General features: G+C 40.6%; 2 protein-coding genes across 2 annotated transcripts; one reads left to right on the top strand and one right to left on the bottom strand.

The window, feature by feature from the left end:
- Window positions 1-34,931: 34,931 nt before the first annotated feature.
- Window positions 34,932-49,900, top strand: rhpn1 (rhophilin, Rho GTPase binding protein 1; the record flags this gene model as incomplete). Its single annotated transcript, XM_079221526.1, has 15 exons — window positions 34,932-35,051; window positions 37,581-37,696; window positions 43,046-43,174; window positions 44,573-44,648; window positions 45,128-45,205; window positions 45,397-45,521; window positions 46,341-46,507; window positions 46,984-47,171; window positions 47,255-47,411; window positions 47,891-48,016; window positions 48,205-48,399; window positions 48,488-48,564; window positions 48,669-48,815; window positions 49,404-49,556; window positions 49,691-49,900. 15 exons carry the CDS (start codon window positions 34,932-34,934, stop codon window positions 49,898-49,900), a joined length of 2,064 nt encoding a protein of 687 aa, XP_079077652.1.
- A 3,460-nt stretch (window positions 49,901-53,360) lies between these two features.
- On the bottom strand, window positions 53,361-58,643 carry atpaf1 (ATP synthase mitochondrial F1 complex assembly factor 1; the record flags this gene model as incomplete). Its single annotated transcript, XM_079220738.1, has 9 exons — window positions 53,361-53,918; window positions 54,125-54,232; window positions 55,279-55,374; window positions 55,458-55,505; window positions 55,953-56,003; window positions 56,114-56,176; window positions 57,217-57,279; window positions 57,602-57,710; window positions 58,429-58,643. The coding sequence occupies 9 exons, from the start codon at window positions 58,641-58,643 to the stop codon at window positions 53,736-53,738; spliced, it is 936 nt and encodes a 311-aa protein (XP_079076864.1). The 3' UTR covers window positions 53,361-53,735.
- Between the last annotated feature and the right edge of the window lie 13,446 nt (window positions 58,644-72,089).

Here is a 72,089-nt window from a genome sequence, read left to right as displayed (position 1 = left end):
ACCTCTGTGTGTCTCACAGCTCCGACTGTCACCCTCATTTATGCATTTGTCCGAGACGATCTTTTCACACACAGGCCTTAATTGATTAGCAGCCCAATTAAAGAGCAGCAACGGGGGCCGAGGCTGGAAGAGAAGGTGACAGAATCGCGGCGCCCTCCTCTCCTCCTGAGTAATTCTTTTACTGAGGTCCTAAATCAGGTTTGCCTCGGACTGATAATGGATGTCCGGGCTATCTAAACATGCACCGAAAAGCCAGCTCAATCCCTCGGCTGAGATAAAGCAGACAAATTACACAAGGAGGAAAAGTACAAGGAATAAAAAAAAAAAAAAGAGCAGCCCCTGAAGGGTTTTGCCAGAAGTTTCGGAGTATTTGTCGATGTGCTCGTCAGTGACTGTACCTCCATGTTTGTCTGTCTAGAAAAGAACAAATTTGGAGCTAAAATGTGGAATGATGAATTGGTCATTTAATGGGTTATCTCTGTCTCGTTAACCTTCGCCTGCGAGCAAATGATGTGTTGGATTAAACAATGGGCCCTGAACATGGCAGGCGCTACATCTCTCTGACCGGCTGTGTGGACAGACGCATTGATCAAAGCGGCACGTCCAGGATCTCCAACACTTCTGCTGCGCCATCCATCACCAGGCCCTCCTCTGGCTCAGATGGCAGTGTCGTTTGACATTTTTATAAATGCCCTCTGCTACGACGTTCCTGCACAGGAAATGTTTGACATTATAATGTCCTTCAACACTCCAATGGTCAAACGGACCAAAAACAGTCTGTAGCCTCGCTTGCAAACCTGCAAGGCTTCAATGCTTGTTACACTCCGAAAAACACATATTTCGGATGAATGAGAAATGCACCTTGTTGTTTTTAGGCCATTAACCATTCCAGTGGGGGAGGGAATGTACAATACAATGGTGTGGTTGGCCCATAATGGCAAGCTGAGTTTCAGAGGTGCCATAAACCAAGAAGGCTAGAGTCTAAAAACCTCAAAGAATCTCATTCAAATTTCACAGAAAATAACAAAAACGCGTTTGATCATTGTCGTTGCGGTTATGAAATTCGATCAGGAGAATGCGTTCCATTCTATTACCGGTTATATGAACATGAAAAGCACTTTTTGCACATGGCAGAAGTTGGCCATCAAAGTCCTTTCAGCCACAAATCTCTTGAGGTTATCTGCTTAGGTTTAGGAAAAGATTGTGGTTTGGGCTAAAATAAGCCTTAAAGACAAACTTATCTGCTTAGGGATAGGATATTGTGGTTTGGGTTGAAATAAGACTGAAAGACAAACTTATCCCAAGTGCACATTTGGTGTACCTTCACCCATGGCAGACAAAAATCATCCATTGTAGCAGGAAATTAGTCTTCAGTGGAGCTGCAGAAGGGCACAGGTGCCTGTCGCTTGAGGTCAAAGTGTAAATATATCCCTCAAGCAGTAAAATGTTTTGGTCAAATTGAAACTTAAAAATAAAACAGAAAATGATATCGGAATCCAGATTCTTAAATAGAACACTACTACTGAACAGTAAAATAAACAATGAAACATACTAAATTAAAAGTATGTTTCAGAACAGGATAATAAATCTGTTTTTTGTTGTTGGCAGGCAGCGGCGTGGCCATGCCTCTCTATTAAGAAGGTGTCAAATGTGATGGGAGGGTTCTGCTCCGCCCTTCAGGGAGCTCGAGCAGCGGCGACACTCCACTCACACTGTTCCCCGTGTTAAAATGCAAATTGCTTTTTCCTGACCCCTCTGCCGTGGACAGGGAGGGGCTGTAGCTTTCAAAGTGACCTGCTTTTTGCTTTAAAAGGCCGCACGCTACCGTGCGGCAGGCGCTGACAGGGAGAGACGGCTTAGCAGATAATATCGTCCATGGCAACAGAGCGGCCGGCAATTCAGACAAAAACACCAATGTACAGTCCCACGCAGAGTCTCTTTAACCCTGTGCAGCCCAAGGTCACTTTTGCAATTTAGAGATTTTATATATATTTCATATATATTTTCCTGACAGTCCAGAGTCCGTAGGTTTGGTTGATTGGCGTTTCTAAATTGCCCGTGAATGTGACCGCGAGTCGCTGTCTGTGTCAGTCCTGATTGACTGCTGACCTGTCCAGGGTGGGATCCGCCTCTCACCCAATGTCACATGGGATTAGATCCAGGCCCTTCCATGACCTAAAGGATAAGTGGGTATAGTTAGTGGTTGGATGGATATGTTCAAATGTGTTCTGTCTTTGTCTCTTTTATTGATTCATAATCAAAGGCATGAAAGAAGTTGGGCATTCGAGGAGCCTTCCACGAACAGAAGATGAAAGCAGGTGGGGGAGTTGTGGTCTTGTTGACCTGCTGAGAGGTCATGCCGCACTCTGCTGGACTCAGAACAGTCATTTATAAGTGCTAAAAATATTTTGGAAAAGACACTCACATGTGAAATCCTCAAAGGGTTCCTCAAAGGAAAAAATAACATTATAGGATATTCGCTTTTTTCATTTCAAAATCTTGAGATTGATTCTGTAAATATGAGGCAAGAACCAACAGCCAATTAACTTAGCTTTGCACAAAGACTGGAAAGAGCTAGCTTGGCTCTCGAATGAACAAATCATATCTTTTTTTTTTTATTCTTAAAAACTGACATTAAAATGTCATGTTGCAGTTTTACAGAGGTTATGTGCCAAATGACTTGGCCTGATAATCGTTCAGCGCCAAGACGGTTTGGCACACAACCCAGCCCACTCTTTTTGAACAAACAAACACAATATAATTTTTTAAATAATAACCTGGCTCTGGTAGGTGGATTTGTTTAAATCTTTAAACCCTGGCAATCCAACAGTTAAACTGTTTCTTTTGACTATTTGAATTGAATACTCACTGTCTCCCTTAAATTAAAAGTTAAAGTTGCACATTACAGCAAACATTTTGATCTGTGAAAGATCACATTTTCTTAAGCGCATTCCACCTTTAGTTTTTTATGGTATACTTATTAATGTTCTATTCCCATTTTAATATCAAGTCAAATTGTATAACTTGCCTTCGAGCCCTCAGTGTTAAAAGCTTTTCAGACATTCTGTAATAACATTGAGAGTATAGACTTATTTCTCCAAAACTCGCTGCACTACTAAAGCCACCTTCCTCAGATGGATACGCCGCAGCTTGCACAATGAAATATTAAACCAACACAACATGTTAGCGCGGCAAGCCCAGAGGAAGGCTGCTGTTCACAGCAGACTAACGCAAATCTGCTTTGAACAATCAACAATCATCATCTAGCAGAGGGCCTTTGTGGGCTTCTTCTGCTGCCTCTTATCTGTCTGCCGGAGGATACCCATGAGACAGACGCGCATAATAAATGTGACTGTTCTGTGTGTGTTAATGTGCGTGTCCCTCCAGAGACCATGTCTATAAGCCATCCTCAGATGTTGCAAAGAAGAGTTGTAAAAGAGTAATGATGATAACCCAGATTACTGTGACATTCAATCCCACATGCCACAGTCCTCTGATAGGTGGCTGTCATTGTGGTCTCCTGCTCATGTATTGCTAATTGTTTCTTGACATCACCCCATCCCTGACGCACACAAAGGATGCTCTGACAACGTTTCTGTCCGTTAAATGTTTTTTATTTTCATTTGAAAGAATACTTGGTCAACAACGAGAATGATCACGTGTATTTTCACTTCCAAGTACTTGGTTGAGACCAACATCTTAGACAGTGGACCTGGTTGCATGAACATCCTGTTCATTCTGGATTCCAACAGCAAAGTTTGGGGAGAAACATTGTCTAAAGGATAGGAGTGCGAGCTTAAACACAAGAATAAGGGCTGGCCAGTGACATTAATTTCAAGAAAACTATTGGGGTTTTCCGACCAAACAGTTCTCGGGAGCTGTGTTTTCTCCGCCGATAGGAGCATGAAAGTAACGTAAGCCGCCACACAGCTGGGAGATCTACTAGAATATAAGAATAAATTTGCAACTTTGTTACATGACACAATCATCCAAACACAATCAAAATAGCTAAATATAGGTTTCTTTGTGCTAACGTTACTGGGTTAGCCTTTGTGCTACTGGCTTAGTATTTGTGCTAACGTTGGGTAAGCTTTTGTGCTACTGGGTTAGTATTTGTGCTAACGTTACTGGGTTAGCCTTTGTGCTACTGGTTAGTATTTTTGCTAACGTTACTGGGTAAGCCTTTGTGCTACTGGGTTAGTATTTGTGCTAACGTTACTGGGTAAGCCTTTGTGCTACTTGCTGAGTATTTGTGCTAACGTTACTGGGTAAGCCTTTGTGCTACTGGGTTAGTCTTTGTGCTAACGTTACTGGGTAAGCCTTTGTGCTACTGGGTTAGTCTTTGTGCTAACGTTACTGGGTAAACCTTTGTGCTACTGGGTTAGTCTTTGTGCTAACGTTACTGGTAAGCCTTTGTGCTACTGGGTTAGTATTTGTGCTAACGTTACTGGTAAGCCTTTGTGCTACTGGGTGAGCTGTGGCTCTCACGTGTTATTTGTTCTCAGTGGCTGCATGCTCCCTAACAAGTTAACTTCTAAACTTCACTGTTAGGTGATTTCTCAGCGTTCTTCAGTTGTTATCCTCCTTTCAAGCTGTTTGTGTTTTGTGTGTTCTGTTTTTTTACATGCCTTTTAAAAATGGTGGTTGCAGGTGTTGCATTGGTTCATGTGTTCGACCAACCATCGTAGTCTTCGGTCACTCGTGTGCTTGGAGAGTAGGCTACCTTTACCTTTACTGAAAAAGGAGGTAAAAATGTACCCCAAAACGTCTCTCTAAGAACCACGATCTTTACTATTTCTTTTGATGCAGACAATACAAAAATCTCCCTAGAATATCAAAAACAGTTGCCATTAAAAAAAAGTAGATAGAACTTTTCTTCTTTGTCACGTTATTGTGGAAGACAACACCTTGATCTGAAAGAACTCATCTTCACCTTAGAGTCAGGCTGTAAAAACAAAACAACAACAAAAAAGCTGTGGGACGACACTTTACCACTCTGGACTTTGATTCATCTTCAAATCAATTGACTATCTCCTTCTGGCCGCACAGCTCGGAGGAAGAAAAGGCTCCAGAAGAGATTATTTATCGACTGTCGGGACGGTAGTCAGGCGTCAGGACAACAAACGGTGGCCCGTGTGTACTCGGAGCTGGTTTGTCGGCCGCACAGCTCAGGGAAAAAGGTTAATACGGTCACCTCCTCTTTACCGGAGAGACAGCGCCGTCACTTTGCTTGCGAGGGAGCCTCGAACAGGTCTCTGCCACATGCAGCGCAGGAATATTTTAGAATATTAATTGCACACTTAGTATGCTGTTGTCATATGGATTTTTATTAGTATTCCATCAACTCAATGAGGCGTGAAAGGGCCAGATGCTGTGTCCTCATCTATCCCACATATATTCTTGTCTTTTGTCAGTTATCAGTGCAGTGAGTGTCAGTCTGCTCATCACTTCAGTGATCTGATATCATGTATTTATTAATTGGACCGGTGAGTTTAAAAATGGATTAATAGCGCTTGGGTCTGATCTAGATTATCAAAATGGCTGCATCATGTGTGGAGTGACGACAGTATAGATCCTGCACCTCGCATTGTTGTCAACACACACACACATTTGCATAACTACACATGTGAGGATGCTTTTGACCCAAATAATTAGGCTACATCCTAACATTATATATTCCACGCCTAACCACAAATTGTATCTTAACTTGGTCCAAATTTTGAATATGAAAAAATAATGGTAGTCAAAATGGAGATTAGGATTAGGGTGCAACCAGAGTTAGAATACAGTCAGCACAGTCCAGTCACAAGCCCTATGCATACACGAAAAAAATATTCTTTACTATCTCAGAAGAATATGGTTTATCATTGAAATTAGTTCAGACATGCGCGCCATGTGACCCCGAGAACTATTTGAGGTCTAAAAACTAGATTTTAGACCCCGTGATGAGACCTGTGACTCAGGCCCTCTTTTCCGTTGGCATTGTACTTAAGTGGAATCATGTATTACCACACAAATTCAACAAATAACTCAAGGATAGTTAGCCATGAAGTTTCTTATGACATAATGAGAATTCCTGAGAAGTGTAATTTTACAGTTCCTACCTCTACGTGGCTGTGAGGATGCAATGGTCTGCATGATCAGCCCTGAGTGACAGTAGAGTAAAGTTACTTCTTTAACCTTAAATAAACCTTAATCTTTTAGAATTTTTCCAAAAAAGAAGGAAGGATAAGAAGTTAGCCCATGTTGTAACTTTTTAATTGCCTGTATAAACATACATTTTGACAAGTCTGGAGTAAAATGTAAAGGCTGATGTTTTGACCCAGCTCACCCCTGACATAGCGCCCACTTTGTAATTGAGTTGGAGAAGTTCATTTAATTCATCACATAAGCTCTTTATTTATCCTGCTACTGAAGTCCCACCAAATGGTTGCATTTTTACTATTTCTATTTAGTGAAAATCCGATCGTATTTAGTGTGAAGAAGTTCCTCTGGGGACAAGACTCATATGTTGTGAGAACAAGTTGTCTTTGTAGACCAAGATCTGTATGTTTTGCAGCAAGATCTCTTTCAACTTGTTTCCACTACAACAGATCTTGTTCTCGCGAATTCACATGTTATTCTCATGGTTCCTCTTCATGTTTAGCTGCACCTGTTTATTGATGTTCATGTTGGTTTATAGGTCAATTGTTATGTGATAGTTTCTTGTTTGGGCTTTGACATCATGTTTAACGACTGTTTCCAAACCAACTTCCTGAAGTTGACGTCCTAATGCTCTGGCTGTGTAATCACGTAAAAGAGACATTCATTTACAACGCTTTGTTCACTTCTGCACCTCAGCACTTAGTGATTTACCTTCAGCGGAAGCGACTTTTACGACTGCGTTAGAGGTGAGAGTCAATGAAGCACATGAGTGGAGGTCCTCAATAACATTATAACTCTATTTTACTGCACTCAAGAGCTGTGAGCCGTGCAGGCAGCAGGAGCTAAGCCTCCTTTTCTCCTTCAACATTGTCAGTATCACAAGACTGCTTACCTTTTTCTTTTTTTATCTAGTATATTTTTCCTCAAAACAACTTTGGACAACTTTAAATGAAAATACTGGGGGTGTAGTTGAAGTAGGACTTTTCAGTTCTGGCTATGTCTTTCTTCCTCTCATACACTGAATTATATTTAGTTATCGTCACACATTTGTCAACATGGCTCAATGGATGGTAATGTTCTATTTCTCCAAACTTTGGATTGATTGGCTTGAACCTTTGTTCAGAAAGTTAAGTTCTCCTCAGAATGACTCGTAGTAACTTTGGTGATTCCTTCACTTTTCCTCTCGCACCATCATTAGTGCAAAATTGTAACTTGTTCACTACTTTGGTTTATGACCAAGTACCTGGAAACAACTCACATTCTTATCAGCCTCAGCTGTATGCTATAGAAGCCCATTTCACTGTGATGAAAAAAAAAAAAAAAGATCCTGTAAATCATTACAATGAGAAAATTACTCAAAATAATGAGTTAGCATCTCATAATTATAACGGACGTTCTCACCATCTTGAGATACTTAGCATCTCATAAATAGAGATAGTAAGTTATAATTCTGACTTTAAAAGACAGCTTGTCCTCTCTCTCTTTCTTCTCTTCGTGTCGGTTTGACTGGGGTAATAATACTAATTTGGTTCAGAAGCATACGCCGATCCCTGGAGTGGTTTACCGTCAATGTTCCACCGGCAAGTGGCGTTTCTTAAAGGCAGGTGCCGTTTGAAGGTGTAAAGGAGAAAAGCTCACATGGCTTTTGTTTGTCTGGCCGTACCAAGTCTGACAAAACCTTTTATGATAGTTATTAGAATGTTTATTGTTTTACGATTGCAGAAGATTAACCAGGCATACATGGTGTATTATTCATCATAAATACTTTGAAGATAGACTTTCTACTTTGCGGTAGAAAACTGTGTATAAGTCAATAGTAGGACGGGACTTGACGGTATACTGTATTGTCAATAGACCGGAGTGATCAGCCGTAAAGTGAGAAACATACCATAACCGTTTACTTTAAAGTGATATTATGATCAGTGATACCGAATATACCATGTATGCCTGGTTAATATTCTGCCAATAACTTTAATATAAGGTTGGTTTGCTCAAAGGTTTTGCTGTTATTGTTAGTCAGACTGGATACGGCTACGCTAACAAAAGCCACGTCCGCTTCTCTCCTTCCACTTTCAAACGGCACCTGCCATTAGGTTATGAGATATTATCTCTATTATGACATAGAGCATGATTCTTTTTACAGAACCGAACTTTTTCTAGCTATGCTTCATGTATTGTTCTTTTTACTAATTCATAACTCTTTCCACTTTTGTACTGGACACTGCCACAAACACAGACACACGATGATTGTAAGAGTCCCTCAGTTAGATTGGAGTCTGTGGCGGTGGTTGTGGTTTGTCCCCCGTAGAATTGGAGAGGGGGAAATTGAATCCACAACCTTTGGACAAGCAGACATTTAAGACCTTGTCAGAGTGAGATAGGGCTCCCCGGCCCTGCCAAACCCTGACGGCTGTCTCCAGCATGATCAATATCCTCCCTCTTACCACCAGCAGCATCCCCTGTAAAACAAAAGAAGGGGATGTTGAGAACAGATATGTCGACATGCTTTACCCTCCTTTTTCTCAGGCCAGGTTCAAAGTACAAAGCACATCTTTTTTTCGGCCATTTGATATGAAGCCAAAGGAAAGATTCAAGTGGACATGGGTTCACTCAGGAGAGGAAATGTTTAAAATCTGCAAATTCATGCAAATAAGTTCAGGCAAATTTTTTATTTTTTATTTCAGTCAGAACACAGAACATCTTTCTGATGAGGACTGCATACAGTTATGTACTTGACATATGTGCAATCTAGTGTAGACATTGTTTATATTAGTATCGTTTTATTCTTGGTCAAAACAATATAATGTATTTATAATAGTATAACAACAATAACAATAATAAAGCAAAAACGATGTTATTTCAGGACTAACATTGATACTTGTGTTCTTTGTTAGGCCCATTGTTCAAAGATTATGATGCAATTTAATTATTTTATTTTGTGAACACAGTTTAGAGGTATTTGTAGTATTTGTAGAGGTATTTTAAGGGTTTTATAGTGTTGTAGTCACCTTGAAGTCGTGCCTATCAGTCTTGAGACAAAGAAGCATCCCTAAAAGACCTTTGGGTAATGTTACCATTAGGAATACCATACATATTTAAAATAATCTTTTTTTCTATCTGCTTAACAATAGCCTGTTGCATAATGAATACAGTTCAGTTTATTACCTCAGGATAATAAGAAAAGGAAGTCTTGGTCTTAAAATACTGGGCCGAAAAATATGATTAGCTGCCACTGCAACTATTATATTCGGCAAAATCTCATCTAGTAGCATAATTTCCCGAAGCTACCAGAGATGATTACCTCTGCCTATTCTGGTGCATGGCTCTGCATTACCACACAAACACCGATGCACGCAATGAGACACACGCTGCACCGACTCAACACCAAATGCATCAAATTAAGATGTTGATTAGTGTTGTGTCGATTTTTTTTTTTTTACCATTTATAGCTCTGGCTCCAACACAGAGCCACAGATCCAATTATAGTTGCACTCCTAAATGTGAGGTCAGTAACATTTTCATGCAGGCTGCCAGCTATTTCCATCAATGTCACTGTAACAACATTAAACCAATGTGATTGCTGTGAGTAAATCCACATTACTGAACATAATTTTCCACCGTCCCGACATCCCGCTCTATGTGCTCTCGCTGCTGCAGTCCCTCCCGTCGTTATGCTGCATCACTTTGCAGAGGCGGGACGGTAAATGGCAGGAGACGAAGAGGAGTGCAGCGTTCACCTCGGGGGAACCCGCTCTGGATGGCGCGCGACGGTGATGATGAACGCGCTAAGGTCAGATGTTCATCCACATAAATCTAAACTACTGTGAGATTAAACTGTCAACGTTATATAACAGCTACAACAACAACAACAACAGTCCTTATCCTACAGACACTGATGAATGGCATCATTATGGAGAATGACTTGGGAACACATTATGAACAGCAACAATCTTTATCTTGTGATTTATTGAATATATTGACTGGTTCCTCTTGCAGCTCACCTCTCTCCTTAGGACATTCTCGCAAAGTTGCCACGTCAGTCATTTGTTCCGACCCTCTATTACAATCGACTAGTGTCCCTACACACGTCCTCATACCTAAACATAACGGTCACCATTTGGTTAGGAAACACACATGCGTTCAGTTTAGGAACATATCATTGTTTAATAATAATAAAACATTTTGAAATAAGTATTTTTGTTACGTAACTTAAGTACCTACGCAGGTTGATCTACATTACGTATGTGAGGATCAAATTACGCACGTAATAGGTACCGATTTGAAAATGCACCCATTAGGTATTCAAATAGATATTCAAATGAATAATTACGTATTCAAATACGTATTACCTCCTGAATACGTATAGACATGTCTATACCTCACGGAAGTAAGGTATAGTCATTAGCTTTGGCATAAAAAATGTAAAAGTCAAATTAAAATTTTGACTTAATGGTGTGGACAATTTAAATGATCTGGAAACCATGAATGTCTGTACCAAATTGCATGCCACCCCATAGCAGATGTTGAGATACACACTGCTGCTGGTGCTGAAGGAAAGGTCACAGAATCACCTTTCCCTAGGATTCATTCATTGTTAATTAAAATTGAATTAATTGCACCAATCGAAGCATGTGATTCACAATACTGTGGGACAGAGTAAGCGTTTGAGTCCAAGCCTAAAGTTTGATCACCTGTAAACCTGCTCGCTGCCATTATATACTATCTGCTGGTTAGTAAACCTCAGACTGAATGTACTGAGGTGGTTCAGTGTGATGTCCCTGGAATCTCCCTCTGTAAGTGAACGGGGCGGCCCTGTCTGTGCAAGCCCCGGCTCACCATTTGTGATAATTAAATTTTCTGCAAAGCAGATTTGATCTTTCTGACACATCAAGGGGAAGCTGTGGAAAGACCATTTTTTTCCTGGGAGGATGTCTGAGGAGGGAAAGCAGCAGAAACAAATGTGTTTCATCAGGGGAAAGACAGCCTGGAAAGGCTATTCAAAACAATTCCATTTGCCAGAGGTTTCCATTATCACATCTGCGATGCAGGGGATGAACCATCAAAAAATAAATCTCCTCTGGAGCCAAATTGCATGAAGCAATAAATATATTCTGCAACATTTTTTGACTTTTAAGAGAACAGCCTTTTTTTCTTGATCCTAATTGGAGTTTATATACTTTTCTTTTACTACAGTTAAGTTTTTTTTCAGTTGACATTTTTCATTCTTAAGTAGGAAACTAAGTCTAAATTGGATTTTGTGTTTTATAATGAACGTCTCTATTAACAACGAAATGTAGCGAAACTAAGTAACGCAATCAATTGTAAAGTGAATTGACCTGGACACTAATGATGTCAGGGAAACCCCCCGACATGTTTCGGATGCAGCCGCACAGGAGAGATCGGCTGTTTAATGATTCATGACGGAGGGGACTAAAGAACAGGAGTGACTTTGCTAAACGGGCTGAGACGGGTACCCTTGGAGTCCACTGGAAGGAGAGAGCGCGAGGGGAATGCATTAATGCAGTATTGATCACAGTGACATTACTATCAGTGAGACGAGCAGAAAGGTTGCAGTCACTCACTCGTACTTTACCTTGTGTGTCCACCTCTTCCACACTGAGAGGGACCGGCAGACATCCACATATAAAAGGTGTCCGGGAGAACTTTTAATTAAAAGTATCCTTTTGTTGCAACTCTTGTTCGGTGTCAAGCCGCCACACAACGTTTGACCACCTCTGATACGATGTGACCGTTGTAATTCTTGAGATTTTTACTGTTATTCTTTTTAATAACCAACGTCTTTTTTCCCAAAAAATATCTCCACAGGCCAAAACTATTTATCACAGCTATTGTTTTCAGACTTTTAATCATCAATCCCATCGATTACTATATGACTCACTAGTTTAATTGCCAGGCAGTTTTAAACACATCACAGGTTTAACCCAATTACAGTATCTAAATCAAATGATGTGGAGCTGAAAACAAGGCAGTTAGTTGCAATGCACAGACGGAGCCGAGCATAACGTGGGATTTCGCAGAATCGTTCGATACGACCGGGTCGGATTGAGGCAGAATGCTTGTTTTATCTTGTTGGCTCGGCCTTTTCTGAAAAACCTTGTGATTCAATCTTGACCTTGTGTTGTATTCTTTGACAAAGCGTAGCTTTTAATAGAGTCTACAGAGTCTTGTGCTGGTTTCGGTTCCTGCTGTCAAGCCGGAAAGACATAAAGGCTCGTCACGTCTGCTCCTGTGAGCCTCGTGGAACTACAATCACTCATCCGCTGGAGGAAACACAAACTGTTGGTGCTACAGAAGTGGTAGTGGTGGATCATTAGACGTGCTGAGGGGATTCCCTGTGCCAGATGTGCTGCAGCCTCTGGTCCCACTGTGGGACAGACACATCCCAACATCCGCTCGCACACTGACAGCGTCTCTTTATTGCTCATCACAGAGAGTAATTAGCTCTGCCGTCCTGGGAAACCCTCTGGGACCTCATTTAGGAAAAAGGGTGAATCCCTATTAATGTTCAGTTAAAAAGCTGTTCCTGCCTGGTGTCATGTCAGAGCTGCAGACAGCACCAGAATACAACAGTAGTTCCTTCACTGTTCTTCCCAGTGCCAGAGAAAAAGGGACAGTTTAATATATGAGGATTATACACACAAATATGTGTTTTATTTCACATGTTTGGGGGATGGTAACAAAAACAAATTATTCTTAATTCAAGCTTTAGACCTTCTTCAGAAATATGTTATATATTTTCTTTCATAATCAGAGGTTTTTTTTACTTCCAGAGCCCCGGCTGGATAAATATATAATAAAAACAGAGAACTTATCTCTACTTGCTGTCATGTGGTCTCTCTCTGCTTTCCCATATACTTTTTTTCATAACCACGACAAAATATGAAATTAAGCTGAAATAAAATAGTTTCAGTTATGTGCACCCTATTTGACATCAGGTCCCCCAACCTAAATGTGTCATCTGTCATTGCTCTTCAAAACAACTGAGAAACTAGCTCTGTATTTCACAAAACCTGTTCTGCCTGAGGATACATTGTTCCAGATACAGCAGAGATTCCCTGACCGGAAACCTCACCAGGTCTATGGTACAAATCTGTTTGTTTAATAAACAGTGTCCCATTTGTGACCTAGCTAGGGAGGTGTAGGGTGGAAACATGAATAAACTTTGCTGTGCCACCGAACCTTTAAGCTATTTATTGGGATTTTTATGTCCCTGTGTATGTCAAAGCTGATGTTTCCTGTGTCAAAAATACGCTGATAAATGCAGGACAATTCAAAAAAAGCTTGAGGTAAATAGAAGGTTAAGAGATGAATAAGAAGAACATGTCAGTGAGCAGTTTCACATGTGCTAGAGAGTCCATACAAGTCATTTTAACATTGCTTTTGTGCTGCAAATGATCCAATTTTCATCCATTTGATAATATTTCAATCATATCCTGGCTCAGTAGATGTGATTATTAAGACGTGTATTGAATTTGATCATTATCTAATGTATCACATATCGCATCGCAGATAACGAACGTTGAATAACTGGAATATGAAATAGTCTCAGACTCAGATACTTTTCATCTGATCCCTCTGTGTGCAGCCGCCGCAGCTGCCATGAGGTCGAAGGTGTTCGCAGCGATACAAAAGTTCAAAGGTGGACATGGAGATAGTCTTTGCCAAATGTCAGCTGGTCCTCCGCATGAAAAGACCACCTGGCAGTGAGGTAAAAGCAGGACAGAGGGGAGAGATTGTACTGAACGGGGGGAAATACTGCAAGCTGAATGAAAGACAAAAGGCAGCTTGACCTCGCTCTGGCAGATAAAAACAATCCACCAAATAGAGTTTTCATCTAAAAAAATAAATGCCCTTCCTAAATTCATGCTCACCTTTCTTTTTCCATTTGAAATATTGAGATCATAATACAAACAGTGATGTCCATTTTTTAAATTAATCCCCAAAGAAAAAACAAATCTCTTCCGTGTGATTAATGCAATGGAAACAGCCACTGCTCTTCATGTCAGAGGATGATGATCATGAGTTACATCCAGATGTTGTGTCACCTGTAGCTGTTCGGACCCGACATGTGCCGTCACCGAGACACAAATATGTAATGTCATTATGGACAAGCTTAGAGAGTGTAAATCCCAATATAAATCTAGATATACATTGATTTATGTTTATAAAAATGTTATTCATTCATCAATTTTACTCAGGTATTAAAATCTAAAGAGAAGATGTTGTTGGGGAAGAGAGAAGGAGAGAAACATCCCTCCACACACTGATTGTCAGCTAGCATATTACAATTTGCACATAAGTGATGCAGAACTCATTTCCCCAGACCTCAAGGACTAATAGATGTTTGTTAGCTTGTTAGTGTTGGATTTATTTGTCAGTTTATTCAGATGAATTACTTTACAGTGTATTCTCTGTTAAGTAAAATGCTTGACAGAAATAAAGTGTCATTGTGAAGTGAATAACACCAACAGTATCGCCTGAAATAGCAACCACTAATTTGCAAAGATAAATATGAATATAATAGGAAAGAGTGAAGCATATTTTCCATCAACGATACGAGGAAACGTTGTTATTTAACGTACATACGTGTGGCAAGTCGCAACAAATGTTAAAACTGAAAGACAATGAATGTGAAAATCTTTTTAATTTGATTTCACGCAAAAATATCCAATCTCGTCAGACAATATCCTCTCCCAGTGACGACGGCATTATTAAAATAATACAGCAAAGGTCTGAAGTGACCTGAGACACAACATGCTTATTAACATTTAACGATTGTTACGATCTTTCTCTAACCTTCACCAAAATGCTTACGTGGCATAAACCTTACCACTGCTGAGAGTGGTGACTTTAATCATATATATGTATATATATATATATAGAGCTGGGGAGAATTAAGCAGATACACTTTTCAAACCAGGGTGAATGAAGAAAAAGGGGGAGAAAGTACCAGACATAATATTTTCTTTGCCATTCTAACTGCAGACAGACAGACAGACAGACAGGCAGACAGACAGACAGGCAGAGGGGACGTGGACTCTGACAAATCCTTTGACAGAGAACTGTGGTGCTGAACTGCAAAAAACAAAACCCACGTTTAACTTAGCACATGCAAATCCATAAAAGAAATGTCTCTCTGCTCTGTGTGCTCATGCATTTTACTTCTCAAATTACAGAGAATGTAAACACGAGTTAGAAGACAAAAAGCCCCCTGGACCTACAGTTTTAAAATGATGCCGTATATTTGATAGAGGCCCTCAAAATACATCAAGCCAATTTCATTTCATTTGTGTAAAATCAATATATATTCCAGGGTCCTATTTACCTGCAGAGTATTTCCAGGGAAGAATTGAGGACATGATTACAGATATCCTCCACATGACTCTGGAGGCTACAGATGCTTTAACAACAAACAACAAAACTAACTCTGACAAAATACAAGTGAGAGTTATTAACAGAAAGTCTGGTGAGGCGGAACAACTTGTACTTGTACATATTTTTTGAATGTTTTGTTGGAAAGTTCTCGGCACTGTTTTTCTGTAACGTTATGGGAACGTTGTTTCGCAGAGGAGCTTTAAAATCTTTTCAGTTTTCATGCAACGTTTTTTTCTTTGAAAATAAATTGTATGGCAGGTGCATCTCAGTTTAAACTGAATGCAAAAGCCCATGTAGCTGAGTAGTCCCTTTGCAGGCACAAAGAAGTGATTGAGATGAGCTTTTCAGTGCAGTTTTGACACACACACACACACACACACACACACACACACACACACACACACACACACACACACGGACACACACACAGGACATGGATATATTCAAGCAAAGGGATTGTAATAGCCCCTTTTTAAGGAATAACCGTCTGACATATTTTTCCTTCTCAGATTATATCAAATTCTGAATTTAATTTGATCAATATTCTATGGGCAGCCTCAGGCCACTGTCACATACACATACTCTAATTATAATTAATAAGAACACAGGTCATTGCAATTAATTACTGTGTCTGTCTCCATAGTACAAGGCTCCTTTGTCAAGAAGCAAATTGATCCTAAATCGTTTCTTCCAGCTACTATTTAAGGATAGATGGTTCAACATTAAGGCCTACTCTGGGTTGCATTCATACCGTGTCCTGGTATGAAGCTGCGATCTAAGACGTTCATTTTAAGGAACATATCCTCCAAAAGGGCAAAGGGTTGAGGATAAGGATCATGCAGAGTGTTCGCTGAAAGCAAATCCACTTCTTGAGACTCACCTAAGGGCTTTAAGCAAGGAAGAGTTTGACCTTGATGGTTTTAGGGAGAGAAAATGACTTCCAATCCATGCCGTCTGCGAGGATGAGGGGTGAAGAGTGACACAAGAAAGCTTAATTCAGCCTGCAGGGTGGAGGGAGGGGGGTCGGAGGATACGGAGAACGGATGAGCGAAGAGGAGGAATTGAGCATTTGTCTGGCTCGGGCCATATCTGATTAAAGTATATGAGTCCAGTATGAGGGGTAATTTTCATCAAGCAGCCAGATAAGCCAGAGCTACACCGGCTGAGATGCTTTGTTATTCAGACGGAGTTGATCACAGAGGTGTGTCCTCCGCTGCCGTCACAATCCCCGCTGATTAACACAGGAATAGATAGGATGCTCTGTTCAAGTTTCTTTTTCTATCCCTTCTCCCTTACAGTCTCCATTGTGTTTCTCTATATCATACAGAGCTTTGTAGGTGCAGGAGAGGGGCTTTTGATAAATTATTACCTCCAAACTATTTAATTCCCTGAAATTGATTTGTGGGCTCTCGCTATTTTCTTCCCTCAGTTACTCAATTCACTATCTCAAATTAATATTCTGTATGCTACGTTTTAGAAAGGATTAACCAATCAGAGTTCAGTAGATGGGATTAAGAATGGAAACATCACTGTGCCAGTGCCAATAATATAGTGATCGGAAAATAACCATGAAAATGAAGGAGAAGCATAGATGAGATGGACTCATATTCTTCTATGAGGAAAGACAACATGTTTAGGCCTCAGAGATACACACAATGTGTTTTACTGCAACTAAATCCAAACAGCTAAGAGGTAATTGCTTCTTCTTTGTTTCTCTCTTCATTGTCTCGTACTTGTCTTGGTCTCTCCTATTCTCATGCCCCGCCCTGTTGCATTCATCCTAGTTTCGTGATTCCTGTTTATACTCACCTTGTCTCTCGTTAAATAACTTCATCTTACTAACTTCACTTACTGCCCTCTGTGATTGCCTGCCCGTCCCTGATTAGTTCCACTTGTGTCCAATCAGCCTCCTTTCCTTGTGTATAGCTCCCCTCTCCTTGTGCCAGTTCGTCTTTGTACTTTTAGTCAAGCCTTCCAGTCGTTCTTCCTATCTGTGTTTCTTAGTGTTTCTATTTCTTTTTTTCCTGGAGCTCGCCTTTGCCATCTCCGGATTTGTTTCCTGATCATCTGATCATCTCTCTTGTAGGTAAAGAACTTTTCTCATCATAGATTCGGTCTGTTTCTTTTCCTTCCACTTCTTCGTTTTGTTTAATGGCGGGTGGATGCTATCGTTAAAGGTGCATTACTAACCCTCTTTGCTGGAGTCTGGACCGGAGTTTGTATTTCCTATGTCTTGCACTTGAGTCGCCCCCAACTATGCTGGCGTCATACGCAGAATCAATACTCAATATACAATATTTTATGGCTACAAGCAAAGGCAACTAGGCCGTAAACTCTTTGCACACTCATTACTAAGGCTTATATATCGATAACAATAAGGTCACTCACGCAACTACACAACAACTACGCTCTGCAGAAGGATACGCACAGCACCTCTCTCTCTCGCTCACCGAACATTCACAAGCTCGAACCCAACACATGGACCTCGGCTCGGCTTCTTCAAATTGCCGTCCTGGTATGCAAGAAAAGGAGAGACAATGTCCGGCTGTAATCAGGTTCTCACGAAAGGCATTGGATACATTTATCCAAAGATGGTCCAAATAGATCCACGAACAGATGTGAAGACAGGCTCGCATTGCGCAACTCGTTCTGGCTGGCTGTGACATTAATATTTGTCAATACATATTTAGCAGTTTGAATATTGAATACTGGACATTAGTAAGCATTCAAAAGACATTTTAGTGACAATTGCAAGTTACAAATAATTGTCATGTGATTTTAGAATTTAGCGATTTCAGGTTTTCAGTCACAGAGTCTCAGACCCCCCCCAAGATCCCCCTGAGTCATGGATTATCCCTCAAAGGGACATGTCCCGAAAAACCTTTTGCTTGTGAAAATGCATAAGGGCATGTGGAGTTTTTATTGGTGAGCTGCCTAGATCAGAAAACATGTGATTCCACAAATCGTTCAGATTTGGCTCCCCTTCCTAAATCACATGCAGGCTTATTTTATTGAAGCATGCAAAAATGTAGAAACCAAAAATACAAGCATGAACCTGAAAGTTAGCATTACATGTCACCTTTACGTCTACTGTCTGCACCTGTGTACACACACCCAATGCAGATGTAAGAGACACAGGGTGCCCTGGGGGCTGGGGACACTATTCAGGGGACTTTTACTTTTGCATAACCTGTTCCAACATTCCCAGTGAATTTTAAGAGTAAAATACCTAAAATACTTTCAGCAGCAGCCAATATCTTGTAAATCAATGCTCTGATAAGACATCAGAGTCAAGACAAAGGAGACAATACAGGAGCAGCAGCTTCTTCTTTAATGTTGTTGATGGAACAATGTGTCAAAAGCAGCTCAAACATGAAAATGCATATGATGGCGACACTTAAGTTAAATGTAATGTGTTCCTGATTCATGGTAAATATGAACATAATTTAAACCATTGTTTTAATGTATTCTCTATTGCATTGCTCATGATTTCGCCAGTGAAGCAGTGAAGAAGATGACCTCCATTTTGAAACTGTTGATTGACAAATAAAAAAAAAAAAGAAACTTTCCTCTTCAGTTGTGACAGCTGAACTTCTGAAGGCCACGGCGGCGTCCGCAGTGACTCACTGGACGCCGTGATTGATTTAAGGGTCAGCGAGTCCAATGTATTTCCTCTGAGCCGATCTTTGAACGGCTGATGTGATCTTAATTGAGTCTAGTTCGTCTTCCCGGGGAAAGAGAATGAGAGGAGGAACAGTCTTCGGATCCACACAGGTGCAGGGACTATAACAGAGATAGCTGACAGCACTCAGATCAGAACACACGTTTGTTCACATAGTTTTCCAGCTGTTCTCTGTTCAAAGTGAATTGTTCTTCTTTGTCTGGCAAACAACAACATTGTTCTTCTGTTGTGAGATGACCAAATCCCCATTTTAAAAGGTTGTCACCTGACAGCAGAATCAAAAAGACAAGTGAATGGCACGTACTGATCTGTCCTAATACACAGCTTATCACTATTTGAAAATTGCAGCTACACAGAAGTAATCAACTATGTCTGTAACAGATGATTATGTCCTGCGGCTCTACGGATGACAATGTAGGTCGCCCGTCATTTTAGTTCAAACAGAAATATCTCAACAACTACTGCATGGATTGTCATGGAATTATGGTTAGGGCCATAAGTATTTGGACTGTGACACAATTATTCTTATTTTCCTCTTTACACAGATTTGAAATGATGCAGTCAATATGTGGTTGAAGTGTAGACTTTCAGCTTTAATCCAATGGATGTAACACAACTATCGCATTAACCGTTTAGGAATTACAACCAGTTTAACACAGACCCCTACATTTTAATTGGACAATTGTCCTACAAATGGTTTGATGGCCATGTGTGGCCAGTTCTCTCGTTATTTCATGACAAATTAAGCAGATAAAAAGGTCTGCAGATGATTCAAAATGTTCAATTTGCATTTGGTAGCTGTCAGGGAACTCTCAGCATGAGGTCCAAAGAGGTGTCAATGTAAGTAAAGGAGGCCATTAAAAGGCTGATAAACTGCACAAACCAAACAGGCGGATAGCAAAAACATTATTGGCCAAATCAACAATTTGGTACATTCCTAACAAAATGAAATGTACTGGCAAGCTCACAACACCAAAAGGACCAGAAGACCATGGAAGACATGTAAAGTAGACGTAGCAGAATTATTTCCTTGGTGAAGAAAAACCTTCATAACATGAAGACTGAGGTCAAGAATACTCTGTAGGAGGGAGGCGTGTCATAGTCAAAGTCTACAATCAAGAGATGCCTTCATGAACCTGAATACAGAAGGTAACAACAAGGTGCAAACCACTGGAAACACTGAAGAACAGGAAGGCCAGATCAGACTTTACCAGAAAACATCTGAATAATCCTGATCAGTTTTAGAGATTAACTTGTACCAGAATGATGACAAGAGAAAAGTGTAGAGAAGGAAAGGACCTCCTAATCAAACCACATCATCTGTTAACATGGTGAAGGCGGTGCTGTGGCATGCGCTGGTGCTGCCAATGGCACTGGGCCACATGGTGTTCATTGATGATGTCACAGCTGATAGAAGTAGCAGGATAACTTTTGAGGTGTTTAGGGCTTAACTACTCAGATTCAGCCAAATGCTACAAACCTGATTGGACGTCGCTTCTCAGTGCAGATGGATGATGACCCAAAATATACTGTGAAAACAGCCCAAGAGCTTCTCAAGGCAAAGCAATGGAATATTCTTCAATGGCCACGTCAGTCACCTGATCTCAACCCAAGTGAGCATGCTTTTCATCTCCTTAAGATAAAACTGAAGCTAGAAAGACCCACAAACAAGCAGCACCTGAAGGAGGCTGCAGTAAAGGCAAAGCATCTCAAAGGAGGACACTCAGTGTTTAGTGATGACTTTGGGTGTAAGACTACAGGCAATCATTGAGTTAAGAATGATCCTTATATTCACTATTATGCATAGTTTGTCCAATTACTTCAGAACCTCTGGAAATGTACTGGATTGTGTAAAAATGGCTATGATTCAAACAGTTAATGTCATATTTGTGTTATATCCATTGAAATAAAGCTGAAAGTCTACACTTCAAGCATATTGACTTTATTTCAAGTCCATTGTCGTGTAAATAGGTGAAATTTGAAACAGTACAAGTAAAACTTTTCAGTGATCTAGAGACATATCTCCACATCTACATATGTGTGTGTGCTTCATGTCTTGTGACAAACATGTTTTACTCTTTGATCCAAACAAAAATGGCAGACCAGCTTATGGCTGTCATCTTTGCTTGGGTCAAAGATGTAAGAGGAAATGGGTTAAATATCCACTGTGCTCCAGATGGAATTTGTTTTCATTCAGCAAGATATTCAGCATGAATCTAAATGTGTTTTGCTATCATTCAAGTCATTACTACAATTTCTCCTATCAATCAGTCTATTTTTGAGCGGCTCTTCTGATAACACACATTCTTCCCCCATAACAACTGAAATAAAATGTCATTTTTTGTCATTTTTTAAGATTTGTCTTAATTTTGGGGTTAATTATTAAAGTTATTTTTGTTTTGTTTTTGTTTACATCAACCACATCCTTTTACATTGTGCCCATATTTGCATTTGTATATGTATTTTTAAGTTTTGTGCAAGTTCCGACCACAGAGCGCCACACGCAATCTTGCTCCACTGGAGCTCATTCGAAATCATCAACATTCATCTTTTGATTCATTTTGTTTCTTCGTTGACTCACGGACAACCCAGTCCACCGCCAGCCTTCGGCGGAATAAGACTTGAACCCACCTCCGGCTCCAGAGGAACAGCGTTTCCCGTGAGGTCAGCGGGAAGGGCGATCAAGTGTCTCCCGGTGTCGCCGCTCTCCCAGCAGCCGCACATTTCAGCACCAGACACCTCTGACAGGCGCGAAGGAGGCGCGTCGTGACTCCTGCAGTTTCTCACGTGTGATTGTCATCACCACTGGATGTGGCAGCCGCGGGCACGCCGGGTCTGCAGTCACAGATTCCTGGCTCCCTCATCCGAGATTTACGCGCTTTTAGGGTCGGTAGGAGATTGACCACACTTTCTTCTTTTTTTTTAGCACGCGTCTTTACTTGGATGACATTTCAGGCTGTTGTACTGTGCCACTATAGTGCTTTTATTTCACTTATGGAAATAAATCAAAGATCGGGCGCAAAACAATCCTTCTTTATTGGTGCGTAAAAGCCGCACAGCCCTTGTGCGTTTCGTCAGTGAAAGCTGGGTAAGTTTTCAGAGGCTCTGATGAGCTCCTGTCAGACGGAGACTTTGGCATCCCAGGGAACCTGTTGGATTTTAATCAATTCGTTTCTTTCAAAGAAGATCGTTTTGGAGAGTCTGGTTTGTCTCATTCTGTTTTCACTTGAGTGTTTTTTTTTTTTTTTGCGCCGTGCAAATTCACACCTTCCTGTGGCGACTACATGGGAGAAACAATGTTTTTATGTAACACAAGTGCCATAAAGGACTGGAGCTATTTTCTGTCTCAGATTTTACCTCTGATGAATAAAACTACCGGCTTGGTAAACATCGACAAAGCGGAGGATGTGACGGCCACCATGGTGACAGCGCTGCAGCCGGACAGTGCCATGAGCGCAAGTAACCCGCCTCTCAACTCCAACCATACCTCGGGCATGGAGCACGTCTTCCAGTATTCAGAGAGTGACCTGCTGTACACAGACTACCGGACACCTGCACGGGACTCCATCCCGCTGCCCAAAGCGGTGCTCTACCTGGTCGTGGCAGCGCTGGTGGTGGTGGCGGTAGCCTATGCGATAGTTGGGCACCTGGTCAAAGATGTGGTTAATGAGTTTGTCGGTATGTGACTCCGCGCGCGCGCGCGTGTGTGTGTGTGTGTGTGTGTGTGTGTGTGTGTGTGCGTGCGTGCGTGCGTGCGTGCGTGTGTGTGTGTGTGCACTCCCACTGGATTTACTAAAAAAGAGCATGGAAATAATGAGTTGGCCTTCTGTGAAGAAAGGTGGTAAAGGTACAGACAATGAATAGACAGTATTTAGGATACAATATACAGTATAAATATACAAACATATTATTGTATGTATGAAAGACATATTACAGTTAAATTGAAGATTGTTTTAAAGATCGAATACAGAACAACTGCTGCCTGAAAGTAACAACAAGGAGCACAAACATTCTAATTAATAGATGGCCTATGAGACAAGGCTCTGTCTTAATTGAATATGTAGGACAGGCGTTTGGTTTAACTGTAGAGATTATTTTGTCTGTCCTCATAAAAAATAAAACACCTAAATTGTAAAATTCCTGTTCTGCTCTCAGCCAATGACCTTGTGAGGAAGACGTCCGGACGAAGTACACAATCAGCAAGTGTCTGTATGAGAAATGGAGAGGAGGTCTGCTGTTTCTCTATTTTTGAAGAGCGTCCTGTGGCTGATACATAATGAATGAATATGTCTATTTTTAGGTGCCATAGTGCTGACTTGACTTGATAGTCAGCTCATTACATCAAGCGGTTTCAAGCAAAATGAAAGATTTCACTCAGTGATGCTTCACATGGGGCAGATCAGGACAGGGACGCATTAGCAGCAGCAGGGCCGCCCACAAGGAATGTGAATTTTGCTCTGTGGATACCTTTTTGTTTTTACAGTTTAAGTATTTGAAGATGCCCTCCTTGAATTAGTTATGATGCCCATATTGCCCCCACAAATCATACAATATCATCTGAGAAAAATGTAAATCTTTTTGAGATCCCCAAGAAATGCAATTTTGCTGATTTTGGAGCCGTATGACAAATCTGGGGTCACCACAAGAATTTAGATTTGTGGCAACATGTGGAAGTGCTACAATACATCTTGGAATAATGACACCAACTAATGGTGAGAGTTATATCATATTTTGAGATTTTACAGTCATCAACATTTGTGGTAAATCACAGCAACATTGGGAATGACATTGATGACAACTTTTCAGATTTGAGGGCGCCAACAAATTCTGAGGTTGTTTTGAGAATGTAACCACTACTTTTGGAGGCACTGATGCACTGCTCAAAATAATTAACATGAGAAGTATGATAATAAGTATGGTAAATCATCTCAATTAACTCAAGGTTGAAGTCGAAAATCTTAATTAATATATTGATATCTTCATTTTGTAATTTATCAAGGACAATATGACATATGAACAGTCAATGATAACCAAAATCATGAACTCATTGAGAGTTGGATTCAAAATCACACGGAAAATCAAACTCATAATGTGGTCCAGTGTGTATGGCCCTCACGTGCCTGTTTGCACTCCAGACAATGTCTGTGCATACTCCTGATGATGCGGCGGATGGTGTTGAGGGATCTTCTCCCAGAGCTGGATGAGGTCATCATTGAGGTCCTGGACATTCTGTGGCGCTACTTGACGATTTGGGATGCACAGTACATAACTTCCCAAAGGTTCTAAATTGGATTGAGGTCTGGGGAAGCCTTCGTTATCCAGGAACCTCATACACACTCTGGCTGCATGAGGCAGGGCATTGTCCTTCACCGAGGGGAACCCAGGGCCCCCTGCACCAGTCGTGGTCTGACAAGGGGTCTTAGGATTTCATCCCACTCCTAAAAGTATGTCAGGGTTAGCATGTGGAGGTTTGGTGCAACCTTGCCATCTGATGTTCTGATGTACATGAGCTCTCCTCATGTAATGGCCCGTCTGGTATCTCCTCCATGGTCTTCAGACTGCGTTTAGAGACAGTAAACCTTGTACAAGCTCTTAAGGATGTGCCACCATGGAGGAGCTGGACTATGTGCAACCTGAATGGACTGTAGTTACTGCCTCATGCTGCCAGTAGTGACAAGGGCACTAGTAAAATGTGAAACTAGAGATAAATCCACCATGCTAGATAAGAAGAGAGAAATGGTCTGTGGCCACCACCTGCAAAACCATCCCTTTTTGGGGGTTTGTCTTGGTGATTCCTAGCCACTTTGCTTTCATCTGCACCGAAGCAGGTGGAATTGATTCACTTACGCTTACGCTTCCTAACTGGACAGATTAATATAGTGTAATTAACTTGGTGTTGTACTGATGATTAAGTGTTCTCTTCATTTTTTGAGCAGTGGCGGAGCAAATTAACATTTGAGATTATGAGAACAATTATTGGGGTCATTATACCACATTTTAGAATTATGACATCAAATCACTTTTGGGGATTTGGGTGCATTCCAACAAATTATTGGATCATAATTACACACGTTCTTAGAAATGTATTATGGACTTCAGGACACAAGACACATTTTGGGATAGTGACAACATATATTTTGGATCGTCACAACAAATTTGTAGATTTGATACTTTTTCATTTTAGAGCGCAGCAATACAATTTGTGATAATGCCAAATGTTGTGGTGGTCGTTATTCCAATTTTTTTGGATGTAGGGCTAAAAAAAATAATAATAATTGGGTGGATGTTATACCGTGATTCTTTTTTTTGATTTTTGGGGTTCTATAAGGATTTGTTGTATTATGAGAACAATGTAGGGGGTTATACCATATTTGGTGATTCGAGGCACCACAACAGATTTTTAATTTATTAATAATAACATAATTGTATGACATATTTAAAATGCTAGAACCGATTTTATGAGAAATACCAAGTTCTGGGGCCATGTAAAAAACTTCAGGGGTTGTCTTTTTAAGTGTAATTACACCTTTACGATAAAAACATTAACTTTCTAGAAGGCTCGAGCATCTGTATCACTCAGTCAGATTATCACACCTGTCTTCTTGTGTCTAAATGACTTCTGTTTCTGTCTTCTTGCTCTATCATTTCACAAGACACAGATGGAGTCGTGGGAAGAGTCTCTAATAGGCCTGTTCTCTTGCTCACTGCATGTAGGTGGAGGCAGGTCGATGGTTGCTGAAAGGGACGGTGGTGAAACCAGTGAACCAGGTAAAAAACAAAGCTCACATGGGTCACAGTCTGCAGCACTTAGCTTTGCCACAGAGACATGCTGACCCTTTTCAACTGGTCAGCAGAGAGAGCGTGTCTATTTGCACCTCACCCGACCTTCCCACCGTCCAAAGGAAAACTCACACATACACGTTTACACAAGCACACACGCGATGCAGTGTTTCGGCTCTTGGACATTTTGCTGAGGTGTAAATGTGGAGGATGCGTGTTTTACAGTCGTAAAGATCCTGCTCACAGAGACGCTTCACTCTTCTGACATGGTGCAACATCAGAAAAACAAAACAGCATGTTATAGACATGCTATGATCATCAGAACTATAGTAAATGTACACGGGAATGAATACAAAGAAGACACAAACTATTAATAAGTATGAATCAGTAAATAAAACATTGCCCATGTCCACCAATAAATTGTCTTAATATGTTGAAAGAATATTCGTAAATATGGAATATTGTTCGGAATTCAATTTTGTTCCTCATGTCAAGTTTTTTTAATCTTTGTATGGCAATATTCAGTCAACCAACAAACTGACAAGAAATGTCACAATTGCAAACAATCAAATCTATAAAAATAATATCCAATATGTTACAAATCAGAGTTCTACAAGTAATGCTCCTAGTAATAGCAGTAAGTATCACAGAGACAATTAGGCAATGAAAAAAACATCACACTTCGACCTGAAACTATACGTGAGGGGGAAAGAATAGAATACTTGAAAGTGAGGTGGTCCCTTGTGGTCTTGTTTCGATTCTGTGGCTCTGAGGAATCCCGTTCTGCCTTCTGTCTGTTCTTCACACTCACGACTGTCCGCCTTAATCTCAGCTCCTCATCTGACAGAACAATGATTGATGTGTCCCAATTCATACAGGCTCCACCGCTCATGATGGGGCTGCTGTGCAGCAGACTTCTCCCCAGAAACAATTTTATGGTGCTTTGCCTCTATTGGAATTACAGAAGCTGAACCCATCATAGCGTTCTGTCAGATGAAGTTTGCGGTCATGTTGTGTGCATGTTCTAAATACTCTGTATGCTTGTTTTTTGCCCCGTGCATGAATGTTCAAGCTTTGTACATACATTACGCTGAGGCTGTATCTGTGAAGGCTTGTCATAAGAATCCTACATTCAGGTTTTAGCCTAAAAGTAAAAATGTATGAGGATTAGCAGGAGGATCAAAGATAAAAAGACTCTCTGAATTGGATTTTGTTGAGTTTTTAGGTTTTTATGATAAGTAACAGTTACAATATTTTGTTGTGTTTGAGTTTGCTGCGATTGGAGATGTAAAGTAGCTAGTAGCTTAATCTAATGGTGAAATCATTGTTCTGTGTAATTTAATTAATTGTCGACTACTTTGATAGTTGGTCACTTTTTAAGCAAAGTGTCAAACATTTGCTGTTGATAACTTCCTAAATATGAGTGTTTTCGGCATAGTTTTATTGTGGGATGAATTACTTTGGATTTTGAACTTTTCGTCAAACAAAATAAGCAAGTTGATGTGATATGGTTATATGATATGATGCATGCAGTAGCAGTATTATTATCTACCCAGTAGTATACAAGTACCTCAAATGGGCTCCACATTGGTGAACTATAACATCAAAATGCTCTTGGTGTGTCAATTACTTGCCCCGTGTTTTACCTTGAATTCCTGAATACTTTGTTTGCCAGCATGTCCATTGTATCATGTCCATGCTGCACAATCTCCACACATAACATCACGGTAAACAAGAGACTACAACCTAATCAATATAACCATGATGTCCTAACCAGTGTTGGTTATCTAGCTATGCTAATGTCTTTAGCAAAGTAAAATAAGAAAAAATGCAAAAAGCTAAATGTAATCATTTTAGCTAACGCTAGTTTTCAATTTTTTGCGACATTAGCACAGCTAGCTCACATTAGCTAATTTCAGCCACATCATGAGGACAGTACAAGTTATTTATTCAAACTGATGACCGCTTTCTATCGTATCGTGATGATCGTCTCTGGTGGACACAATTTCCGACGTCACTTCCTTCCCATATGCAAGAAGTCACTTTATTGCTTCTGAAACCAAACCTATACCCTTGACAGCACTTTAATAATTGTACTCATTTCACGCATTAAGATCTAAAATCTCCTTCCCTTTAACTGAGATGTATATTGTTACATTTGCACTGACTTCCAGAGTAACACCAGTATTATCCCTCTGTCTCTCTTCAGACTGGGTGTTTGGCTCTCGTCGAGTTACTAACTGCAACAATACTGAAGTAAACTGCATCTCCAACAACATGAACGAGATGAGTGAGTTGGGCGAGAGGCCCCGGCTGGTGGAAATGAGCTACATATCCCTGAACCACACTAACTGCCTGAGCTCCAACAGGCCGGAGGAGACAGTAGTCACCATAGATGAGACGTTACAGCAGCAGCCTCCGGACACCCACTCTGGGACTTAACCTGTGACCTTCCGACCTATATTGAGGGATATAAAGCAACGTGTTTGCTTGCATTGCTTGTTCAAGTGGATGTTCAAGTCTGTCATGAATTGAAGCTCTATCCACTGTTTTATCACCTGCAGGAGGGCTGTAATACCTGTGTAATGTTGAGCCAAAGAGGACTTTGTATTGTCAGCCTGTGCTGGAACATTAGAGGAATCGGATGATGATGTTTATATCTGATCAGACTCCTTTCTGTCGAGATTACTAAATAGGACGGCTCCAGCTGTTTTTGGACCAGCAGGCAGAGACATAAGAGTTTTTTTTCTTCTTTTTTCTCATCGACCTGAACCCTTGTGATAACACCACTCTGTTAATGTGACACATGCAGTTCACAGTAACCACAAATAGTAAGTAACCCCTCTGAATATACAATACACCCCGATCAGTGCTTACTGTAATATTGCTGCTTGCATGGTTAAACACTTCACCTTCATAAAAACAATCACATCAACAACTTTTTTATTTCCCTGGATGCTAAGTGTTTTTTGTAATTATTGTAAAATTCCTATCAAGCACCTCCAATGACACAGGAAGGCTACACGTGTCAACGCCAGCTCCTTTTTTTGTGTGTCACAACGCAAAAGACTCACTACGCGATGATAAAATGAAAGCATTTTGTAGTTTCATGTTATTAGCTTGATGTGACCGTGTGCTAAATCACCTTTAAGAGCTCTGGTTACACCTTATTGCAACAAAAAAAATCCAAACAAAAAGTATCAAAGCCATTGTAAGGAAAAAATTAACATGGCATCACCTTTCAAGCAAAAAGTGTTCATTGTTTGGTCAATTTTAATGTTCAATATTTCATGTGAAACGGCTTAATGTCAAAGCCTTTGTTTACCTTTCTTACCTCACCTTTAAGGGCTATGTACTGCTGCGGATGAGTTTGTGACATCACTCAGAGCTAGAGCGAATGTGGCTTATTAGTCTGTGCATGCTGTGATCATTATACTCTGCACACTGCTTCTGTAAACTGTGTGTTTGGGAAGATAAACTGAACTGCAGTGGAGAGTGGACAGGATAGATAACACTGTTCAGGGTAATTGAAAGAAGAATAGAATCACAGAAATTGGGAGCCTATGTTGCAGATGAACTACATTTTTGTCTCAGATTTACACATGCACATATTTGGGATTGAAACCGAGTAGTTATCCTTGAATAGAGACCTCTTTTATGTGTAATGTATTACAATGATGTTAAACTCTGCAGCAGAACTCGTTTCCCAGATGTTTCAGATGACATTTATGTTCACTTTGATGCCGTCAATCAATTTAAAGTCATCTAATAAATAGTCTTGGGCAAAAGTGTTGTTACTCACTTATTTATTATTTTCATATGAGATACTGACTTTGTACTCATGGGTATGTGCACATGCCTTGTATCTAATATTAAATGAGTGTGGACGCTGAAAAAGAAATCAAGGTTCACTAGAATTTCAGTTTTAAATTAAATTTGCCCTCTGCATTTCACCCGCTCAAAGCATTTTTAGGAGCAGCGGGCTGTGTGATGCACCCGGGGAACAACTTGGGGTTCAGTGTCTTGCTCAAGGACACGCAAACTGTGGGGAGGCTGGGGATTGAACCGGCTGCCTTGAAGTTACAGGACGACCACTATATAATAAGCCACTTTTCATATGAGAGTCATCAACTTCACACTTCGGTCTCCACAACAAATGAGCAAACTCTACCTGTTGAGAACAAGTTAACATCTGTGAATATTTTTTCAGACCATTTTGCGCTTTACTTTGAGCAAACAATCAGACACATTTATTGATTTTAATATATCAAAGTCTTATATTTTTGTATGATATTTTCATTTATTTCCAAATATATGGTGTGAGATTATTTCATGATTTGCCTGTATATTGAGTAATAACTATATTTAATAACTACATACGTTTACATATGGATCTTTTTTAGTTCCACAGTAAATACATCTTAAATTGAAATCAGTAAAACAGACTGAAAAATCTGTATTGATCAATTAGCCATAAGTAATCATGATCATCCCTTTTCTTTCATGCTTTTATTCACTTATCCCAGTAACAGTGAGGAGCAGTCTTAATTGTCATTGTAAGGTCAAAGAGACAACTGATTAAAAATGGTGGCGACCAGTAAATCATAAACATAATACAATAATCACAGAACAGAGGAGGAAATCTCTGATGCACAGCTTGCACCTTTTATTATAAAATCATAAAACCCATAGATGGAACTTGACCTTGAAGATGCATGCTGCAGTATCTGTTTCCTTCCCTGGCAACGTCCAGTCTCAGATGTTCTTCCATGCAGTGACCAACTGCTGTGAGGATGCAGTGGAAATACTAATGAGCACGGCACACTGCTCTCACGCGTGATACGGCATCAATGGGAAAAGGCCATATGTGTCACACAATTCTACTTAGGGCTCCAACACATCTCGGGCCAACCCTGGTGGGATTCCACTCATATTTACTATGTTCAGCCATGCTAGGGGCACAGTGTTGGTCGGTCCAGACTGAAATAACTGACCCTAACACTCTCCATGTTTCTGAACCGTCTCTGATCAGGCTAATGGTTTCTAGAGGGTCACCTCTCTGGTGTCTGCGGCTGCAGACACACCTGCAGCTTCTTCTCAGAGTTGGTGTTATCTTTCTGTTATCCACAGGGTTGGGGTTATCTTGTCAAATGTATTTGAAGAATAACAATACTTTTGCAAGAGTAATGTTTTCTCTGACTCTTTCCAATCCTGCATTTAGCTCAAACCACTGCTGTATAAGTGAAGCTTCACAGCGCTGCAAGCATGACTGCAGACTCTTAGTTTTATTTTTTTATCTGAAACAAAAACGACGACACAAGACAAACATATCTGGTTATTGTATTGATTTATCATTTGAGCATATGGGTTTTGAAACATTTAAAACGATATTTACGATCAGTTTCTGACTGAACCCTTCTGGAAAACCAACGTCTCAGCAATGATTTCAATCGATTCATTCACCTTTACATTATCCAAACAGGGAGAAGAAACAAATAACTCAAGCGGAGAACATCGGGAACACGATGTATTTAATTTGACAGCCGACAGTCTAGTAGTCTAACCCTAGTCTCAATTTGTCATGACCTTAAATCACCTTCTCAGTCTGAAGTATTTCTGCCTGCCCGTATTCTGAGGACAAACTCCAGCGTGTTACCCGTACCGCTGTTGTTACCTGTCAGCTGCTCTTACCGTTAAAGAGGCGGATGACACAGGAGCTAATGAAAGAGCAGCAAGAAGTGCCGGCGACCCTGCCCACCAGGTAACCATCTGTTCCAAAAACCTTCCCCTCGCTTGCTTAGTGAGAGCTCCTGTCACGTCAGCAGCTTCGTCCCGAGAGCTGTCCCCTTGCTTGACTAGTCCTGCTACTCACTGCAGCCTCTACAACCACCAGGCAGGACCTCAGCATCCGGCAGCCTCATTCTTTCTTCTTTCTTTCTTTTTTATTGCCTACTGTTTTATCCAAGCAGCAATTTGTGCAAAGTTGCCACAAAAAGGCCAGTGTTGATTACAAGCTTAATAGCCAGCAAATGTATTCCATTCCTTTGTGTAGATCAGTGGTGGATCAAGGACTCGGATCGTAAAAATAGCCGATACCACTGTAGAAATACTCTGATACAAGTAAAAAACCTAACCTAAAAAGATATCATGCAGAATGACCCATTTCAGAATAATGTATGTTGTAATATTGAGTTATAATTATGGGGCGGCGCGATGCTGCAGTGGTTAAAACCCTTGGGCCCAACAGCAAGTTCTGGGTTTAAACCTGCTGGAGAGTGGGTTCAATGATGACCTCAGGGTTCTGTGCTCTAACCTCAGGGTTCTAGTCTCTGACCTCAGGGTTCTATTAACACGTTCTTTCACACAAAAGAACAAAGAGGAAACAAGTTGTGGTTTTTAGGGGACTCCATATTTATAAGATCATGACAAGACAGATTAAGACAAAGCCTCCAGATAATTATACAGTTTGAAGGACATTAGTTTAAATGTACTCTTTACTGTACTCTGAAATGATCACCAATTGAGGCTGAAAATCTATTTTATTTTTTATTCTAATCCTTTCTAGCCTCATAAAATAGTTATTGTTCTCACTTGACTTTGAGGAGAGATTTAACCAAACAGAGACAATTCACCCCGGGCCAGCAGATCCTCCTCATGGATGGAAGAAATCAAAGCACACTCAATTATTGATTGTTTGAAAATGTCTGCTTTAGGCACAGTTGTTCAGTTTGAAGAGGAGATGGCACAGATCTCTTTTTGAATGTTGCAGTTTAGCTGATAATTTATAAACTAGTTCTTATGAATTGTCACTTTAATTATTGTCCTAAATCCCAAAACGTTGTCAACTTTTCCCCAACTTTCATAGCAATTGTGAAATTTCAAATATGTTCAAAGTGTGTATAAAAAATTATGAGAGGAACAATGTGATATTTACTTGAAAGGGTAAAAGTGCCCCCAAGTGGCCAAACAACAGGATGCCGCAGAGAACACCTTGATATGTAATGTGTAATATTGTCAAAAGCAGTGATCATTTGTTATATTAAGTTGGAGTTAAATTAAGGGCCTTCAGTAAGAAATTGAGTTTGGACATTTTAAGCATATCACGTTTAATCATGTGTAAATCTCTCCATCAACAACTGCAGGACTTTTTTCTCGAAAGGTTGTATTCTTTCATTGTGTTTCTATATTTTAATCGCTGCTATAGACTCGACGAACAAATGAATAGATATAAGGATGGGTAAAATCAATTTGCAGTTATAAAAGGTTAAAATACTTGTTATAAAGTAGATTTAATAATAAAGGTTCAATACTGTATACAAACAGACATTTCTTGTTTTGCAATGGCAACTTGTTGCATGTGGAGCAGTAACCCCTGTCCGACAGCAACAGTGTACAGAAAGACCGAATGACACCGGGTCATTTCATTATGTCCATACCATCCTTAAACAATGTAGTTGTGTCCGAAAATAAATCAAATCAGGATGAATTAGTAGACAATAATGCTGTGTAAGTTGGGTGAAACATTGCTGAGAAAATGGTGTCATTATGAGGAAGGAAACAAGCAAGAATGATGTGGTCATCATCCAGCCAGACTACAGGCTACATGCATATTGACATTTATTTAAAACGTATACACTATACAGAATACATACTGAGTAAAACAGCAATGACATGTGTAAACAGTAAGACAATAGCACAATACATATGTGATGACTGATGTAATATTTTGCTATACATGTGGTTCAGCAGGGGGTTATGACAGTATACATCATGCTTGGATTTACATTTGACAGTGATTAAATGAACATCTTAAAGAGACTGTATTTGAACTTTAAAGGTATTAAATGTACAGGTACAATGGATATTTACTGTTCCATTATTGCACAGGGATTGTTCCTTCCTGACAACAAATATTTAAATTAAAAGAATAACATACATATATATTTTTTATTTATTTTTCATTTAATAAAAAAATGTAGCCCATTTACTATATATATATATATATATATATATATATATATATATATATATATATATATATATATATATATATATATATATATATATATATATATAAAACGCTCATTTTTAAAGTATCTGCAGAGCTTTTCCTTTCAGTGGCGTTTTAGGACCGAACTAGAACAACCCAATAACTCTTCCTACGTATTCGGGGAAAAATAAAAACTAATTGCGAGGAAACTCAAAGAAATGCACAAAATCACCGCCAAAATGAAATAAAAACAAAGCAGTAATCGTTCATAGCAAGTTTTCAGTTTTTCGGAGGTGGAGCTTCTAATCTTTTCGGAGCCCACACACCAGCCACAGCCCGGTGGGTGCCATAGCAACGAGCCGCGGAGGAGGGGGACGCCTGGAGCGACTTGTCATTGGTCAGACGAGACTCTCGATCATCACCGATCCTTCGCGTGATTTGTTACATCGACCGTCGCTCACACAAGCTGCAACGTGATTGGCTATCTTTTTCACTTGCGGGCCCGCCTTGTTGAATAAGCTCTTGCAACTGCACACAAGTCGGGGGGGAAAAAGGAGAGCGGAGGAGGTGCTAGCATAATGCAATGAGTTGAAGCTGGGTTGTTTTGAGGAGTTTAAAGTTGTTAATTTCAGCTAACTCTATTGTTGTCTCACCATCAAGGCGTTGTGTTTACTTGGAACTACACAAAGTCGGAAGAAATGTAGGGACTTTTTGTCCGCCTTTGTCGTTGCCTCACGATGGAGGAACCTGCAACAAGGCAAGTGGGGACACCGTGACTCGCTAGCTCATTAACTTTCCGTTAAAGTTACATATTGTTGGCGTGTTCCTGGTTAATTAATACTATTTAAAAGCTGATAGTTGTTCTACGCATACGGGGTGACGTATATACCAAGTAAGTTAAGTCTAAATGGGGCCACTTTTGGGTGAAATGATATTAACATGAACGTTGCTCTTCACAGAGAGTTGGAGATGTCCCTGTCAGACGGTAACGTCACCTCGGACGACGATATGCCCTTAACGTTACCCACAGATGGCAGCCTCAGTGGAAGCATCCGAAAGGTGAGACACCCGGAGACACACACACACGCGCATACACACGCGCATACACACGCGCGCACACAAACACACACACACACACACACACACACACACACACACACACACACACACACACAGGCACATACCGTTATATACATGTAGTAAACACGAGGAAAGGGTCTGATGGTCCTTGAGATCCCTCATTGGCCATAGGTGGCTCCATAACATCAACTGCAACTTTAAGTTATTAACTGTGCACTTTGGACATAATAAATCCTGATACTATTCTGTAGTCAATCCATCTTGTGATCTCTTCAGTGATAATTAGTTTAAAATCTGTCTATAAAATCACCTCACCCCGTTATTAAAAGCAAAACAACACACATTGTTTCACTAACCTCTAATAATGTCTCAATATGTCGGTATTATCGGCTGTATTTGCCTGAGTTTGGAGACATCTGCACCTGAAAACCGCTGCCACCATCTCAATACAGTGGAGTTGAATGCAGTTTTGATCGTGGAGTTAAAAGAAAAACCAAAAGGAACATTTGCAAAACATAACAGGAAAGTGTCTTTCAAGAAACGCTTGCCTGCTTCCTCTGGATAATCCACAAACCTCACTGTTAACTGTTTTCATTGAGACGATTTGATCAGTAGATAGTTGACAGGGAAGTCTGTGGATTACAGAGAAAGTGTTTTTCTGAAGAGTGCATTATAGCTGACATGTTAAATGTCATTTTACAAAGTGTTATTAGCAAATTAAATATAATTTCGACCACCTCCTTTGTATTAAGGGGGCATCAAAAAACGCAGAGGACGAGATCTCGCAACTTATGCATCTTAAATGATACTGTGGGTGTGTTTTGAAAAGTGAAACCTGATTTGCACCTGCATTTTTTTCAACACTGATATCACGTCACACATAGTATAAGTGCTGTGTATCAGGCACTATTAATGGCATATTTACACAGGATATTGCATCTCTGGTTTGAATGAGGAAAACATGGTGGGAGAAAATTAATAATTATGGTGCCCTTAAGCAAGCCACTTCACCTTCTGCTGCTTGAGTGGGTAGAAGACTGTGCTTAAAGCAACAATTTACAATTTTGCATATCTGTGTTGCTGAAAAACAACGTGTGTGCTTAGAGAAAATCACCTGGACATGGAGGTTTTTTTAACACGTTTTTTTAGACTTCCTCTGCACTGATGTTGAGCAGCCTCCATCCAGCTGCCCTCCTGATGGTTGATCAGAGGTGGGAGCTCGGCCAGGATCCTAATCCACACAGGCACTCTGAGGATTACTTGACGTGTGCATGCTAAACAAACACCTTAACTGGGTGAGAGGGAACGAGAAAGATAAAGGGGGGGAAAGAGGGTGAGAAAATGAAAAACATCCGTATACAAGTTGTCTGAAAGAAGCTGATGGAAAGAGGCACAGGGATACAGAACGGGAGTATTCAGTATGTTTAGAGTACAGCTGCTCCATCTGTCATATTGCTGTACATCTGTTTACCTTTTCACTTTACAACAGTGGTGCTTTGTTTGATAGATTGCATATTTAGTGAGCACACATGTAACAATCAGCTGTTCTGGTGTTGAAGCGAGACTTAAGAGGCCTTTAAATCTTCAGACGGACACACAGCTCTGACATGTCACCGGCTCTTTTTTCAGTTCACCATATTATCCTTCTGTTCAGGAGGTTCTCCTCCTGCCTTACCATGTTAGTCTTAACCATGTTCAGCATCCACAAGGCTTTCCCCGCCTCAGCTCCCTCAGCTCTATCCAGTGTAGACCTTTTGTTCTGAAGTGAGCCTTTTAGTCATCTCTCTGACTCTGACCATACTGTACTGTACTGCCACCATATAAGCTTTACAAATAACATGCTATAGTTTTATGATGGTTAAAGGTACGTTTTTTTTGCCTTGTCATTTATTCCTTACAGCAAAACAGCATTTTTTACATCACCTATGTCCCTTTCCCACCCCACTTAGTGTGTATATGCAGGTGTTTTTTTAAACACCTGCTGAAAATAGACGATTGACTACTTCCCCATTGCCAGTCTTGGATGTATAAATTGCCAGTACACGAATATGCCTTTCATTTTTTTTCTTTTCTTCTAGTGTGTCGTGTTCGAAGTCCCAAATGTGTCATGAAAATGTTACAGTGGTTACTTCTTTCACACAACACGCATCACATAGCATTCACGCCGGAAAAGGGTATCCAAAAATGTGTGTGTCCACCTGGGATAAATATCCGTGCCTACTGCAGAGTCATTTGTCCCGGGAATTGATGCGGATTCTACTGTTTCTCACAAAAGCCAGATGTTAGTGGGTATCAGTGAGGTTTTTGTCCAGTGGGAAAAGGGCTCTAGTAAGGTGACAAACGGTGGGTTTAATTAGCAGACTAACTGGTTATTTGAAACTTGTGCTGGGCACCTGAAGTAGAAACATACCTCACCTCTTAGACAGACCTGCTGCTGTCATTCATCATTCATAAATTCACCAGTCCATCACTTCTCTTGACGGCTCTATTACTTCATGTTCTCTGCAGGGATGTGATCCTTTCGCCCAGACTCAGCGCAGTAAACTTCAGCACCGGCGAGCTCGCATCAACCAGCAGATCAACAAGGAGATGCGCATGAGAGCTGGAGCAGAGAACCTGTTCAGGTGAGGCTCTTTTTTTCCTTTTTCTCTCTAGAATATTCTTGGAAGTCAAAGTTGGTTTTATAGTTTCATCTGTTGAGAGACTCAATCAGGTATTAAGTGAAGATTTGTGACGGTATTGGTATGTGTATCTTGCTTGTTTAGTTAGTTTACTTACTTATTAGTTATTAGTTGTTTTAAAGTATTTATTGTTGGACACATTATTCATGGGGTTTTATTTTTTATTTTTGTTAGAAAGGGCTCTAAGATGTGATGATGAATGCTATTCTGGTCTCCTCTGTGTTGGTGGCTCTTTGTTAGCTTGTTTGCTCAGTCACTTTTGTGGTGCGTCCTGTGATGGGAAAAGGTCAGAGATCACTCCCCTCCAGAATACACACACACACACACACACACACACACACACACACACACACACACACACACACACCCCAGCACCACCCAGTTTTATGACCCTGTTTGTGTTCATTGTGTCTGTCTGGTTGCGTGTCTGCTCTCACCATGTTGTGTATGTTTGTGTCTCCTCTGCCGTTTCTCCTACAAATATTTAATTGTAAAAAAAATTAACACTGCATACCTTTCTGCTCAAACACCGATGATTACCCAACATAACTGAGCTGTGTGTCTTTCACACAATTATTTTATTCGTGAAGAAATGAAGGAAAGGGAGAAAAAGAAACCCGGTGGCAGAACATCAAAGTATTCTATCTGAGAACATTAACGTCAATTTTATCCCCTCCTGCTTCTGTCCATGTCTCGCTGCCTTTGCTTTCTCCTTCTGATTGTTTCTCAGGCTCTGCATTTTTGTTATCCACTTGGAGGTGGCTTACAACGGAGGCTTAAAGTAAACATTTAATATATGTGCATACATTTGGTCTACACTTTTGTTGTGGTAGCTGTGAGAACATTTACAGCATGATTAGTCCACTGTGCAAAACTCTCTGAAAACACACTCCTTTACTCATTAAAATTCAATTTGGGACTAGGAGGAGGAGGAGGAGGAGGAGGAGGAGGAGGAAGAGGAGCCACTTAATTAAAGCAATGAGCTTCTTTCTTCCTCCTTAGTGGTGCCATGTCAAAATGTAATAAGATCAACATGGAAAACAACAGAGTCTTTGATTAAAAAACGACCAAGGTTGCCTCTTAATATTACCCCAAGGCATGTTTGGCTACAACTAATTAAGTTTCACAAAATATGTTTTCTCAGGCTACCACTTATAATTATTTCCATTATTGTTTAGTCTACATACATCCAAGGTGGCGGCTTCAAATTGTTTCTTTTTTCTGACTAATGGTGCAAAATCCAAAGGTATTCAGTAAACACATACATACAACTAGCCAAAATGATTTTTTGATTCATTTATCAGTCTAGCAACGACAAAGTAATTGACAAACTTCAACAATCAGATTTTAAATACATTGTTCAAGCAAAACTTCCTGACATTACCTTTTTCTAACTGTTTAAAAAGGCAATGATGCACTGCTTTACTTGGTCTTATGTGATAGTGAACTGACATGTACTATTGTATAAGTTTATCTATAATCTTAGGTCTAATCATTTGCTGTGCTTTAGGGCGCCACCTGTGATGTTCAGGCTAAACTTATTCTAGAGTCTCTCCTCTTGTTAGACATTTCTAAACAAAAGTCGTCACAGTTTTAACCACAAACTGTTGTTGCAACAATGGAAGACTGAATGCAATGTTTTAGTTTTATTGTATATATGAAGTGGACGTGCATTTGGCGTTTAACTTTCCTGCCCTCGTGGCCAATTCGCCGTTGCAAAAGATGTTTTTTTTCTTCAGTGGATTTGATCTGGTTTAATAAAGGTTAAATAAATCAAAGTTAGTTAATTGATGTTGTTGTGTTTTTTGATTATTCAATTAATGGGTGTTAATAGGGAGATTGGAGTAATTATGTAATGGCTGGTGATTTCTTTTTCTTTTGGATTTTTTTTCCCCCCAACTCCATTTTTGACTGGATTTAGGCTGTTATCCTAAAAGGTGATGAGTCAGTTTAGGGGAAATAAAACAAGCGCTCCTGCCCTTTCTATTAGGACGATGGGTCACAGAGACAAAGAGGAGCCCCCCCACACAGCCAGCCGGCCTGTAATCAGCCGGCTTTGTGTCCGCCTCCTGTCCTGCGCTCATGCAGAGATTCCCAACGGAGCCCCGGCAAGCTCATCCCCCACTTATTTGTCTGGCACTGTCAGACTTTTTTTTTTCCATCCTCCCCCTTTCCGGTCAACTGGAATAGTCGACACACACAAACCGTCTCGCTTTCACTTCATACACTCTGAAACTGTTGTGGAACTAGGTTGTGGCATGAGTGCTTGTGGGTGGTGACTGGGACAGGGTGGGTGGGGGGTGCTAATTACCGATGAGAGAGCGGTATTAACTCTTCAGGGTTTGTGATTGGCTGATGAAGACCTCACGTTGTGCTGCAGGCTGTGTTTCTTTGTGGGAATTCAGTTGATGGACAGTTACTTGTTTAATCCTGGTCTTCTTATCAGTGTTCGGGGTTTTTTAAATACCACAAGTTATTTGTTTTTGATACTTCATGTCTTTCACTTAGAGAAAGAGAGCTACCACCCCATCCCATCTCCTTAAAAGATGCAGTATGTTGTGCGTGCAAGTGTGTGTGTGTGTGTGTGTGTGTGTGAATGGGATATTTGGCAGCCCATTTAAAACTGACTAATCAGATTAGCCCTTGGCTTCATCCTAGTTATGGATGTGTGTGTGTGTGTGTGTGTGTGTGTGTGTGTGTGTGTGTGTGTGTGTGTGTGTGTGTGTGTGTGTGTCAGATGAGATAAGATGTTGTGTAGCAGTTACGGTACACAGTAAGAGAGTGCAAATATAAATTATATATATATATATATATATATATATATATATATATATATATATATAAAGGTGCAAGTATAGAAATATCAATGAGCAGAAAATACACAAACCATGCCTTTTGTTGTTTTCGGAAAGGTCTTGCTTTGGCTGCCATTCTTTTGCAAATTGATGTGAGGATTCTTGCTGATGTTGATCAGCATAGTTAAACATGGAAGAAGCTGTGAGAACGAGTGAAATGAAATGAAAAATTGTTCAACAGTTTAAATTTACAATGTACTTTCATTCGGGAGAACAGAGCCTAGTGTGTCCGGCCATCACTGTTGTCTACTCACCTTCATGTCAGGTGAGACACACGTGACTTTTTAAATTAACAGGAAGCGGTTTTGCTGAAAAGCAAAGACTCTGTGATCAATATGTTGGGAGAGTGTACATATTCATCCTCAGGCCTTAAGTGCATTATTTGTCTATGACTCAAAACAGAACCACACCTAGCAATTTCTTTAAATTTGTCATAGTCTGCCTTTGACAGCTTAATGTTTGTCTTTCCTCCCCAAATCTTCCACCTGATGATTCATCTAATGACTCATTCAGCAGAGATGCTGTGCATCTCTCTTCTTACCAGATCAAACTAAGACCGAAATGAGTAAATAATTCCAATAGGTAGATTTTATTTGGGCTGCTGACCAAAAACATTGATTATATTTAGTTTTAGTAAAAGGTCTGCTAGAATGATGACTTCACTGAGGCCCGTGTGTTAACTTTACTGGTGTGCTGGTGTCTTTTAATAAATTCATTAAGGAGGGAAGGAGCGTTACCATGTAGGCATTTGAAAATAAGCTTTAATCTTGAATAGCTTATAAAGCTTTCAAAGCTGAACATGTTGTGTTTTTTCAAGATTTGACAGTGGTGCCACATAGTTTTTTTGTCTGGTTATACAGTGATATGATGGGTTGTATGGTTGTTTGAGAGGCTTGTGAGCAGGTAGTGATGCAGTACGATATGTGTGAGAATATCATGACATGCGTTCATGTGCGAAATAGCAGTCTGTTAATCACGAATGTTTATAGTGATGTAGTGATGTAGTGAGTCCTCTTTGTGCTCTCGACACACAACTGTGTCTCATCAAATCATTGAGCCAGTAACATTTTATGATTGTATCATAGGGCTGCGTTGGGTCCTTGGTATTTGTTTGGGGGCTCTAGGCAACCTGGTGATGCCTCAGACTTCCAGGAACATTGTGTGTTGTTAAACCTCAGAACCCCCCGGACGTGTGAGCTGGCTCCTCCTGTGATTGGAGCGCGCATGAGAAAGTCTTGAAGTGAATGAAAAGAGGGTGGAGAAGAAGGCGGAGACATGAGATAGTTGCATAAATTAAAGACAGGCTTTTTGTCAATGGAAACGACACTGCTCATCGTGTTTACTGTGTCATGTTTACGCCCATTATTGTTATTATACACCTGCTAGTCAGTTTTTCAAGGTGGCATGCGTGATCTGTGATGCTAAGCTGTGTGTTGAAGCACGCAAGGACACACAGTAAGACTGAGGCATATGTAAGTAGGGTTGTATTCAACCCACTAACATGTGCTTTGTTTGCATGTGTAAGTTTAGGATCAAACCGTGCTCCAGAAATATCAAATTAAAATCTCACACACCACAATCTGGTTTTCATTTATCAGATGACACGAATCCATAACATGAGCAACACACATATATCACATACATGGTGTACATACATTGTTTTTTGGTGCGAGCTGCATGGTGTGTGGAGGCTCTAAATGACCCGTAGGTGAATGTGAGCATGAATGGTTGTCTGTCTCTGAATGGTTGCCTTCGCCCAATGTCAGCTGGGATCGGCTCCAGCGCCCCCGCGACCCTAAATAGAATAAGTGGTTTGGATAATTGTGCATTACAATAAACATTTTAGGGCTGCAACTACTACTTATTTTATTATCCATTGATCTGTTGATTAATTGATTAATCAATGTTTTTTATAGCAGAAGTTGACATCCTCAAATCTTTTGTATGACCAACAGTCCAAAATCCAAGATATTCAATTTCTTTTGACGGAGAAAAAAGAAGCAAATATTCAGGTTCTGCAAAGGGCTCAGTTATCATAAATGTCCGGCCAAATTTAAGAATATTTTGATTATGGAACGTATATATATATATATATATATATATATATATATATATATATATATATATATATATATATATTATTATTATTATTATTTATGAGGTGGAAGTGACTGTGATGTTTGTGACTGAACCTTCTCCTGCTCTATGGCAAGGACTCAGATTTGCCCTTTGAAGCAGTTGACTTGGGATTGAAGTCAAATTAAACTCCTTGTCTCACATTGGAAACGCAAGTCTTTCATAGTGTGTTGTAAGTAGGTGTTAATGAAGGATGTGAATTGATGTGTGTGTGTGTGTGTGTTTGTGTGTGTGTGTGTGTGTGTGTGTGTGTGTGTGTGTGTGTGTGTGTGTGTGTGTGTGTGTGTGTTCAATTCTGCAGGGCAACAACAAACAACAAGGTGAAGGAGACAGTGGCTCTGGAGCTCAGCTTTGTGAACTCCAACCTCCAGCTGCTCAAGGAGGAGCTGGAGGAGCTCAACAGCAACATGGAGGTCTACCAGACAGACAGGTAGAAAGCTCTGAGACACACACACACACACACACACACACACACACACACACACACACACACACACACACGCACGCTTACACACGCACGCTTACACACACACAGGTGTTTACCATAGGATTACATAAGATCTCTGACCCTAGGGGGATCCGGGGACATGCTCCCGTGGTATATATATAGTATATATAGTATATATATATATATATATATATATATATATATATATATATATATATATATATATATATATATATATATATATACATATATATATATATATAAATATATATATATATATATATATATATATACACTGTATAGTATATATAGTATATATAGTATATATATATATATATATATATATATATATATATATATATATATATATATATATATATACATATATATATATATATAAATATATATATATATATATATATATATATATATATATATATATTTATATATATATATACTATATATACTATACAGTGTGAGGCCAAAGAGAGCCCGCCCACCCTTTGAGAAGTGTATAAATAGTTTTGGTTATTTGTGAAACTGTGGTGGGATTCCACAGACTATGGTGGGACGCCACAGTCTTGGTAATTAATAGGAAACACTTCACACACACACACACACACACACACACACACACACACACACACACACACACACACACACACACACACACACACGGCCTATTTAAAACCCATGTCCCATTTATTATTTGTCCCATGAATTCCAGGTCACTCTCATTAGTCTAATTATAATTGGTGATAACAAACATTCATTCCATGTTGGTATTCACACTGTGCATTGTGTGTATCTGCTCGATGTGTAACTGTCTTTGTGGGGACACATTTACACTGTAAGCTTTGAGAGGAAGGACTTCTTTGTTAAATTAGGATTGTTTGTCTGGTTGTCTATTCTTCAAAGGGCAGTTTGTAGGTTAATATGTAGTTTAAGGTTAGACAAAGTTTCAGTCAAGCTTAAATTAAGGGGCTAGGAAATTACAAGTATAGAAGTACGAGTTTGTGTGCGTGTGTGTGTCCTTCACAGCCAGGAGATTTTTCTCTCTGCAGGGTCACGGGAAAGATAAATCCCCCGATTAGAGGGTCATTAATGGCCGCGTGGCGTGTGTGCGTGTTTCAGTTCACTGTGATCGGGAGGGGGTGACTTTGGGGGTTGTTAGGCCGTACGGGTTAATACTGGGCTTTAGCTTTGTCTATTAGCAGGATGAGCCTGCTGTGTTTAAAGACTAGCAGATGGCAGTGCTGACTGGGCCTATAACCTGCACCTGTGTATGATGTTGGTGTTTACATGTTGGTGTTTACATGGCGTAACCTGTGAAAGATTACGAACATACAGTACACATGCTGTAATTGTTGTTTTTCACAGTGAGACTATCAACGTTCCCATGATCCCACTCGGATTAAAAGAAACCAAAGAGGTGGACTTCACAGTTTCTATCCAGGTGAAGATGACGTCTCATATTTCACCTCCCTTGATTTCCTTTTTTTTGAGAAAAAAACACTTTCCTGAGTAAAACATTGCATGCTGTATGTAGAAAACAAAAACAAAAAACAAAGGAGGAACATTAAGTGGACTGCTTTGTTTATTCAATACTGAACTGAAAATGTCTTTCCTTGTGTCAAAGATTTGCAATTCTTCACAAATGTGTCCTATAAAGATGACTTAAAGCAGAATATTAAAGCAGATATGTGTCAAAGCTTGATTATTACAACTTACGAAGATTTAAACTTGTGTGAAGACGCTGCTATTGATTTCTAGGGAAAGTTCTTGTCTGATTTCACATTTCTCTTGTTTTATATAAAGGCTGCTGAGGGGCACTGAAAGCTCAGTAAAAATCCTCTGCAATCTCTCTGAATATTAGAGAATACCTCAGCTGTGAAACTGATTTGTCATTACGTAACGGTCTGCCTCCCCTCACAGGACTTCATCTGTGAGCACTACGAAGAGGACAGCGCTCTCTACGACAAGGAGCTCAAAGAGCTTATGGAGCTCAGACAGGTTAATAAATGCACTCGCACAAATAAGTACAAAACAAATCTTTTTTTTCAAGGATGGTTGTAGAAAATCAGTGCAAAACTGTGGGAAAAGAAATGTAAAAAAATGAAAGGTACATGTCAGATTGCTGTGTCTTTGAAGTGCCTATGACATGTCTGTGTGTTGATATGTCTGTGTGTTGTTGTTGGACTCAGGCCATGCGTACCCCCAGTCGTAACCAGGCCGGTCTGGAGCTACTGATGGAGTACTACAACCAGCTGTACTACCTGGACCAGCGCTTCTTCCCTCTACACAGGAACCTGGGTGTGCACTTCCACTGGTAGGACATGAGCACTTTTTAATGTAAAGGCCTCGAGGTTATCGAGTCCTGCATTCCGAGGACTGAGGCGCGGTTGTGTAGAGAGAAGATGACAAGTGGATGTTACTTAGTTATTACTCTGCTATGTTTTGTGAAGAATTATGATTGAACGCGATAGTTTTCATCATTACGTAAACAACCAGCGCTGTGATTGGTCTGGTTTGGAGTGTACCGTTAAAAAATTCAATGTAGGGCAGCACTGAATTAAGTTGTTTATCATTTTAAGCTTCTATTGAGTGATTCGAATGAGGCATTGAATGTCTGTTGTCATATTTTAGGATGTCATCACCATATAAAGTGGGGAAAATAGGATTTTGTGTTATTTTGGTTACATAAATGTAACTGATGGTGCAGACCGCCTTGTTAGTACAGGTGCCTGCCCTTGTGTCTTTTCACCTCAAATGTCAATGTTATGAGTGAAGCTTAAAACTATTTCGTTCAGCCCATGTTCAGTATTCCCTGTTTTGCTGCTTACATAAAGTGCTTGGCGCTCGCTTCAGCAAAACGCTTCTCCTCTGGCAAAGTTCCCACTGCTGGTCAAAATCATGCGTGTCTCCCTGAGCTGAGTGGAGTCCAATAGTCTCCGGCGAGCGCTACTTTTGCTTTCTAGTCTTCATGCAAGTTGGATCTTCAATATGCTGGTAGCTGTAAAAGGCACTTTTTTGTATGACACTTTAAAAAGTTATATTGAAAATGTATGCCATAAAAAAGGCAACGTATAGTTGCCATCAAAGCATTGCAATGCAGTGAGTACATGTACTCCTCATCCTCTGTCTCTAGGTACGACTCCCTGACAGGCGTCCCGTCGTATCAGCGTACGTTGGCCTTTGAGAAAGGAAGTGTGTTGTTCAACATCGGTGCCCTGTACACACAGATTGGAGCACGGCAAGACCGCTCTGCAACAGCTGGCATAGACCGAGCAATAGATGCCTTCCAGAGAGCTGCAGGTAATGAAACCGCACATACTTACCTGACAGTTATATTAGCCTTATTAAGTGATTATGTGGGACTGTAAAGATAGGATGTCCAAAAATCCAAGAATCATTGCTTTTGCACAAAAATAGCTCTGTGTGCAAGTACTGAAATATTCTTTTTCCATCAGCTAGAGCAGCAACTATTTGTTTCCCTCATCTTTTAATACATCCATTATCTTCTCAATTAATAGATTGTTTATTCTATTCAATTTAAAAATAAAAATAGTGGTGGCTATTGTAAGAGCCCACGGTGAAATCGACTAAAAAAACCTAAAGAGGTTCAATTGCTAATGGTATAACAGAGAAAAGCAGCAAATCCTTAAATATCAGAAGCAGAAATAAGTGAAGGTTTGATATCTTAGCTTGATAAAAGCCTGTAAATTAAGTAATTGGTGAACAATATTTTTAATCTATGCGTTTTTTTTCCTTTCTTTCTGCGCGCTTTTTAGGTGCATTTAATTACCTGAAAGATAATTTCTCCAACGCTCCCAGTTTGGACATGAGCGGTCCGTCGCTCTGCATGCTGGTGCGTCTGATGGTTTCCCAGGTGCAGGAGTGTGTGTTTGAGCGAGTCACACTCACCACTCGGGACACACACTTCACTTCGCAACTGTGCCTGGCACAGGAGGCTGCACGGGTGAGTTCACGCGTCTCCGCTTGTGTCCTTGCTGCGTGTGTCGTTAATGATTCTCACTCTGCGCGCGCTCGTGTGTCCTGTAGGTGTCGGACGTGTATTTGTTGGTGCAGCAGACCATGACTCAGCCTCTGATGAAGGACTACGTGCCGTTTTCTTGGGCCTCCATGGTTCAAGTCAAATCGGAACACTTCCGTGCCCTCTCGCACTACTACGCTGCTGTTGCACTCTGCGATCACACGTGTAAGCCACACCAAACTACGCCGGACATTTATTTCGATATTTTTAGTGGCCGCTCACATCGCTGATAACTGTGCAGACACATTCAGTTGTTTTAATGTGAATGGTCTTCACTTGCACACTAGCAAGAATGAAGAGGTGGCAAGCTGAGGCCTTGTGCAATGAGGCATGCTTGAAACTGAAAGCAAGATAAACAAATTACATTAAATACAAATAGAGACGCACAAAAGGATAATATGGATCAGCTTTTGTAGTGCAGGCATTGGCCAGCTCACTAAGTGACATTTGGCAAAGACTATTAGCAGCTAATTACTATTAGCTGCCTCTGCAGTGTAAATGAGACCTTTTAGAAATGGTAGGATAGGTTTTGAATGCATTTCACTGACTTTCACTAAAGAGTCAGTCCTTTGGTTATCCTTACCAAAAACAGTCATTTGTGTACTGTATCTACACACGTTGATGTGAAGTGTCTTGTTCTGTAGTGTCTGCTGAGGAAGAGGAGTATGATGAAGCAGCGGAGAAGGCTTTCCTGCAGCTCTATGTCAGCAGCCCTGCAGGGCTGCCACTCGGCCTGGTTCTACGAGACCCTGAGAAAAGAAGAAAGCTTGGTGAGTTCATGGAATATGTTTCTATTTAGTCCAGATATACAGCCCAGTCAAGCCAATATGTGAAGCAGAGAGAGAGAGAGAGAGAGAGAGACAGATGTTTTTGGTTGATTTTATCTACCAAGTATGAGGTAAAAGTAATACCCACACATCTTTTAAGACAATGTCTGCCTACATGTACATGTCTGCAGGTAAAGCTCACCTGCGGCGTGCCGTAATCAGACATGAGGAAGCCATGCGTGTCCACAGCCTGTGTAAGATCTTGAGGAAGATGGACATCCTGCAGGACGTGCTGTCGCTCACACACAAACGCTCCCTGGACAAGTACTCAGAGCTGGACAGAGAGGACGACTTCGATGAAACCGAAGAGGCCCCAGAGATACAGTGTAAGCGTCGGTTTGAAGTCACTTAACCAAAGAATCATATTGTTGATATGGCATTAAGTGATTGTGGTTTGTTCTTTTTGTTCTACAGCTCAAACCCATCAGAAACCCGACATCACTCCAACCAACTTCTCTACAGTCCATGTTACTGATATCTTCCAAAGACTGGTGAGACGTATTCATTGTTGGAACAGTCGGATATCAGGGGGGAAAAAAAACGGCAGTACCTGCTGGTACCTGAGTTGAAGATGACGTTTTCCTTTGTGCTGCAGGGGCCTCTGTCGGTGTTTTGTGCTCGGGCTCGCTGGGGCCCGGTACGTGTGATCGCTCTGCAGAGGAGAGAAGGTGGAATGGGTCTCACGCTCAGAGGAGACTCCCCCGTCCTGGTGGCTGGAGTGGTGCCTGGAGGCTGTGCAGCGGTAAGAGAAACTCCACTGACCTTTATGTGCATAAAGACCTGCTTCCACAGCCTGTTAAATATGAGATGGTCAAACGTTAAGATCCTCATTCACAACTACTATATTACTGTAAAAAGCAAGGAATCTACGGCATCTCATAACAGTTTTTTTTAATAGGTATTAATACATAATTTGCTACTTAAGCTTTCTTACCATTTTCTTCTTTTTCTATTGCTTGAGAAAAAATCTAAATCTGTTTAAACTCAATTAAATTAAATCTGCTCCTGTTTTTTTATTTGTTGTTTTCCTGTACAATTTTAAAACAATGAGCCTTGTGTTGAATCTACAATTTCAGTAATGAATGTGTACAAAGGTACAACAAACTCATTTCTGAGCACTAGAGGATTTAAAGGAGACGCAAATAAATATAATGTATGTAATGCTTTTAACAGTAAAGTATAAGAGTGAAGAGGTGGGGCCAGTCATGCAGGAGATGCACTATAAGTTTTAACAGTAGTTGATCCGCATGTGTGGATGAATATTGGTTGCAGAATTGTTGTGGTTCCTTCATGACTTTAATTTGTTTCCTAATGTCCGTGTGTGGCATAGGAGGCGGGATTAAGGGAAGGAGACTACATCGTAGCAGTAGACGGACAGGACTCTAAATGGGCCAAACATGGCGAGGTGGTTCAAATGCTAAAGAACTGTAGCGAGAGAGGAGTGGAGCTTAGTGTGGTCACATTGCACTCGCATGATACACAGGTAAGTGTGTGTGTGTGTTTGTCTGTGTCTGTGTGTGTGTGTGTGTGTGTGTGTGTGTGTGATGTCCGTAGCTGCTGTTTCAATGTATGCCTGCTTACCTGTGCAGTGACCAAGACATCACCTGTGTGTTGCAGCTGGAGAGGAGGGCCATCTTGCTGTCCCACAGCAGCGATAAGGAAAACACTCGGCAGCGGCTGCTGGGTGGAGCTAAGGGCCAGAGCTCCGCCTCCTTGTTGAACTGGAACAGGAAGAAGACGAGGGAAGGCGGCGGGGTCACTAAGAGGCTCGGAAGCACTTTCAGTTTGTCGTTTGGAAGCATCCGAGACACTGAAGCCATGTACTGAGACGTGGCTGCAGAGGAACCACTCAGGGAATCACAGCTGTGGAGCACGAGGTACGATCCGGACCGCATTCAGAGGAAACATCCGCAGGAGCCCAGAACAAAACAAGAAAGCACACGGTTTGCCCAGTAACATTGTTCCTGGCGTCTTTGTATTGCTACAGCACAGTCCAGTGTCTGTAGCAAATGTGTTGGCTCAGCAAATATGTGGAAGCAAACATACGTAGAGCACCTTCATGTGGTGGTTTTAATACAGTTTACCTGGCATGAGTGAAGATCTTACTATTGCTGCCATGGTCATTGGAGAATGGAGTTGAGCAATCCCACGTCTGAGGAGTGGGCTGTACTCCTCTGTGCAGTGCTGTGTACTGCCTTGGAGACAGAACGCAACAACAATTGTAGATGCAGGCTGCTAAAAAATCATTTTGAGACAGGACTCAATGCCATGCTGTTGCTCCTGCATGACTCTGTGCTTAAACAAGTGCAGTGATTTCACTGTAAAATCGGATTTTAGATGCATATCCATCACCACTTCTCTGTGATACAGGAAGACCACAGAGTATTACTGAACTTCATTGAAGTTTTTTCAGCAAACTACTGACACTAACATAAAAAAACAGCGGGTGAATAGTAAATAAGTAAAATAGCCACGAATTAGGATTCACACTTAAAGCAAATTTAGAGTTTAGGTATTAACAACACACCCAGCTGGCAAAATGCCCAGCTCCTTGACTTCATTGTTACATCCTTTACATTAACGTTACAATACATATGTGTTGAGAGGGTGAAGCAAGTTCCATATTTCTTGTGTCTTATATTTTTCTTAAGAGGTCTCTGAGGTTTCAGAATTCTGTAACAGTCCTGTTTAACCATTTAGGATCAGTTAAAACTGAAAAGGTATCACTGATACCGTATGATATTGGATGTTCTTGGAGGAATGTTTTAGTTGTTTTAGTTGTCCTTTTTAGATGATTAAAAAGCACTTCAGAGGTTTTGATCCATTGTTTTGTAGTTCGGTACTTTCATGCACTGTGAATATTGAAAAGGACAAATCGGTTAATAATGTAGTTCAGACTTGATGTCTCAATAATGAACATGTGAGAGGTTGGGAGTTTTTCTTTTTTTATGAAATGTGATACCGGATACCCTGCAGGAAAAGCATGTGGTGTCCAAAACGTTTTTTTCAAAAGGAGTTTTGTATTGTCTTGTATCTATTGTGTCCTTAATGGTTTCCGAGAACGGTCCAGCCACTGTACTGTATGTTACAGGCAGCCAATATTAGAAAACAATAGATGATGATGCTCGTGTATTTTTTTCTTCTTTTAATTACCATTGTTTGAACGGTTTGTAAAAACCTGATTTAACTAGAAATGTGAGAATTGTAGCACATTACTGTTTGGTTCAGTAAAGAAATGAATGCTGTGTTGTTGTTGTTTTTGCCATGGCATGTCTTTTCCTTCTTCTGTACAACGTGTGTGCCACGGTGGTCCATTGCGATGAGTACACAAAGCCGGAGGGGACAAACAAGGATTTCTCATGTTTTGTTTTCACATGATCACAACACAATTGTTCTGTGATGCAATTTGTTTTCTGCACTCGTGAACGGTTTAGCAATTCTAAAAAGATTTGCGAAAGAGCAGGATTTTTTGTTTAATTCTCACAGTCAAATACATTTTGCATGTAAAGGAAACAAGTTTGTCATGTTGTGATCACAAAGTAACTAGAACTGGTTACATTTTTCCTCTTCAGCTTTATGTACTATCTACTGTATTTGTGCGAGTAAGTAAATGTGTGTCAAGCCTGTTGTGAAGAGGAATATTGTTTCCTTCCATTTGTGTTTGTTGACTGAATCTCTGACCATCCCTTAATGACTGCATTTGGGGATTTGCACAGTATTTTTTTTCCATGTATGAATACAATAAAAGTGAATAATGAGCTACTCTCAGCTGCATCAGTTTGACTCTGCCCTCTCACTAAGAACTACCTCACAACTATAATACACACACTAGTATATGCACTCCTGGCATGTTACTTTAAATGTATTTAGCTGTCTCTTATTGACACGTTATGAAATTGTACATGTGCAATGTTGAATAACTAAGAGCCACATTTCCTGGGAACACCCATTGTTGTGTGTGTCTGTGTACATCCTGTGAGCAACCTCGTTGTACTTTCTTGTTTATCATTCATTTTATTTATGTATGATTTCACTGGTTTTGAAACAAAAATAAACAAAATATACTCTTTCCAAATATTTACTTTTATAGTCATTTACAACAATTGGCTAAAATAATGAAAATGAATCAACCTTTTTAATAACAATAAGGTAATATTTATCAAAAGGTTTTTTAAATACGAGGAGTTCGGCCTTGCTGTAAAAATGTGCGTTTAAAATGATTGTAATGCCAACGTGCAGTGAGGGAGCAGTGTAGTTCATAACCACTAGAGGGCAGTAAAACATCAACAAGCAGACAGATGCATAGGCCCAAATATCAGTTTATCCAGAGAAAAAAACATCTCTAATGTTCAGTCGGATTTAGTGTAATGCACTTTCTGATCATCTGGGTATTTATGTATATTTGAATGTATTCTTGTGGACAATATTGAGACCCACCTCACCGTCCCATCCAAACTCTGCTGCCCTGTCATTGGGCCTATGACTTCTAATGGTTCCTGAGAAACAACCTCATCCTCCTGCTTGTTGTTCGGGGGCTGAAATAAATTAAATATGTGAAGGGACAAAACAATTTTTAGCACAACTGTGGCGTCTTGTCTGGTTGCACGTATTCATACTTCCAGGGCGCCGTCCTCATGCATCTCAGAGCCAGTCGACTCCAGAGGGCGGCCGGTTCCCAAGTCTGCAGCCCTGACATCCTCAGATCGACACACCTAGGCTTTGGATGTACACTCAGGAGACACTGCTGCAGGCTGAATACCACAGGACTCTCCGAATGCCACTACCATGTCGAATTTGAAGAGATACTATTTGATGCCCCCCAGTGGTAGCATCAATTAAGACACCGTGGGTTGCCCTGGAGATCTGGGTACCCGGCAGCATCGCTACTCAAGAAGTTCGATGGAAACACGACGAGCAGACAGGCTACGCACTTTTACAATTAGCTGTAGAATTGAGAATTGAAAGAGAAGTCTACTTCGCTCTGGAAGATTACTAACCCTGATCATCCTATTTTTCAAAAGGCAGGCGACTATCAGTAAATGTTGATTGGGACTAAATTGATCTCTCCTCCACTCACTATGGGAATTACGTCCAGGTTTGGTTACAATGAATTGCTCTAATTGTGCATTAAATAAATTCCCCCTGGCAATTACGTACCAAACCTGTAGTACTTGACACTGTCTTGTGTTGGCTTGAGACCTTTGTATAAAAAGACACACCAAAGGCCATTTTCAAGCACGAGAAGAGAAGAAAAAAAAAAGTGTTGCAGATACAAAGATTTGGGGTTCGGAAGATGATTTATTAAATGTACAATGTTTTTTTTAAAGAATAACTACTATGTAAATAAAGTCCTTCTGGTCAAGTCTAAGATGAGGGTAGGAAACAGTGGGATTTATTTATCATAGAACTGATGAATACCTCATTATTATCCTGTATGCACAATGAAGGTGTGTAGCAGATATCAGATGATAAAGTCCCAGACAGAGTTCATGAGAAGCCACTGATCCTCTTAAATATATTTTTTGGCCTGAATCATGGCTGCTGTATGAAGGATGGGTGCATCCTCGTGGGAAGTGCTGAGTGAAGAAGCACATCGCTGTCACTTTAAACAAACACCAGCGGGTTCCTGGGAATCCGACTGCAGGCGAGCTGGTTGGTCCTCCTACAATCCCCCGGGGGGCGCCGCCGACCCCAAGCCGCTCTGCTCCAGCTCCGCTATCACCAACATGTGTTTGAAGTCTGCAGGGTGGCGGTTAAACGTCTCGACCAACTGGTACGTCTCCTGCCTCTGCGTGCCGTAGAACAGCTGCACCTGATTGGCCAAGCACTGAGCCTGGTGGACGGTCTGGGAAGGAGAGGTGGAGACGGGTTAACATCTAATGTCTAATGTTTGAGTCTTGCACCACGGTCAATAGTAACATTACACCTGTATCTGATCGTTAACAAGAAATTCCAAACAAGGCTTTCCACAGAATACATAAGCAACACCATGAAGGTCCATAAATAAGTGCATGGCCTTCACGTGTGGGTCCACACAGGTCAAGGACTCACTATGAACTTGGGGTCCAGCTCGGCGGTCATGAGGACCACACCCTTTTCATCCTTCAGGTCTGTGTAGTGGTAGAGGATCAGCTGACTGGGAGCGTTCTCGCCCACCATCTGGACACCGACAGGGAGAGAACAACTGCAATTAACACCTCCATGTAACGTGAGCTAACAGTCTTCATAATGAGAAGGACAGAATATATACATTTTTGTTTACTTAACTTGTTACGAGTGCGGTTTAAAAAACAATTTGTATGTTATATATTTGTATATATCCTGAATTATAAGCAGTTTTCATGAGCTGCTGATCACATTGCAGGCCACTGATCAGACCATAAACCTTGGTGACGGCATATTTGGAAAACTAAACCATGAAGTTTCTCTAATAATATGGACAGTTATTTAAAACGGAACATTTTGGTAACTAACTAAAGGCATAGTTATGAGTTTTTCAAGTGGGGTTGTATGAGGTACAGGTCCAGTCAGTGTATTACTGCAGCAGATGGCGGTCGGTAGATAAGAGTACCAGCACGGAAGCTAGCAATGCACAGGATAAGTACCTCATACAACACCACTTTCAAAAACTCCAAACTAAAATGTTTATTATCTTCCTTCATTGGTGTCTACTTTACTGTATTCCAGACTTTAAAATATATAAACAGACACATCTACTTCCAAACCTAAATTGCAGTGTGCAAAAGAAGAAAAAATAAAATCTTTTTTCCTTTTAATCCAAGATGATAGTCAAGTTTTTTTCTTGTAAATTTGTCAGGTTTTATTCCATAAATTCACAACAAATCCAAGTTTTTTTTCTTGTAATATTATCCCTCTCTCCCAGCTCTTTAATTCTTACCTTTTATACCTTTGATGGCCCTAATACGCGTTAGAGATAACAACAAAGGATTAAAGTCTGAAAAGAATTTGTTACACTGCAATTATCATGCATCTGCAAAATTTAAAATATGATTTGTGTTCATAACCATTTGCATAGTCAAGCTATAGCACAGACGAAGAAGCTTCTTTTGTTGCCTTTGTGAATTTGTTTCACCTCATTCTTGCTGGTGAACAGTGAAAACCTTATCAATTGGGAGGAAGTGAGCTCATTGGAGAGCGTCAGACTTTCCCAGCAGCATGTGAAGGTGCCGCGTGAGGAGGTTCACCTGGACGTTGATGAGGGAGGTGAAGTGGAGCTCGTGTCCGGACCACTGACCCAAGAAGAACTCGTAACCCTCCTTCTGAGGCAAAGCGTAGAGGAACTGACGAGACGGAAAGAGAGGCCGATTTAAAAAACATTTTGTTTTGTGTGGCAGAATAAGTGTAAAAAGAACCCGGATCTCACCATCTGGCACGACTTTGATCTGTTCAACATCACCTCGAACATCTGAGTCTGTAATGCAGGGGAGACCGGTTATTAGCCCAACATGTGCACGAGTGTGTTCGTGGATGGATCTATAGAACTGTCTAATAAAAATACTTCTGTTTATTTACAGGCGTCATTGTGCAACTGCACAATACAATTCAAGACAATTCTATTTAGGGGGGTTGCTATTGGATCTGGTTTAGCAACAGAAACTAATCACTTGTTCCATAGCTCACGATGAAAATATTATGTCAACAAAAAAGGACTAACAGGCAGAAACAAACTCACAGGAGCTCACAGGTCTTCTGCAACAAGAGGTACAAGTCACAAGGATTAAATGACTTATTGTTCAAGAAAAGAAGCCTAATTTTGTGAATTCAAGCCAAGCATGGGACAAATATATAAATCAGAAGACGTACATGGCATCAGTAAATACTACATGTTGAGAGACTCCGTCTCTGGTGTTACACTCACCGGGATGACGGCACAGATTGTGTCTTTAGTCGAATAATGTTTCATCCACAGCTGAGAGAAGAACACAGAAAAAGGTCAAAACAAAAAGGTATTTTCAAAATGGCTTTAACTGGAGTCACACAGGAAACAAGGTGACGGAAGTCCGACCGCCACAGACTCACCTCAGCAATCTCCTCGCCCGTCTTGTCCCTGATCAGCTCCAGGTTGAGGATGGAGTCCAGAGTCTGAAGAACAACACATTTAGTCTGTTACCAGGATAAACTTCACCATTATCACACTGAAAACATTTCACTTTACATCTGTTTGGTTCTGTAAAAGCCACATGGAAAACAGTTAAAACGCTAAACTGTTTCACGAGGAAACGTTTTGATTCGCAGACCAGATTCCACGGAGCGGGACGAAGGAATATGCAACTGGCCTGGAGCCGTCCTGCCAGCTGCCATGGCCCTGCTTTCTCCTCCCACTGCCCCTGGGATGCCCCTCCTCTCTACCTCCTTCTGCTTCATGGATCGTGGCTATCTGGATCATGGACCATGCATACTACTCATTATATAAATAATTTCTGTCACATTCATTGAATGTGCTGTAACTCCGTTACGTTATTCATTCTGGTCACATGACATCTATTGCTTCTGTCCATCCCGGGAGAGGGATCCTCCTCTGTTGCTCTCCCTCAGGTTTCTTCCCCTTTTTTCCCTGTGAAAGGGTTTTTACTATCTTTATTGGGGGAGTTTTTCCTGATCCGATGTGAGGTCCCGGGATAGGGATGTCATGTGTACAGATTGTAAAGCCCCCCGAGGCAAACTTGTATTTGTGATGTTGGGCGATATAAAATAAACTGAATTGAATAACAAGAAGCTACGGGAATCGAACCAAAACAGCCGATCGGTTAATTAGTCAAACTAATGTGACAGTTTTTATCCGATTCATCGTTTGAATAAAATAAAAGGCCAAAAGTTCGCTGGTTTTAGCTTTTCAAAATGTAAAAATGTGGTCCATCATCAATTAAATCATCAATTTAATCCATCATCAACTTCGTGGTTATTTTTTTTAAGAAAATTTGCCTTTGTGGACAGAATTTCTGACTTGACGAGTTGTGCAGAGGCTTTTGATTACTTTGAGATGTATTGGGTATTATTTATTATTAAAACATTTAAATCAGTAAAAAGTAATCCGGATGAGTCTTGAATACAGCCATAAAAACTGAAGAAATGGTGAAGTAAAAGCAATATAATGCAAGATGAAGGCTGCTTGATCTGCTCACCTTGTTCTTTGTGAAACCTCCTGACGCTGCATCGCTGGCGGCCACCTTGTCCTTGTTCTCCAACTGCAAAGAGTCCCAAACAGAAGGGGCATCACATTCATAACTCCGTCACGGGCATATGAAGGAATGGATCCAGAGAAACATTTCCATTTCCAACTTTTGAAGACATTTCAATGCACGCTGTTACGAGTTAAAGGTGAAACGTTTTGGGTAAAAGTTAAAAGACTTTCATTGGTTCAGTGATCTCACAATCTATGAGAAGATGCCCCAAAAAGCAACAACAAAAGTGCTTAAAATATGTTTAAATTTCTGACGTGTAATGATGATGATGATAATTCAGGACTTCCAGAATATTGTCATGGTGTTCTCTGCTCTGCGTTCATACCTCCTGCTCCATGAGCTTGACGAACTCCGCCTGCTTCGAGTGTCCCAGCACATCCTTCTTGGCCTCGTGCCGGTTCTTAACTCGGGTTTTGAACTCCTGTGGTTTGGCGCTGAGAACAAAGTCAGACATCAGATCAGTGAAACACCAGCAACCTTCAGAAGGCTAAATCCGCTTTCACTTCCATGAGGTGAAATGTAGCAATAATTTATCGTTTCAGCAAACCTGCTTTGAAACTTATTCTTCAGTTAGTGACTCCCAACCTTCCTCATAATTCTTTCAAACTTACTCAGAGAAGAGTCCTCAATATTTCACCATTGTTGAGATATATAATCTCGTTTAAATTTCATAACACCAAGTGTTTTTTTTGTGAAACAAGTGTCAAATTTTAAACTTGATCAAACTCAAAGTATGAATCACTGAAAAGGTGGGCATGTCAGGGGGAGGGGCCTAATTCATGTATTACAAAGGGAAGGGTGATTTAACCCTTCCATCCTCTCCTAGACCGGTCAATCAAAAGGGTATAGTGTTGAATTTGGGAAACAATTGACGTTACAATTAATCCACAAGCTTCCGCGGAAGATACACTTTTTGTGAAACCATAACAATCGAAGCAAAGAGAGAATATCATATGTAACTGTTATAATGTAATGAGCAGATACACTGCTCGATGATTTACAAGTGAACCGAATATGTCATTATCACATTAGAATTTCGGTTAAATCATTTACGATAGTCTAACTCGTATCTACACTTGACAATACTCATTTTTCTTTTAAATAACATAATATGTGTCTTAAGATTGGGATGTAGCGAGGTTAGCTGCTGACCTGCGCAGCCTCTGGATCTTGTCCTGGTACTTGCTGAAGTACGGGTTCTCCTCCAGCTCCGGCTCCCTCCGCAGCGAGAAGGCGCGGAAATGCGACGGGACCATCCCGGGGATCAGCGTCCTGATGCCGGTGGTCCTGACCGCTAACATCCCTCGGTACAAACATGACATTTGGACAATGGCCGCCGCCATCTTTCCATCGCTTCCGTCCAGCATCTGTGGCGCTCCGGCGGGGAACGGCTTTCCAACATTGGTTCCGACCAAAGCGACAAATAATGTAATTACGGTAATACTGTAACCCCAGAAAACAAACCATAGTTATCCTATTATGGACTGAAAGGTTCTGGTGAGCGAAGATAAAATAGTAGGGTACACTTTATTGATTTATCCAGAGGGAACCAGGAGAAACAGACCCAGAACAAAAGCACACAACACACACGTCCACATACATTTAGCCTTTCTCTCACATCTTTGATTTTCAGAATATGTTTCACTATATGCATGACATAAAACGTGAATAATTAGCAACTTAAAAATCTGCCACAGCTGTTTGCATGTCCTGATATGTTGAGACCACTGGAGGTCACTATGTCTCTTCATTGAGAACTGTCTGCATATTTACACATGCATGAAAGCTGCTCCTCGCTGATATCTGAACACTGTGAATCACTGCAGTAATCTACCTCCACTAACACTGCTCGGATTGACAAATACATAAATGAGCAGATAAGTAGGCTACAGTAAACAATCTGCTCCAACTCTCCAGAGTCACTTCCTGATGCACTCATCTTTTCCTCTGTCTATCTATCTGTGTGTGTGTGTGTGTGTGTGTGTGTGTGTGTGTGTGTGTGTGTGTGTGTGTGTGTGTGTGTGTGTCTGTGTGTGTGTGTGTGTGTGTGTGTGTGTGTGTGTGTGTGTGCACACTAACAGACACCACGCTGGCTATAAGTTTTATGACTTGTGTGTTTCCCTGATGAACGTCTGAGTGCTTCTGTGTTTACTTTCCACAACCAATCATTTTCAATCACTAATCAATAAACGAAGCAGCTAGGAGCTGTTCCCTGTATACATCTGGGTCCCAGCAGAAGATGATGGTGTGTGTGTGTGTGTGTGTGTGTGTGTGTGTGTGTGTGTGTGTGTGTGTGTGTGTGTGTGTGTGTGTGTGTGTGTATGTATATACATGGCAGCTGTTCAACAACTCAGGACAGATTATATCATTAAATGTGTTACAGAGCACTTTTTTTTTACAGAGCACTTTTCTTCAAGTGATATTTGTGTGTCTTTTTTATTGTTTTGTTTTTCATTAGGCTCAGTGAGTTTTTGCAAGAGGAAGGCGGTTGTATCACAGTGTTACTACATTTAAGTTGGTGTACCAGTTTAATGATCAACCAACTTTAACTATACCAAGCATTTTTGTTGTTGTTTTTTTGCTTCCATCCACCAACTTATATTATCTCCAGGGATTATGCATTTGGTTGTGTACAAGTGTGTATATGTGTTCACTACTGGACCCATCAGCGTTTATATAGCGTTTATATTATTTGTGCCCATATATGGCTGTGTGCCAAAGGCCCTCTCGCGATTTTTTTTTTTTAAACAATTGTACTGACTGTTTACCTCATGGACTGCTGACTCCTTTCTTCTGTTAGTTGGTAAGGGCCCCGCAAGTGATCAACAAAAATGTATGGATAACTATATCGCTGTAGAAGTGACCAATTCAACCGAGTGCTGACTGCGACGGGTGAGTATTCTCATGATGTGACTATTATCTCTGTAAAGAGATCTACTTAGGAGTCCTGCGGTGATGTAACCTGTGTATTGTCTCCCTTTTATTCCACTGTCACGCTGTTCCCACCCATTTGTCTCATGACTGACCTGGCAGAGATCTGCACTCGTTTCTAGTTTGTTTCTTTACACTTGAATAGTAATAATGTAAACAAAATTAGTGGTCATTTCATCCATAAAAGCCATATTCTGGTGTCATGGCCCGAGTATTTAAAATAGATCTTGACTGAAGTCAATTATATTATATATTTTTTTATTAAGGTAAACTTAACATGCCAAAAATAATTGTGTAAGAATTTGAATTTGACTTTAAAATAAATAATGAAACTAAGGAGAATCTACACATTTATACCCAGATATAATACCGGCAATGCCATCAAATGAAGACACATTCATATATATATAACAAACAAACAACTGTTATGTGGGAATTTCCCTAGAATGAATTCATTCAATTGTTATTTTCCGTAATGTATTCTGCAGATTTGCCCGTGACTGTGAACACATCTCCAGACACTGACAGCTTTCTTTAATCTACTCTCTGCTCCGTTCCTTCTTCCTTTCCTCTCACTGACCAGCTGCCCTCACCTCCTCCTCCTCCTCCTCCTCCTCCTCCTCCTCAACACAGACTCTCTCTCTCTCTCTCTCTCTCTCTCTCTCTCTCTCTCTCTCTCTCTCTCTCTCTCTCTCTCTCTCTCTATCTATCTCTCTCTCTCTGCATTCTCTCGCTCTCTTTGTCATGGGGGTCCTGCATGGAGGATGTATATTTCATGTGCGGCTCTGGAGGCTTTTACCATTAATTATAGAAAAACACTAAGCTCTCCATTTGCCGGACAGATGTTATTTTTTACTTAAGGAGAGAAAGGGGACTGTTCCATAATTCAGAGGTAATCCCGCTCACCAGAGAACAAATAAATAAATGAATAAATAAATAAAGCAAAAGCAAAAACCACAAACATTTGGTACACTGCCCTGCGTGCTCAGACATGTAGCGCAACAGCCGACACACACGCACAGATTTTTCTGTGTTCAGCCTTAAGTGCCTTCCATGTAATAAATATGGAACGGCTGCTTTATCATTTCATTTTTTATTTAATCTGCTTTTCCCAAAGTATTTCACAAAATCTCTCTCTCACTCACACTCACACACACACACACACACACACACACACACACACACACACACACACACACACACACACACACACAATGGAATCTTTTTTGCTTCATAACAATAGATGTGAAAAATTGTATTTTCAAAGCAGAAATATTTGGTGCAAATCTGGAGAATAGTAATACATGGATGTTAACTGAATACAGAGCAGAAATGAACACATTGAACCATTTAAAATACCAGAAACTCAGCTGAAATGATGGAAAATCTAACAAAAATTGATTTGAATTGAATTGATTGATTGAACATGTTCTGGTTCCAGATAATATGGCAGAAACAACACATAGGTTGGTTGATAGCTTTTAAAACATGTGTTAGGAGTGTGTTTTGGGGGAAAAGTTGGACTCATGATCTCGATATTTATATTTTTCTACGGTTATTTGTATTGTTTTTTGGCATTTTATGTATATGAAATGATTGGCGGATTATTCGGAAACACCCAACCTTTACAAAATAACTTTGTTCAAATCCACAATGAGATTTCAAGTTCTAGTACAGATTCCACAAAGACACCAAATATGTCAAGCTCAATTTTAGTAAAATGTGTATAAAAAGACTCAAGCAGATGAGATATATGGTGTTGCCTGTGTGGAAACGAAGTGATTCTTCAGAGATTAAAGAAAGCATAGATGGGGTACTGTACAATATGTTAATATCTAGATTAAATATATGCCTTCTGATTTATTTGGATTAACCTCCTAAAATCCTCATATTCGCCTTAGAATCTGTCAACATTCTGCAAACCCAACATTTCTAAACTCACAAAGCTTGCTGTGAATTTATATCATGTTTATCCTGAGAAAAAAGAAAATTAACAACACATCAACATGACAGCTGGGCAAACTCCATCTCCTGATGAAGCTCATGGAATGATAAGAAGTGCGAAACACATGTGCACATATTTCCCAAAGATTCAGGCTGACATATCTGATATTTTTGGGAGACTTTGTGATTTTTACTTGGATTTAAAATACAGTTATGTGGGTTTGGACAATTTTTACAGCTGCAAAACATTTGTAATGACTCAACCTTCAGCTGACCATGGGGCTTATCCTCTTCTTTAGGGGCAACTAGTATAAAATGATGCACAAGACATCTTGTCTGTTTGACGGCATGAAAACATGGTGGTGTAATCACAGGGAAGTGTTGGAGCAAGCTGAAGCACAGTATACTGAATAAGTGATGTTGTTACACATATGTAGAACACCAAGGATTTCCCTTAACTTAAGGAACCATGAGGTGAAATTTGAGGGGCAAAACAGGAATTTCAGAGGCTAAATGCATGTGAAACGGCTCAAAATGTATGATTCTTTTCACCAAGGTGAAAAAACCCACTATTCTGCTTTGTGTAGTAGCAGATCAGTGATATTTGTATGTGCAGTCTATGTCTGCCATGTTGGCGTCGGTCTGAGTGTGGAACGTGTGTTTGAGGTTTGATTTCAAGCCTTGGGATCTTTCGGGGTCTTGGGACCACTCACTTACCCTCCCTCCGGCAAGCTGAAATCGCACCCCTGGGCCAGTAGATGACCCTTTTCCACACCTCCTGCACACACACACACATTCATACATACACACACGGTTAAGCACTCACTCACATACACACTATGTGAAAAAGGGTCGAGCTTGGCAGAGGAATCTCATCGTTTTAGAGCGGGATCCCATTAAAAGTGCATGAGTGTGTCTGTCTAGGAATCAAGACACCCACTCTGCTGCTCGGCCGATAGCTCTGTGTGTGTGTGTGTGTGTGTGTGTGTGTGTGTGTGTGTGTGTGTGTGTGTGTGTGTGTGTGTGTGTGTGTGTGTGTGTGTGTGTGTGTATGTGTGTGTGTGTGTGTTTTATTTATTCATGCACATAGTTATTAAGGCATCCTGTGACGGGCATCACTCACTTCATGCTGAATACGAGCTGTAGAAGGTTGAATGAAATCTGCAGCTTTATCTCCAGGTTCCAGGTCTTCATGTTGCTAATGAACTCAACCTCTGACCCTGCCTTACACAGGGACCAGCCCGCAAACACACAATCTCTTTGCATCTTTAAAACTTGATTTGAATGCCACTTATCGATCCTCTCGTATGGTATAGGAATACAGGAGCTTTTTTTCTGGCTCAGACCAAATTCATCACAAAAAAGATTCAAACACTGAACCTGCGGCCCACAGAGAACCAGAGAGAAGAGTAAAGAGGATGCAGGATTATGGAAAAAGAGACGCCGCCGCTGCACACTGAATTTGCGAGTGTATTTTTTTTTCAAATGAGACAGCTTTTTTACCATGAAGGTCTTGGTCAGGTCAACACCTGCTTTTCTGTGTGTGCTGTTTGGCCCTGCACCTGGTCTGTACCAGACTAAGGTTGGCCGTGGACACATCACCTGCTTCAAAAGTTAGATTAAACCTTAATTCTATTTGTATCCCCCTTGTATAAGAAATAACAAAGTAGACTGATGTCAATTAAATTGCCTGTACAGCTTCAGTTGGATAAAAAAAAAAATCAGCTATCAAATTTAAAGTTTTAAAAATTCAATTCAAATGACATTTTTATAACTATTATTATTGAACTACCTAAACACAGTAATAACATACTAATATACCATATTTCTAAGTTGTCAGAAACTGGTCAAAATTAATTACTAAAGTAAATATTATTAATACATCACAAAATACAAAATGTAGTCTTTAGGATTTACTGATTTTACACACATGAGCCTAAAGTCAAGTCGAGATCAAACACAGAATATTTTACAATTTTACATGCAAATTATGCATTTTGTAGATGATAACTTAATGTCCCATCAGCTGCACGGACGACATTTCACGCTTGTGTTTGTTACACCACAAAGACCAAACAAGTTTAATGTATGTTCTCTCGGATTCATTTTTCAAACTCACACAATAAACAAATAAACTAATAATAATAATACAAATATATAGGCTCGCGCTCTCAGTAGAAGCATTCACAGTTGGTTCTTCTCACCTCACAGGCTGTTTCTCCTCGGTGTGACGTTCACCGAGCAGAGCGAGAGCACTGCGGCAGACCGCTGAGGCTGCAGCTCCTCCTGCGGCCAGCAGGCGGCGCTGCTCGCATACAAAACCCCCGGCGGGGCTCTGAGGCCACAGAGGGGCCAAAGCAGACCAGCAGGTCCACACAACAACAGCCTGCCGCCACAGAGAGGTCACGACTGCGACTGGAAACACAACAAACACACCTTACGGTTACTTTGCTGAACAAAGTGCTGCTGAGTGGGGACTTGCTTCCACGTCGCTGCTCCTAAATAGTTCCCCAAAATGTGGATTTATTTCACTTTGTTATCACTTCTTATTCCCCCTTTACGTCTTGTTTTCTCTTCAATGCTCCACTGCCTTTCCTTTCTCAATTGCTCCTCTCCTTCATGTCTTTCCTCTTGTTATTTGCCTTCTTTTCTCCTCTTTTATCTCCTTGATCTCGCTCCTTGCTTCCTCCACTAACTGATTTATTTTTTTAATGTATTACTGTCTGCCACTGTCCTTTCCTGCTTCCGCCTCCTCACTTGAATTTTACTTTTCTCTCCTCGCCCTCTTCATCTCCCTCTTCTTTTTCTTTCCTGTTTCCTTTCATCACATCTCCTTGTTTGTCCCCTTTCCTCACTTCCATTCTTTCTTTTCTCCTCTCCTCTTTTTTCCTTTACTTTCCGCTCCCTCACGATCTAATTTTCTCTCGTCTTTCTTCCCTACTTTCCTCTAGTTCTTTATTTTCTTTAATTATTTCTCTTATTTCCTCTTTCTTCCTCTTTTCTCCTGTTTCCTTTCCTTATAATTAGTTTTTCTTCTTTTAATAATAATACTTTAATTTGATAAAGCGCTTTTCTAGTACTCAACAATGCTTTTCCTCCTCACTCCTTTTATTACAAATCAATGTTTTTTTCCCTTCTACTCATCGTTCTTCTTGTCTTCTCAATCTTGTTTCCTAACATCTCTTTGTTTTTTCCTCCTCTCTCCTCTCCTCCTCTTACCTCTCCTCTCCTTCATCCTGGACACGCTCCAAGGACGGATGGAGGGGGAGCATCTGGAGCGCGCTCAGTGGCGCTGACAGCTGTCACTTTGGCTGGTGCTAATGCAGACGGGCTAACCTGAAATGAGCAGGGACAGGCCTGAGGCTCAGCGCGTCACTAACCGCCGCCTCCTCCTCTTCCTCTTCCTCTTCCTCCACGGGGAGAGGTAGCATCCGAGTATGTGGTGAGGGCTGAGGTGCAGGGTGCTGTGGTGGGTTGGTGGAGATAAGGCGGCGGATATAAGAGGGGTCAGTAGGGTCACAGTGTGGTTAGCACTGACAGCAGGACTCTGAAAGCGATCCAGCAGGAGCGCTAACAGAGAGGAGGAAAACAAGACGGGCCAAGAAGGAGGAAAACGACGGAGGAAGGAGAGAGGATGAGGAGCGGTGATGGAGGATGATCATTTATATGGAGGATGGGAACCATTAGAACGCAGGCTCACCACATTTAAGGGGTATGGGCACTCATTTTAATGGTTTTTAGATCTTGATGAAGTACAAATCCTCACAAATGTACTCCAAAGGAAAAAGGAAAAAGGTTCCCTTTTTAAGGTAAAAGTAAAGAAAATAAAAAAATTCACCACATCACACATTTTCATGGTCAAGAGAACATTTTCAATCTCACATTTTAAGCCAACATGGACAAAAAGTCTTTGAAGTGTTCAGAAAAAAGGGAACATTTTACTAGTGGTTAATACATAAATCATCAATGTTCTACTAGACTACAGTTCTACATGTTTAAAAGCTTTTAATAAAGAACATTCACAAGAATGACATTTGTGGTTGTAAATAAATGGATCTTGTGATGGGATCACACCAACCGCGACGCCAAAGCGGACCAGGAGCATAAGGGGGAGGGACTGCATCTTCCACAATTATCACTGTGACAATATCTGTCCACAGACAGAAAAACAAAGTACTCAAAACAACCTCTTTGTTAGATCCTGCTGCAGTGGGCGTCTCCAGGACCACATCTGTCCAAGATGACACACACACACACACACACACACACACACACACACACACACACACACACACACACACACACACACACACACAAGGTGAAAACAATACCAGTACTAACACACTAATATAATTTGATTGTAAAGGCTACATTTATTCTATTTCTTGTCATAATAACCAATAATAAACGAGCGAGAGCGACAGCACAGCACAGGACACACACACACACACACACACGACCTGCCACCAGTTTTACCACCTGAACACCTCCAGCTGAAATGGAGAGTAGCCCCCGTGTAAAAACTAATTATGGAGCTTTGTGTTTTGTGAGAAAGGAAATGCTCATTAGGCTTTGGTTAAACTCCCAAACAGACGTGTTACATGGACAGCTGTGGACGCTAGACTCATTCTGTTTGTCCTGTCTGCTTGGAGGACGCGTTCCACACAGTGTCCAAGACCCTGTCCAGACAAGCAGTCGCAACAAATGGGCGGTACGTGGAAGTCCACACAGAGTGGTCAAAAGTTGGCTCGGGTCCGGGTGACATCAGAGTGGTCATCAGAGGACGCACGCCCTCTGATGACCACTCTGATGTCACCCGGACCCGAGCCAACTTTTGTGTACTTAATATAACTTCTGCTTTAGGCCTCATGGACAAAACATGTGTTTTTGTGAGAAACATTGAATTTGAACATAACCTTTTGGTTTCTAAGAAAACATGACAGAGCACATTTAATCATCTTATGATCCCCCTCACATTTACTTTGTGACCTGGTGTTGGGCACCACTGCATGAGAGAGATGAGATTGGATGAGAGAGAGAGACATAACAGAGTAGAGTGTAGGAGAAAAAAAGCACAACAATGGAGGGATGAGGATGAAGTGACAGTTGTGTCTGTAAAGGGACTCCTGCTCATTATAACGCCTGGTGTCAGTCCATGCCTCCCTCCTGTATCTCTATGAATGTCAGTTGTATGCTCACTTTAACTCTCTCTCAGTGTGTGTGTGTGTGTGTGTGTGTGTGTGTGTGTGTGTGTGTGTGTGTGTGTGTGAGTGTCCTACTCTGTGCATATCCTAAGCGTGCTGATTCAGCTCGTTATCTGATGGAGCCGTAGACAGAATGAGTCTAAATCTCAGCATCGCCGCAAGCCCTCAGACTGCTTCATCTACTGTTTGCACTCTCTCTCTCTCACACACTCACACACACACACACACACACACACACACACACACACACACACACACACACACACACACACACACACACACACACACACACACACACTGTACACTGCACAGATCGGGCTTCAAAGGTTACACAACACAGAACTAAAAAAGGACGACATGATATTTTAGAGAAGTTTTTTATGTCTTTAGAAAGGGAATATACTGGACACCAATTACGCCCATCTGAACATCTAAATTCAACACCATGGGCATTAATGTGCTGCTGGAATGCCTGCTATTCAACCTGATGGTTGCAGGATCTGATGGTTGCAGGATTTGCACCCGTTCAGACACAATAACGGTTAGATGAGGTCCGGATCCAGTCAAGTTCTTCCACACCAAAGTGAGAAAACCGTTTCTTGCTTTGTGCAGAGGGGCATTGCCATGTTGAAATGGGATAAACTCAAACTGTTGACTCATAGCTGGAAGCTCACTATTTTCTAACATGTCATTGCACGCTGGAGCTTTAAGGTTCCCCTTCATTGGCATTAGAAGGTGTAAAGACAGAAGTTTGTGGACGGGGATGTCTGCATACTCTGGGCCACAAAGTGAATATAACTGCAGCCAAAAGTACACCGCAGTAACAGTAGCGTATCAAGTGAAATGGAAAATGTATAAAAGCCCATAGGGACCGGCTTTGCAAGCCTGCTTAGGATAAATAGGGATAATAATGATAATACTTTGGCATGCTGTATTTTATTTTTAGGTATTAAAGCTTTATATTAGCCATATGAAGAAAAAAAAAATCCGTAAAATAAATAAATAATGATCTTTAATATAACAGAACCTACGACAAGCATCATTTTAGTTTCAAAAGTCGACTTGGAGGCTATATTGATTTAACAGCAAAAACACATCAAAAGGGCATAACTAACGAGCTAAAGTGGACACAGATATTAAAGAACAATAATAAGTCTTTATGGGACGTGTGCTTGGTGTTGGAGTCTCCAACACTGGCATGAACGTTGGCAAAGAGCCAGGACGGCGTCAGAATAAGAAACTGTGGCTGTGAAAATAGCAATCTCCCAATGTGACGTCTGAAAATCGATTTTCAACAACTCATCTCAGGCTCGGCAGACAGTGAACACATCCAGTGCGGGTTTTACAGGGTAATGACTCTCATTTAGGGATTATCCCAAAGTAGAAAACGGACAAATCTTTCAACCAACCCTTCTTTGTAATTGAAGCTCAGGGCCCGGTGAGCCTGTACTGGTGTTATAATCAGGATAATCTGCCTGTAATAGCTGGATTACAGCAGGTTAAGGACACTGTACTCTTTGTCAGAGACCTCTGGATCTAAACTCTAATTCATTAATCGACTAATGCCCATTCGAGGCCTACTTAGAGACACAGAGGGACTCAGCGGAGCTCTGGGCGAAGGAGCTTCTACCCAACGCTGGGTCCTTCATTACACAGACACGCGTTGTTCAAACACACACAACTTTATCTTAAATGGTAAAGCTGTAATACATTTACCAACAAATTCAAGAAAAGGCCTAAATTAAGTTAGTCTGGGTCTTGCTTTCTGTCTGTGGCTCCTGTGGCTCTCAGCTCCAAGCCCATTGGTTTCTCAGCAAGATGTAAAAATGTTTTTTTAAATGTATAAAAAAGCAACATATGCATTCTTAAGAGTGAGACGTCCTCTTAGGGTGAGTGGGAGAGGCGACAGATAGGTCCAACACACACATCACCTGCATGAAACCAAAAGTCACTGAGTCCCAATGTTATGTCTGATAAGTTACGCCTTAAACCTATTTAAGACATAACTTAAACCATGATGTTTTTTCTTATCCTAACTCTGTTTTTGTTGCCTAAACCTGACCTCCACCTGTCTGAACAATGTTGTGTGGTTGCTGCATAAACATGACATGTTGCAACTGAAACATGACATTTTGCAAAACAACGCGGAACAAATGTGTAACTTTGACACTACTGAGAAAGTGGAGAGGAAAATCATGATTTAACAAGTCCAAGAAACATTGTTATCTGTAGCTGCATGAATCAGGAGGAGTGCTGGTGGTCACGACCGTATGAGTCTCACGATACCCAACATGAACATGAACATGAACTGACTCCTGGACTCTCCTCCTCCTCCTCCTCTTCCTCCTCCTCCTCCTCCCCCTCACGTAGCCACCGCCCCACCGTGGGGCCACAGGTCCGGTGTGAAGTGCACGCAAACATTTAAATATTTTAGACTGTACTCTTGCTCACCAACCAGCCAACACAGAGAGAGAGAGAGAGCGAGAGAGAGAGAGAGAGAGAGAGAGAGAGAGCGAGAGAGAGAGAGAGGGGGAGACGGCGGCGACAGCTTCATAAATAGTCCATGAGGAACGAACGGCCCCTCCTCACCACAACCTGTCAAAGGCCCACAATGATTTATTGATTTCTTTATTTGTCACATAAAAAGGGAAACTCGCTCCTCATGTCGCCCTCTTTTTTTCTCTCTTTCTCACTCGTCTTCTTCTTCCCGTCCTCTCTGAAAAAAAAACAAGGGAGGACAAATCGCCACTTGACAGGTTGAACAAGAGGGAATTCCCTGTGAGTGATTGTGTGTGTGTGTGTGTGTGTGTGTGTGTGTGTGTGTGTGTGTGTGTGTGTGTGTGTGTGTGTGTGTGTGGAGCACTTATAACTGTCATGACATTTAATGTAATTTCTGTCTTTCTTATCAATACCTGTGCACGTTATTTATATATTACTTATCAGAGCAAAGATATGAAATGTTTTTATAGTAATGTAATAGTTATATAGTCCTTTCTTCTTCTTTTCACTCCCATTCTTTTCTTTTTCTCCCTCCCATTTCCTTTTTCTACATCCTACTTCCATAATTCCTCTCCTCTTCTTCCTTCCCATTTCTCTGCATGTCCTTTCCTTTCCTTGTCCTTAAATGTTCTTCCTTTCCTTTCATGCATTTCCTGTTGCTTGTTTATTCTGCCTTTTATTCTACCCTGTCTTTTATTTGAATTAATTTCTTTCCTTTCAAGCTTGTTTCCTTCATTGTTTCTTTCTCTTCCTTGCTTTTTTTGTTTTCTTCCTTGTTTCCTTTCCTTCTCGTCTGCTATATGGTTTTCTTTTCCTTTCTTTCTTCCTTCATTCTTCCTTGATATTTGCTTTTCTTTCACCTAAAAAAACGAAACACACACATTCATTTAGATGTTATATGAGGCTCTGCAGGCTGTCATTCAGTCTCAAAGCAGTAGAGGTTGACAGGGACAGCCGTGTGCTGCTGAGGACACGAGGTTGACAGAACAATGAAACATCTTCAGGTTGTTTTATTCCCTCCAGACACTCTCTTCTGTTTTAGTCACCTTCAGTCTGTCCTCCCCCTCGAAAATAAACCTCACTCTCTCTCATTTAAACATTTAAACGGCCTTCTTTTTACTCACCCCCTACTCTCGGTCTGTCTGTTCCCTTCTCTCTGTCCCCGTCCATCCATCCCTCTCTGTCCCCCCTCTGTCTATCTGTCCCCAGCTTTCAGAGCCTCTCTGAGCGCTGGCAGTCTGTCGATGAGAAGCATTGGTTGGCGGCCGGCGCAGTCGATGACCCTGACAGTGTGCAGTTATCGTTCTAATTAAGATGCCACACTTGAGTTAAACCGCAGCATTAGGATTTGATGGGGAATTGATCAGGGTGTCAGAGGCGGAGTGAGACAGAGAGAGAGATGAGGAGGGGGAGATATGGTGGGAGAGGACGAGAGTGTGGGAGGGGTTGGCATAATGTAAGGGTATTTGGAGCGAGGGAGGAGTAATAAGCAGGGTTATAGAAAAAGACAAGGAAATCATCAAGTGGACCAATTCATGCCATGCGTAGGTCAGGTTGTGAATGTAGTAATGAATGGGTTCTGTATAAGAATACAGTAGGTATGTGGTGAGGAGTAATACGGAGGCCATTAGGTGCACTTTTCTTATTCGGAAACAAAATAGTTTGACCCGTTACAGATCGCAATGAAGATATGTATGTTTATATGTATGTATTTATGCATCTATGTATGTATGTATGTATGTATGTATGTATGTATGTATGTATATATGTATGTATATATGTATATATGTATGTATGTATGCATGTATATATGTATGTATGTATGTATGTATGTATGTATGTATGTATGTATATATGTATGTATGTATGTATGTATGTATGTATATATGTATGTATATATGTATATATGTATGTATGTATGCATGTATATATGTATGTATGTATGTATGTATGTATGTATGTATGTATGTATGTATGTATGTATGTGTGTATGTATGTATGTTTGTATGTATATATGTATGTATGTATGTATGTATGTATGTATGTTTGTATGTATATATGTATATATGTATGTATATATGTATATATGTATGTATGTATGCATGTATATATGTATGTATGTATGCATGTATATATGTATATATGTATGTATGTGTGTATGTTTGTATGTATGTATGTATGTATGCATGTATGTATGTATGTATGTAAGTGTGTATTTATTTATTCAAAAATAAA

Source organism: Taurulus bubalis, assembly GCF_910589615.1.
Source record: "Taurulus bubalis genome assembly, chromosome: 7".
NCBI classification, from domain to species: Eukaryota; Metazoa; Chordata; class Actinopteri; order Perciformes; family Cottidae; genus Taurulus; species Taurulus bubalis.
The sequence above is the reverse complement of the archived record's forward strand: the minus strand, read 5'-3'. Positions and strand labels throughout refer to the sequence as shown.